The 72,089-nt window shown below is 36.8% G+C and overlaps 2 protein-coding genes across 2 annotated transcripts; both read right to left on the bottom strand.

Moving 5' to 3' along the window:
* Positions 1 to 2,616: 2,616 nt before the first annotated feature.
* LOC128127439 (uncharacterized) lies at positions 2,617 to 5,099 on the bottom strand. Its single transcript, XM_052765911.1, has 3 exons — positions 4,824 to 5,099; positions 3,609 to 4,208; positions 2,617 to 3,294 (listed from the first exon to the last, which is right to left on the bottom strand). Exons 1-3 carry the CDS (start codon positions 5,097 to 5,099, stop codon positions 2,617 to 2,619), a joined length of 1,554 nt encoding a protein of 517 aa, XP_052621871.1.
* Positions 5,100 to 40,465: 35,366 nt separating this feature from the next.
* Positions 40,466 to 62,925, bottom strand: LOC128127015 (heavy metal-associated isoprenylated plant protein 41-like). The gene is made up of 2 exons (XM_052765199.1): positions 62,638 to 62,925; positions 40,466 to 40,606 (listed from the first exon to the last, which is right to left on the bottom strand). The coding sequence occupies exons 1-2, from the start codon at positions 62,831 to 62,833 to the stop codon at positions 40,572 to 40,574; spliced, it is 231 nt and encodes a 76-aa protein (XP_052621159.1). The 5' UTR covers positions 62,834 to 62,925; the 3' UTR covers positions 40,466 to 40,571.
* Between the last annotated feature and the right edge of the window lie 9,164 nt (positions 62,926 to 72,089).

The following is a 72,089-nucleotide window of genomic DNA, read 5'->3' as shown; positions in this document are numbered from 1 at the left end:
TGTTTGAAAATACCAAATGTAGAGTTTTTGTTTTGTTTGGTATTTCTTTGGTGAATGATTTTGCTTTCTTGTTGATTTGTCTTTATCTTGTTTCGTCTTTGACGATTGGATTTGGATAGATCTTTGGTTTTCTTTAATAAGTGATGGTTGAAATCCTTTTCGTTTCGTCTTTTCTTGTTGATGGATCACGGGATCTCAAGACTTCATTTTTGGTTGGCTTATATCTAGGTAGGGATTGGTGGCATAAAAAACAGTTTGTCTAGTATGTAAGAAATGAATGTATCGTCCCTGGTCATTTTGATATCTAAGCAAAAATGAGACCGTGACAAGGTATAATCGGATATACCTTATAAGCAATAGCGACACACCTAAGCTCACAAGAAATGAATTCCACAATGATTTAGATTGACGAGGCACAAATTCTCACATGGGTTTTTGTTTTCATCTGAACCTCCTAACCTTATGTCCCTTGAGTGTTTAAAATCGTCAATAATGAAATAAATTCGAAGGAAATAAAGTTATATACATTATGAAAAGTAGGAGATTTGAACCTTCACTCCAATTGAGAATCAATATGACTTAAAATCTTCATCGAGCATAAGCATCTGAAAATTAAGTCAAGAGACGATTAATCACAAGGTTCTGTAAAATCTTATTACGGCAAGTCTTTTATTATATTTTTGAAGATTCATTTTTCTGAATGTTTTTGGAAATATTGGTTTTTTCAATGTTTTTGGTATTTTTGAAAAGAAAACAATTTTCAAATGTTTTTGAATTTTCTTTTTGAATGAAAGTAAAAACACTTTTGTACAAACAAAAAGTAAAAGTTTAAGGATGGATGTTATCTGGATTTAACATTCCTAGACGGCCTAGGAAGTATTGAAACTTCGTTTCATCGAGAGCCTTAGTGAAGACATCGACAATTTGATCTTCGGAGTTGATGAAGTGTAGTTCGATATGACCCTTTTGAATGTTGTCTTTGATAAAGTGATATCGAATGTCGATGTGCTTTGTCATGGAATGGTGAACGGGATTGTGAGAAATGGCAATTGCACTGATTGAGTCACAAAATATGGGAATTTGTGAGATTTTGAAGCCATAGTCATGCAGTTGAGTTTGCATCCATATGACTTGTGAGCAACAGCTGGCGGTAGCGACATATTCAGCTTCTGCTGTTGATGTGGATACACAAGTCTGTTTCTTTGAAGTCCAACTCACTAGTCTACCTCCTAGGAATTGACAGCTACCAGATGTACTCTTCCTATCTAGCTTGCATCCTCCGTAGTCTAAGTCGGTGAAAGCGTTCAGCTGAAAATCGGATTTAGCTGGATACCAAAGGCCAAGTTTGGGAGTGCCTTTAAGGTATTTGAAGATGCGTTTCACAGCAACTACATGGGATTCCATAGGATTTTCTTGGTATCTAGCACAGACACATGTAGAAAACATGATGTCAGGTCTGCTGGCAATGAGGTATAAGAGTGATCCAATCATTCCACGATATCTTTTCTGGTCAACGGGTTTGCCATTTAAGTATGCATCAATTTTGTATCCAAAAGCCATTGGGGTTTTTGCGGTATTGGATTTTTCCATTGAAAAACGAGTGAGTAGGTTTTTGACATAATTCTCTTGGTTGATGAAAATGCCATCAGTTGACTGTTTAATTTGAAGTCCGAGAAAAGTAGTCATCTCCCCAATCATGCTCATTTCAAATTTGCTCTTCATTAAATCTGCAAACTTAACACTTAAAGATTCATCAGTAGAACCGAAAATAATGTCATCAACATATATTTGTACAATTAAAAGATGTTTATTAAAGATTTTACGAAAAAGGGTTGGATCGATTGAACCTCTTTTAAAACCTGATTCTTCGAGAAAGGTTGACAACGTGGCATACCAAGCTCGGGGTGCTTGTTTCAAGCCATAGACAGCTTTCTGCAATTTAAAGCTGTGATCGGGAAATTTGGGATCTTCGAAACCTGGTGGTTGTTGGATGTATACTTTGCGATCTATCTCTCCGTGTAGGAATGCACATTTAACGTCCATTTGGAATACTTTGAAGTTCTTATGTGCAGCATATGCAAGAAAGATGCGAATTGCTTCAATTCTGGCAACTGGAGCATATGTTTCATCGTAGTCGATTCCTTCTTGTTGTGAATATCCTTTGACTACAAGACGTGCCTTGTTTCGACAAATGATTCCTTGATCGTCAGTCTTGTTTCTGTATACCCATCTTGAACCTATAACAGTAACATCGGGTGGAGTAGGAACAAGATTCCATATGTCGTTTCTTTCAAATTCTGCTAGCTCTTCTTGCATAGCTTTTACCCAGTCTGGATCTTTTATAGCAGAATGTATGGTTTTGGGTTCAGTCGTGGATAAAAAGGCTCCAAATAAACATTCATTTGTGGATGCGGCTCTAGTCTGAATGCCTAAGTTGGGATCTCCGATGATTTGGTCTGTTGGATGATTTCTGGTCCACTTTATTAAGCGATTCTCTTCCGCTATAATAATTGGAGTTTCAGTATCCCATTGTTCTTCTCCAGGAGTTTCATCTTGGAATAGGTTTGAAGGTTCCCCCATAAATGATGCATCGGGGTTGTTTTGGCTATTTGGAGATTAGGTATTTAAAGGAGGATTTGGTGTTTGTTCCAAAGAGGAAGTATGTGTTGGTGGTTCCCCCTCGAATTGATCTGCATCATTTTGGTTTGTTTGTGGAATAAATTCATTGGGTGTTCCTGTAGGATCAATTAAAGTAGTTAAAAGTTCAGAATTGTAAGCAGTTTTTGGTTGTTCAAAAAGTAAATCAAGATCGATTTCAATGTCTATGTCAGGAGAAGGTGTTTGTTGAATTGGATTTTGAAAAATATTTTCAATCATTTTTGAACCAAAATGTTCACGAGCCAATTTCCTGACATAAACTTCATCGAAATGAACATCGGTACTTTCTTCAATTACTCTGGTACGTTTGTTTAGTACTCCATAAGCAGCTGAAGAAAATGAGTAACCAAGGAAAATTCTTTCGTCCGACCTTGATTCAAATTTTGAAAGGTGATCTTTATTGTTCTTTACGAAGCATCGACAACCAAAAATATGGAAAAACTTGATGTTTGGTTTTCGGTTGTTAATGACTTCATATGGTGTTTTATGAAGATGTTTATGGATTAAGGAACGATTTTGAGTGTAGCAAGTTGTGGCTATTGCTTCTGCCCAGAAGTATTGTGGCAGATCAACGAAGATAAGCATTGATCTTGCAACTTCACATAGAATTCGGTTCCTTCTTTCGACAACACCGTTCTGTTGTGGAGTGTATGGGGCTGAGAAGTTATGTTCAATTCCTTTGTCTTTGAGAAATGAATCTAGAGTATTGTTTTGAACTCTAAACCATTATCACTTCGGATTCTTCAAACATGTCGTTTCAGCTTCAGCTCGATTTGTTTGATGAAGTTGATCATCTCTTCAGGTGCTTCTGATTTTAGTCTTAAGAAAAAGACCCAAGTAAAGCGTGAGAAACCATCAACGACAACAAGAATGTACTTCTTCCCTTGTATGGTTTCGGTTTTGGCAGGGCCACAAAGGTCTATGTGCAACAACTCTAGTGGTTCGAATACACTAGATTCTGAGATGCTTTTGTGAGTGGATTTGGAAAGTTTTCCTTTTTCACATGCAGCACAAAGAGTTTCGTTATCAAGCTTCAGAAGTGGTAGCCCTCGAACAAGATCATTGCCGATTAATTTGTTGATGTACCCAAAGTTTAGATGGGAAAGGCGACGGTGCCATAACCAACTAATATCTGTTGGGGCTTTAGATAGCAGACATATATCGGGTTTACCATAGATAAGATCCATGTCAAGTGGATACATATTTCCGGCACGGTCAGAATCAACTATAACATCTTTTGTTTTGGCGTCCATGATCAAACTTCGTTGTTTAGTGAAAATAACTTCAAGATTGTTATCACACAGTTGAAAAACACTGATGAGGTTGTGTTTCAGGTCATCGACGAAGGCAACTTTCTTTATGGTAAAATTACCATTTGTTATGTTTCCATAACCTTTGATTTTTGCTTTCATGTTGTTGCCGAAGGTAACATCTTGATTGGTTTGTATAGGTTTGAAGTCATGTAAGTAGTTCCGGTTTCCTGTCATATGCTTAGAGCAGCCACTATCAATATACCATGTATCATCATTGGGTTCTCCAGCATTAAGTACCTGCAATCAGACAGAAAGTTTAGGTACCCAAATCTGAATGGGTCCTGGTTTGTCAGTTTTTATTTTGGGTGCTTTGCTTAATGAATTTCTTTTATCATTTGACTTCACATTATTGTAATGGTTTAGTTTATAACGATGGAATGGTTGAGGTTTGATTTGATCTATCAATTTTACCCAAAATGTGATTTGTTTTTGAAAGCCTGTGGGTTGATAAGATCTGTGATTTGGTGAAAGATATCCTAGATGTGAAGGTTTGTTTGAAAAGTTTTCTTCATATCTGGGATGTGATGGGCGGTTTTGAAAAGCTTTTTGATGATGATGGTTTGAAACTTTCTGATGTGATGGTTTTTTAAAGTTCCTTGAATGATTAAAAGTGATATCTTGAAAGCGGTTTTCAAAAGGTTTTGGAAAAGGTTTTGGTTTTTGTTTGGAAACATGTTTATGAGGTATGACGTAGGGTTTAACTGGTTTCTTTGGTTGGTTTTCAAAAATGTTTGGCATGATAAGTGGGGTTTTGGTGACTTGAATGGATTTTTTGCTTGTTTGTTGTTTCTTGGAGTATTTTTGTCCCAGACTAGTTTTTCCAACAATTGATGAAGTCATTGTAGGAAAAACAGTTGGTATAGAAGTACTACCATCCTCATAAGAGGAATTTTCTCCATTCAAAAAGTTTTTGAGTTTAGTGGTTCCATCGGTATGTTTGATTTGGTGAGTTAAAGAACTTGCAGAGTTTGTTTCAGAATTTACAACTCTTTTGAAAGACTTTTTGGAAACACTGAAAGCAGTATCATCTGGACTACAGTTGATAACTGTTTCGTCATCTGGATCTTCCTCATTAACAGATGTGAAAAGATCTGGTAGAGTAGATTCAGAGTTTTCACAATTTGTCATGTTTTCCTGTTTTGCTTGTTCAATTTCAAAGGATTCTCTTCCAATTCCTGGTCTATAATTCGTATCAATTTTACCAGTTCCTAAGGTGTTTGCCTTGGTGAAAATATCATCACTTAGCTGTAACGACCCGTCTCCGGTATGATAATTCCTTGGTATTTATTTTGAAGTTTTGCAAGAGGGACTCGGCGAGTTCATAGCCTGACTCGCCGAGTAGGGTCGGGATTTCGAGCACGTGAGTAGCTGGAGACTCGGCGAGTCCATATTCTGGACTCGGCGAGTCTGTCCGTCTGGGAGAAACCCTAAATCCCCGGGTTTCCCACTATTTAAGCCACCTTATAGCCCCCAATCTCGCCTCCTTCACCCTCTAAAGCTGTGAGAAAACACTAATTCGATCTTGAGTGTTTGTTTTAGTGATCTTGTGTGCATTTGTGAAGGCTTGAAGAAGGAGAAGAAGAAAGGAGCAAGGAGAAGGATTCCAGAGCAGAGATTCAAGGGAAAACAAGAGCTCTTTGAGGTATTCTTCAGTTTTCCCTCTCTTTTATGCCTTAAAACCCTTTCTAGATCTTGTTAATGCCTTTCTCAAAGCTTTATGTTGTTATGAAAGCTCTCTTATGCCGAGATAACCTTAGATCTGTTCCTTTAGGAGTTGTAGAGCCCAGATCTATTGCCTTTATGGGTCTATTTTGCATATTAACCCTAGATCTACCCCTTTTAAGCATCTTTTAGCCTTTATTCCCTTGTTCATGTGTCTGTACACGTAAAGTTGGAAACTTTACGTGGTAAATCAGCTTATTGGACTCAGATCTATCATTTGTATGATTTGGATTCGAGCAGAATCGAGTGTAGAATAGTTGCATGGCTGTGACTCGGCGAGTCGGAAGAGCGACTCGGCGAGTCGAGTCGCGAGTCCCCGATTTCTTCCTTTTTGAGCGGTGTCGAGTGGGACCAGTGAGTAGTGGAGTGGACTCAGCGAGTTTGAGGGTAGACTCAGTAATCGGGGGACTCGGCGAGTTATTCATACAACTCGGCGAGTCCAAGGCAATCTTCTTAAGCTCAAGAACAACTCATCGAGTTGTTCATAGGACTCGGCGAGTCGGATGAAGATTGTCTGAGTTCTTGGACCGGGAGAGTACTCGTCGAGTCGATGCCATACTCGACGAGTAGCAGCGAGTTGAGTCGAGGAGTGAGAATAGGGACTCGGCGAGTTGGCGGCCCAACTCGGCGAGTCAGGTCAACTGTGGGTTGACTTTGACCGAGAGTTGACTTTGTCTGAGAGTTGACCTTGTCCAAGGGTAAAAGAGTCATTTTACCCAGTGCAGTGTTTAGTATTTGATTGAGTGTGTTTATGGACTTGTAGCCGGGGAGATACCGGAGCAGCAGCAGTTAGCTTCCAGAGCCATACACTCAGCAGCCAGTTCACGAGGTGAGTTTCCTTTCAGTAGGAACGGGTCTAAGGCCACAATGCCGGCCCGTTTAGCTAGCAGTAGAATCCGGATATCGATCCGATGCAGTAGTTAGTGTGTCTGTCGTCTTCGTGGCTCAGACAGGATTATGTGTGTTTATGTCAATGATATGTTTATGCTATGATCAGTCAGCTTCGGACTTCGGTCCGATGACAGCTTCGGACTTCGGTTCGATGTAGGGGACAAGGTCCCAGTTAGCTTCGGACTTCGGTCTGATGTGAGCTTCGGACTTCGGTACGATGTAGGGGGCAAGGTCCCAGTCAGCTTCGGACTTCGGTCCGATGTCAGCTTTGGACTTCGGTCCGATGGAGGGGGGGCAAGGCCCCAGTCAATCAGCTTCGGACTTCGTCCGATGGAGGGGGCAAGGCCCCAGTATGTGCTTGATATGTTATTGTTTGGTATGTGGTAGTTTGGGGGAGCTCACTAAGCTTCGTGCTTACAGTTTCAGTTTTGGTTTCAGGTACTTCCGCAAGTAGAGGGAAGAGCTCGGGATGATGGCATCGCACACACCACAGCTTCAGCTTTTATCCTGGGAGTTGATTTAGTCCTTGATTTTTATATGACATGGATATGATACAGTTTTCCGCACAGTGTTTCATTATTATTTTGAGATACATCATGTATGGTTTTATGATATGACACTCAGATTATGGTTTTTGGTTATGTTGAAAAACGAAATTTTTGGGTCGTATTTTTAGGTCGTTTAATTAGCTTTCTTGCAACTTTGATAGAATCCATATTCCATATCAGTCTTTTATTCTCGGTTTCAAGAGAATTGATTTGTTTTAAAGAATTAGTCAATTTTTCATTTAAAATATTGTATTTGTCAGTTGATTCTTGAAAGTCTTGTTTCAACTAAAGGATTTCCATTTCTAAAACATCTTTTGTTTCAAAAGAAAAAATTGACTGATTTTTTAGTTCCAAATCCCTTTTCTGAATTAGGGATTGATTTAATTGTTCCAAGACGTGATTATAATCTTCTGATTTTCTTTCAACGACTCTTTCCAATTTTCTTTTTGTTCTTGTTGATTCTCCAAATTTGAGTTGCAAGGTTTGTAACTCAGATTTGCAAATATCATTATTGACCATTGTGTCATGATATGTTTTGAGACCTGCTTCCAGACTTTTCTCAATTTTCGTTATGTGGGACTCAAAAATTGTTTTTGAAAAACCAAGTTCAGAGATCATAGACCATACCTATTCTATGACGTTCGGAGCTCTTGAAGGTATTTCAACACCAGCAACGAAGCAAAAGTTTGATTGCGCTTGTTCATTGTCAACTTCGTCATCAGAAGTTGGCCAGTATTCCACGCTTGGTTCATGGATTGCCATCAATGCTCTTTGGTTTTCTTGGTTTTCTTCCCTTTTTTTTTGTAAAATTTTTGAAAGGATTCTTGAACAAGTGATATTAAAATGAAATTTTTAAAGAAAAGCTTATGGAAGGTTAATAAACGCTATAACCAAAAGTTTTTCGACAAAAATTTCAAGGTAAATAACACAAGCTCTGATACCAATTGTTGGATATTATTCCTTTTATATCAGCTCAGATACCGATTGTTGGAAATATAAAAATCTGATCACCACAACAAAAGGCTCAGTTACCAGTTACCATGGGACAGATATATGAGTTAAAGGTATAAGATATAGATATATATATAAAGAATAATAATTGCGGAATAAGTATAAATATGAAAGCTATAAATGACTGAAAGCTATAATAATATAAATGACTGTATTTAAATGACGTAAAGTTATAAATAATATAAATGACTGTATTTAAATGACATAAAGCTATAAATAATATAAATGACTATATTTAAATGACATAAAGCTATAATAAAGTATATAAGTATATAAATATATATCAAGTAGGTTCGTCAATAAATTGACTGAACTGGACTCATGGAACGACTGGTCGATATTTGTTCTTTGAATGGACTGGTCGATATTGGGACTCTTGGAGCGACTAATCGATATTTGTTCAAAGATCAATCCGGCATTAGATAAGTAACAAAAAGTTCATATAAAGCTCGGTTTTATGTAAAACAAGTGTTTACAAAAGGGTACAAAATACATGGGTTTATGTATTTGTATTTGAGGTACTTTTGCGTAAAAACATGCACACGGGTCATGTAAGATAAGGCACAAGTGACACGGGTTGTGTAGGAGGGTTTTGGAGGGTTTTCCTGATGAATGATGCTGACACGGGGCGTGTTGATTTAGCCTTGCTGAACACGGGGCATGTTCATGATGCTGATGATGACACGGGGCGTGTTGATTTAGCCTTGCTGAACACGGGGCGTGTTCATGATGCTGATGCTGACACGAGGCGTGTCAGATTTAGCCTTGGATTTAACACGGGGCGTGTTGAGGTACAGAAGCATGAAGAAGGCAATCAGAGGGCAACACGGGGCGTGTTGATTTTGCCTTGGTTTTATCATGGGGCGTGTTCGTGTCTAAGTCAATTTCGGGATTTTTGTGATTTGAAGGTAAGTTTTGTTTGTGATGTTTTTGGCTAGGGTAATGGAGTTATGGTGTTTTGAGGATGTTTTCAAGTTTGTTTAGAGGTTGGAAGGAGTTTAAAATAAGGTGGTAAAGGTGGTGGAATTTCTATGAAGATGATGATGAATAGTGATGGGTTTTGTTGTTGATCTTGATGCAGAAGGTTTTGGGTTGTTTCATGGTTGTGTTTTGGTGTTTTGATGTAAGGAAAGTGTTTGGTAGTGTATGATGTGATGAACAAAGGTGGTGAAGATGAAAAACCTTTAGTTTCAATGAAGAAGATGAAGATGGTTGATGGTGTTCTTCATTTGATTGTTGATGATCTTGGTGTTCTTCACTTAGCTTCTTGTTTGATCTTGGTGTTCTTCATTTAGCTCCAGGGATGAAGATTGAGAGGGTGTAGTTTTACAAAGGAAAACTCACTATATCATATCTATCTCTCTTACTCTCTTCTATTATCTCCAACACAAACACACACTACATACACATGTATATATATGAGAAACAAATATCTTGTAGTACACTTGAGTGTTTGGAGGGTTGGCTGCAAGTTGATGTAGAGTAGGAGCAAAAAAACGTATGAATGGGTTTAGCTTCTTCATCTTTGACTTTTGTTGACTTCTTCTTTGTTTGACTATTCAACCAATATACAACATATATATAATACATATATACATATATAATACATACATATGTATATAATACACACACACACACACACATATATATATATATATATATATATATATATATATATGTATATATATGTATATATATGTATATATATATATATATATATATATATATATATTGTTGAAACTGTTTAGTGACACATATGTGTTTTCGTCATTCGTGCGTTTTCGTATTTTCCGTTTTATCACACATTCATGCAACCTGAAATAACTGATAATATTTGTTAGATTGTATAAAAACAGTTCATCTTATTTCAGTGATGGTCACATACAAGGTTACATAAGAACATTTTTCAACACATACTAAAACCACGTTTTTGAAACAACATTACACACAAGCAGTGACAGAGCTTGAACATATAAGTAAGGGGCCGAAAGTAAAAAAATCTAAAATAAACGTTATTACACAAAAAAATCAATTTTTTTCAGCATTTAAACACCAAATTACCTAAATTTACCGTTCTTACTGTTGGAATAGTGTGTAAGGCTGCAACTATATTAGGCAAGTATTTGACCCGATTGTGCATGGTCATTTTGGGTTGCCTTCACCATAACAACTTGATAAGATGATTTATTATGAGAGAATAGATATTATTAATATATTATGATAATAATATAAGGAATAATAATATTGTTATTTGATTAATATAAGTCATAGATTAATTAGTATTAATTTGGTGACTTAAAGAGATTAATTAAATAAGAGGGTATAAACTGTCAATTGTTTGATAGTTGCACTTTGGGCTGTAAATCCTTAAGGGATAGAGGTTGGACGAATTCTAGGGCCTGGGATAGCCTCAAATTCGTCCAAGGCTTCTCTTTGGTAAGGATTAGGATTACTTAGAGCTTAAGTTATCCAATTAGGGTTTAAAGGTGAAAACCCTAGGAGCCTTACAAGTATAAATAGATCCCTAGAGCAAGGGAAATCGGCACCTCTGCAAAAGCAAAGAAACACTGGCCGATTTCTTCCCTAACCTCTCTCTCAAATCATCCTCCTTGCTAGTTGGTGTTTGTAAGCCATTAGAGGAGTGACAATTGTGACTCTAGAGCTCCAAGACAACAAGATCAAACAAGAGATTCAAAGGTAAACTTCTAGATCTAATTTTGTATTGTTCTTATACCTAATTAGTGATTAGAAGTCTTGGATTCAAAGCATGTTTAATTAGAGAAACCTTGATCCAAGCATTAGGGTTTGCATGTGCACATAGGAATGTTCATATGGCCAAAACCCATCAGTGGTATCAGAGCCTAGATTCGTTTCTATTAAATTGATGCATGATTGTTTGTTTCTTGCTTGAAAAAATTCGAATTTTGTGTTTCTGTGTCATGGACTCGGCGAGTCCAGTTGGGCACTCGGCGAGTCCGAGCGTCAGGAAGGCCCAAATTCGGGATTTTTTGATATTTATCTTATGGAAACTTGCCTTTATCATATTAGATCAACCCTAATCCGATTTTTTGATATATATGACTATAATCTTGATCTAATTAAAGATATTTATCAATTAATAAAATATTTAATTTCCTTATGTGATAATTAATTAATTATTTTGATTAAATTGGTAAATTATTTTGCAAGAAATCTTTAAATAAATCAAATATGGATAATTATGGAATTAATTGTTAATTAAGATTATTTGTTATTTGATCCTCCATGTTTTTTAAATGTTTAAAATTTGCCCTCAAGTTTTGAAATTTATGTTTTGTGATTAAAAGTTTAATTTAGACAATTTAAATTTCAAACCCTAGAATTTTACAAGTTTAAAATACAACCCTATACTAATATAATATTACAAGATTAATATATATATATATATATATATATATATATATATATATATATATATATATATATATATATATGTATGTATGTATGTATAACTAAAATGCTAGTCTTACCGTTAGTAGGCCTCATTCACGAAGCCAATCTATAAGGTGGGTATAAGGTTGCGGCCTATAAAATGACGCTTAATGGGTGTACACTCACACTTACCGCTTGCTTGATCGGTGGAGCGTCGTTAGCCGAATGGGTAGGATAGGGCAACCTCATCCTCTCATTAAAAGTATAATATGAAATACAAGGTAACTACATGTTTTTTAAGATTTCCCAATCTTAGTTACTTTAGGAAAAGTGAATTGATGCAATCCCATGAAATTACACTTTGCACCCTTGCTAAGAAGTTAGTGGAGCGTGTGTGGTTTACCGGCACACTAATTGGTTCTAAGCAAAGGTGGCAAAGGGTGATTCATTGTTTATCATAGTTCGATGGAGCGTGTGTGGTTTATCGGCACATCGAATAGGTGATCGTTACAATGAATGCACCATGTGAATTTGCATGGTAATTCACACCCGCTTTGTGATCCTCGATATCCCAGTCACAAACAAGAGGGACATATCGAGATTTAAACATGTCATTGAAAAGTTTCAATGAATCTCATCTAAACCTAGGAATTATCGAATACATTTAGAACTTAAAGTTATGTTTAGTGGTGGAGAATTAGTGAATCGTCATTCACGTACCTTCAAATTGTTTGCATGTTAGATGCCGGAATCCCTTTTCTAAATTGTAAATATTGTTGTTGGATCCTAGCCCTAATTTTTCTTATTGGGTGATAATTAGGGATTCATATTCTAATCTATCTTTGTCCTTTCTAATTGTAGATGTCGAACGCAAACAACGCTGCTGCTAGTTCATTCACATTGATGAGCCTTTGTCAAAAGGACACCTTCGATGGGACGAACTTTAGCGAATGGATAAGATACATTCGCACTATTGCTCGCTATGAGGATAAGGATTATGTCCTCGATGAGAAGCTCGAGAAAATCAACCCTGAAATCGCTACTCCGGCTGAAATGACCGCTTTTGAAACTCACGAGCCTGATGCAACGAAGGTTCATTGCATCATGATAGCCACTATGAACTCCGAATTCCAAAAGTCCTATGAGGACATGTACCCGTACGAGATGTACCAAGACTTATTGGAGAGATACCACCAAAACGCAAGACAAGAGCGTTATGAGATTTTCACTAACATGATTTCGCAAGTTGAATGTTGACTTTGGGGAAGACTTGGCGATCGACATGGTGCTTCATTCTTTACCTCCAAGTTACAATCAATTTAGGATGACCTATCACATGAACAAAGAAGAGGTCATCCTAAGCAAACTCCAAGGTCTCTTGAGGGTCGCTGAGAGCAACTTCAAGGATAAGTCTGTTGCGCCAACTCCCAATCCACCCGCTGCTCCTGTGTTGGCTATTGGACAAGGAAGGGGAAAGAAGAGGAAGGCTTCGTCTAAGGACCATCGCAAGGTTAAGCCCCGAGATGGTGCCTCTTCTAGTCGGACCAAAGTTGATCCTCCTAAACCCTGCCCTAACCCAAAGGAGGCAGAGTGCCACCACTGCCACAAGATAGGACATTGGAAGAGAAGCTGCCCAGAGTACCTGCAAGCCATCAAGGAAGGAAAGATCAAGCCATCTTTCACAGGTATATACACAATTAAATCTAACGATTCATCTCATGCTATTTCTTGGGTTCTTGATACCAGTTGTGGTTATCACATTTGTTCTAATGTGTAGGGACTAAGAAGAAATAGAGACGTGGAGCATGGAAGAATAAATGTAATCATGGGGAACAGAAGATCGTCGCCTGTGACCAAGATTGGAGTGTATTCTTTAGTGCTTAGGAATGGTTTATCTTTATATTTGAACAATTGTTGCTATTTGCCAGAAATGGCTAGAAACATCATTTCATTTCATGGTTTGTTTAGACAAGGTTTTAAATTTTCTTTTAATAATGAGAATGGTTCTATTTTGGCTTATCTAGATGGTGTCTTTTATTTTGAAGCTATACCATGTAATGGAATTTATGAAACCGTTATGATTGTAGATAACTTAGGAAATGATGTTTTATGCATGGATTCTTCCAATAGTATGGATAGAGCATCCTTGTGGCATTGTCGTCTTGGACATGTCAACAAGAAACGCATAGCCCAACTCCAAAAGGATGGAGTGTTGGAGTCATTTGACCTTAGGGAAGATGACACATGCGAGTCTTGTTTGCTTGGAAAGATGACTAAGTCACCCTTCGCTGGTTCTTGCGAAAGGGGTGAGGGTCTATTGGACCTAATACATACCGATGTATGTGGACCGTTTAGATCAACCACGAAGGATGGGAACCGTTTCTACGTGACTTTTACCGATGACTATAGTAGATATGGGTATATCTATTTAATCAAGCAAAAGTCAGAAACTTTTGAAAAGTTCAAAGAGTTTAAGAATGAAGTGGAGAATCAATTGGGCAAGAAAATCAAGATGCTTCGATCCGATCGAGGAGGAGAGTACCTAAGTCTTGAATTCCACGATTATCTCAAGGAGTGTGGAATAGTTTCACAATTGACGCCTCCTAGGACACCGCAGTTGAATGGTGTGGCAGAAAGGCGTAATCGAACCTTGTTAGACATGGTTCGCTCCATGATGAGTCGTGCTTCACTACCTATCTCTTTTTGGGGGTATGCCTTAGAGACTGCCGCCCATATCCTTAACCGAGTCCCTACTAAGAAGGTTGCCAAAACACCTCACGAGATGTGGACAGGGAAAGCTCCCTCGTTGGCACATGTCAAGGTTTGGGGTTGCGAGGCTTTCGTAAGACGAGATACTCATGACAAGCTCGAACCTCATAGTGAGTGATGTATTTTCATCGGCTACCCGCAGAAATCCTTTGGATATCTCTTCTATAGACCGAAGGAAAATGTTGTCTTCGTTGCGAGGAGAGGAGTTTTCCGAGAGCGAGAAATCATAAGCCAAGGAGACAGTGGGAGGCAAATTGAGCTTGAAGAGATTCAAGAGTCGATAGATGAAGGAACCTCTACCGCTGGCACTCAACCCGAGGAGGAAACTCCGGTTGAACCGATTGACGAATCCTTACCTCTTAAACGTTCCGAAAGAGTTAGAGTTCAACCCCAGTTTTATGGTTTTCATATTACTACCGAATGGGACACGTATATTAGTGATGGTACACTAATAAACCTTGATGAACCTAATAGCTATGAGGAAGCCATTGCAGGCTCGGAGTCTGCAAAATGGAAAGAGGCAATGGATAGCGAGATCCAATCCATGTATGATAACCAAGTATGGAATTTGGTTGATAATGTGGCCAGACGTAAGACCGTTGGGTGCAAATGGATCTTCAAGAATAAGTGGATGGAAACGTACACACATATAAAGCGCGATTGTTCGCGAAGGGCTTTACTCAAACTCCCGGAGTTGACTATGACGAGACCTTCTCACCAGTTGCGAAGATAAAATCTATTAGAGTGATGCTAGCTATTGCCGCATTTCATGATTATGAGATTTGGCAAATGGATGTCAAGATCGCTTTCCTTAACGGAAAGTTGGCTGAGGATGTTTACATGGCTCAGCCAGAGGGGTTTGTGGATCCGAAGCATCCGAATAGGGTGTGTAAGCTTGAGAAGTCCATTTATGGACTGAAGCAAGCGTCTCGAGATGGAATCTTTGCTTTGATGAGAAAGTCAAAGAGTTTGGATTTGTACGAAGCAAAGATGAATCGTGTGTATATGTCAAAGCCAGTGGGAGCATAGTTAGCTTTCTCGTTTTGTATGTCGATGACATACTACTCATAGGAAACGACGTCCCGACTCTGCAGGAAGTTAAGTCCTGGCTCGGGAAATGCTTCGCTATGAAGGACCTCGGAGAGGCTGCCTATATTTTGGGAATAAGGATAGTAAGAGACTAATAGGACTTAGTCAGAACACTTACTTAGAGAAGGTACTAAAACGTTTTAGTATGGAAAACTCAAAGAAGGGAGAATTACCGATACAAAGTAATGCCAAGTTGAGTAAGACTCAAAGTCCGAGTACCGAAGCTGAAATAGCAAAAATGAGCCGAGTACCATACGCTTCCGCAGTTGGCTCAATCATGTATGTTATGACTTGTACTCGCCCTGATGTAGCATTTGCCTTGAGCATGGTTAGTAGATATCAAGGGAATCCTGGCAGAGCTCATTGGGTTGTGGTTAAGAATATCCTTAAGTACCTTCGGAGGACGAAGGAATGGTTCTTAGTCCTCGGAGGGAGTGATGACTTGAAGGTGCGAGGGTATAGTGACGCCAGCTTTCAGACCGACCGGGACAACTACCGTTCGCAGTCGGGCTGGGTCTTTACCCTGAATGGAGGAGCAGTTACTTCGAAAAGTTCCAAGCAGGAAACCGTAGCTGATTCAACGTGCGAATCAAAGTACATTGCAGCGAGCGAAGCGTCAAAGGAGGCGATATGGTTGAAGACCTTCATTGATGATCTTGGAGTTGTACCTGCCATAAAGGAGCCCATGGGGATTTTCTGTGATAATGAAGGAGCGGTTGCCTTGACCAAGGAACCAAGGGATCATGGTAGATCTCGACACATCGACAGAAAATATCACTTTATTAGACATCGTGTAGAAAAAGGACAACTCGTAGTGAAGAGGATATCATCAGTAGAGAACCCAGCAGATCCGCTTACGAAGGGACTGAGTAGGGTTAAGCACTTGCAGCATGCTAGGAGTATTGGGATGAAGGATGATATTAGCATAAATTAGATAATAGTAGAAACGTGTAATAGATAAATGTGATTAACATTTGATGATTAAATAAAAGAGTATTATTTATGAGTAATGTTACTGTCTTATGTTAATTGTTTAACTATTGTTTCTCTTTGCATGTTTTGACTTCCAGAATAATTGAGTTTATTAAGAATAATCGAATTATTCAAATTGTCCACAATCGTTCATATGTTGGAAGTAGATATGAATGAAGATTGTCGTGAATTGGTGCGTAGATTGTCTAAATGGTATTAGACATAGCAAAAGATTGCTGCGACGTTCATGAGTGCTTATGAACTGGTTTTGAGCATTGGAACAAACCCGCGCTTGCTGGAATCACCTTATGGAATACGACAAAAAAGGGTGATCGCAAGACGATAATATCATATAGTCTTAAAACCTAGATATATGGTTTGTTATTTGCTAATTGATTGTACATTGATAATGCGAAAACGCATTGGTAACTCGATGTTATAAAATGCATTGTTGTGTATAGTTGATTAATGAATAAGTAAATGCATATAAGTCGAAGTTTATCTGTAACTTTTATCCTAAGAGGGTAAAAGCGATATCTCGGCCGCTCGATGATTTGATTTGACTTATGTGCCGAGCCCGGACAGAACTGAATTGATGTGTTCGATTAAGTTCTATGTCAAATAAATCAGAGATCGAGAAACCTAAATGCTTAACTAATCATTCCATAGAAATTGTCAGCATGATATCTAAGATAGGACTGTACGATCGCTTATCTAAAGGACAAGATTGATTAGATCAGAGTTTGACAGCGTCTTTGAGAGTTACGATTGCGAAACGGATTGTACTTGTGCATATAGTTACTAGACTTATCCAAGTGGGAGACTGTTGGAATAGTGTCTAAGGCTGCAACTATATTAGGCAAGTATTTGACCCGATAGTGCATGGTCCTTTTGGGTTCCCTTCACCGTAGCAACTTGATAGGATGATTTATTATGAGAGAATAGATATTATTAATATATTATGAGAATAATATAAGGAATAATAATATTGTTATTTGATTAATATAAGTCATAGATGAATTAGTATTAATTTGGTGACTTAAAGAGATTAATTAAATAAGAGGGTATAAACTGTCAATTGTTTGATAGTTGCACTTTGGGCTGTAAATCCTTAAGGGATAGAGGTTGGACGAATTCTAGGGCTTGGGATAGCCTCAAATTCGTCCAAGGCTTATCTTTGGTAAGGATTAGGATTACTTAGAGCTTAAGTTATCCAATTAGGGTTTAAAGGTGAAACCCTAGGAGCCTTACAAGTATAAATAGACCCCTAGGGCAAGGGAAATCGGCACCTCTGCAAAAGCAAAGAAACCCTGGCCGATTTCTTCCCTAACCTCTCTCTCAAATCATCCTCCTTGCTAGTTGGTGTTTGTAAGCCATTAGAGGAGTGACAATTGTGACTCTAGAGCTCCAAGACAACAAGATCAAATAAGAGATTCAAAGCTAAACTTCTAGATCTGATTTTGTATTGTTCTTATACCTAATTAGTGATTAGAAGTCTTGGATTCAAAGCATGTTTAATTAGAGAAAGCCTAGATCCAAGCATTAGGGTTTGCATGTGCACATAGGAATGTTCATATGGCCAAAACCCATCACTTACATATACAAAAACCAAATTTTTTAACAATTAAACACCAAAATCTACCAATTAACTTTAATTTCTGCAAAAGAAAACATATAACATTGTTTGAGATTCTAATTTCTTGATTCCTAAATTCCAACAACAATAAAATGGAGGAACAATTCAAATCAATTAACAATCTCAGCTCATTTAAGACAAACAACAAGCAATTAGAGGAACAAATCAACAATCTTAGCTTATTTGGAGTTTTGGACAAATAAGAAGCAATTGGAGGAACAACAGTGTGTGAAATCATTTAACTGTGTGAACTGTGAAATTCCCACAAGGCTACAACAATCAATTAACCAAATTTGCAAATGGAGACTGAACAGTGAACAACAGAACAAAATTACACGAAGGAACATATAAGGTTGTTTCATTTGTTTGAGATTCTAAGTTCTTGACTAGTTGACTATCTGATTTTTCCTCCAGATTACACGAAGGAAGAATAGAACATACATAAGAGATTAAGAGAAGACTGAAAAATGGAATTTGAAAGTCTGCTAGCTGCTATCACCTACTGTGCTGGCGTGCTGCGTCTGCGGACTACGGTGGTCTGTGGAGGCCGGAGGCAGAGCGGACAGTGAGGCGTGATGCACTGAGGCTGTGAGGCGTCCGACAACTAGAACATCGACCGATGAAGAACCGATTCAACGGATTGACTGAACATGAGGATTGGGATTTGCCGATTTGGGGTTCGATACTTCAATTCACGTCATTCCGATTGGGCAGGAGGGGCCAAAGCCTAATTTTCATAGGAGGCAAACCATCCGGCGACCCTTTTGGGTTCCTTTCCTGTCGTTGGTCAGCAGCAAACCAACAGAGCAACAATAGCTAAAGTCGATGGTGGAGTGGTGGTGCTACACGATATGTAGGAGGCAAAGAGGGCTACAATCGCCGACAAAAAGTCTTCGTCCATAGGCTTCTTCTTCGTTAATTTCATACACGAGAGAGAAAAAGAAAGCAGTGAGGGAGTGATAGTTCATTGATGTACAAGGTCGATAAGGCTGCCCTTCTTTTTGTTTCAGGTCATCGACGACTGTATATAAGAAAATAAATTAGGTTAAGAGTGAAGGCTAGCAAGATTATAGGGATTATTTTTGGAAGTTATTAAAAAAATGACTAAATTACCCTTATTTATTTATTTAATTTTGATTGGCCCACATTTATGCATACGATAACACAATACTTAGTTTAAACAAATGAACCTAGCTCTCTCTCTCTCTCTCTATATATATATATATATATATATATATATATATATATATATATATATATATGTATGTATATATATATATATATATATATATATATATATATATTGCTATCCACGAGGACCGAAACCGAACGGATCGAGGATTCCCTATCCTAACGGGTAATGAATTGGGGATGGGGACGGGACGGGCATATCACTATGTGCCCCGTCTAAAACCTGATATATATATATATATATATATATATATATATATATATATATATATACACATGAAAAAACATCACAAATGGTCCTTGTGGTTTCCCAAAATTTGAAGTTTAGTCCCTGTGGTTTAAAAACATCATAGGTGGTCCCTGTGTTTTCAAAACTTTTGACGATTGGTCCTTATTGGTAACTCCGGTAAGTTTTGTCCGTTAACTGAGAGACATTTTTGTCATTTCACTACCACATGGACCATTTATGATGTTTCCTCGTATTTCTTTTAAAATGAAAAAATTAAATATAATTAAATATATAAAATGTCTCACCTCTCTCTCTCTCTCTCTCTCTCTCTCTTTAGACACATACATGCACACAAAGAAACTTACATACTCTGTTCATCGTCTTCACATCCTCGCCAATCAGTCTAACACTATCATCGATTTCTTTTGTTCACAACATTGTCTGGAAGTTAGACCCAAATTACAAAACACAAACAGATCATACACAAACTCAGATACACATTGACCTAGGGAGTTCAAATGTTTAGAATGTAACCCATATGAAAAATTGTATTTACAACACCCAAATAGATCATACAAAAACCCAAGTTTAGCACCTCTATTTTCGCTCTCCTTTATTCCTTGTTTGCCCCCGGTTTGAATTTCAACAATAATCACCATTAATCTAATCAAAAACTCAAAAAAAACAAAAACCACAAAACCGGAAGAAAAAAAATCAGGTTCTCATGTGTTTAAAAGATCAATCAGAACAACAATAATAAAATATTCAGGCTTAGTATCAGTGTACTTGATCCCAATTTTCAGATCGATCCCCTCCGATATTAACTAAAACTTTTCAATAGATTTAAAGTAGTATCAAATCGATTCAGATTGATCCCAACTTTTAGATCGATCCCTTCCTCCTCAACCTCCTGGTTCTCTTCTTATTCAACCTACCGATTCTCTTCTTCTTCCATTGCAAAATACAAACGCATAATAAATGAATATCAGATCATAATTACCAAAATCTGTTGACAATCGCGAATCTTGAAAGAGATTATTGATACATGATGTGGAATTGGTCGAACATCTTAGCTCTAATTTTGACACATGTTGAATTTCAGAGATCTAAAGACAACAAGTAAAGTAATGGGGGTGCTGTTGGGAGCGTCTTATGTTCAGGTAGTGAATTGAGGTTTATAGTGAAACCCCTTTCGTCTTATTTAACTGGGTTTACAAATACAGATCTTGAAACCCTTTGAACCCAAGAACAAAACCCCTTGAAACACCCTTTCGTCTAAAGATGACGTTGATGTCAAAAGGTTACCGACGATCTTTCCTTTAAGCTGAGAGAGGAAGATTTTTAAGGAGAGGGAGAAGACTGGGATGAGGTTGGGCGTTTTTGATTTTCAGGAAGTGTATGTGTGTGTGTTTTAGAAAGAGAGAGGTGAGACCTTTTATATATTTAATTTTTTCTTTTATTAAAAAAATACGAAAAAACATCATAAACGGTCCTTGTGGTAGTGAAAATACCCTTCAGTTAACAGACAAAATTTAACGGAGTTAGCAATAAGGACCAATCGTCAGTAGTTTTGAAAACACCAGGACCATCTATGACGTTTTTAAACCACGAGGACTAAACTTCAGATTTGGGGAAACCACAAGGACCATTTATGATGTTTTATATATATATATACACACACACATAGGAGCAGGATTAAATGAGAACACCAAAAAGGTTGAGAACGCGAGAACAAAGTATATTCAATTGTGATTTCATGTATTTATTTGTGGAGAAATGATAAATTTTTACGCCTTTAATTTCAATTGAAGAGAAAAATCATATTCATGTTGATTGTGCGTAAAAAATTATCATTTCTCCACAAATGAATACATGGAATCACAAATAAATATACTTGTTCTCGCGTTCTCAACCTTTTAGGTGTTCTCATTTGATCATTTCCCTATATATATATATATATATATATATATATATATATATATATATATATATATATATATATATATATACACTATTCAATGGAGATTTAGGTGTTGTTTGTTTTTTCTGAGGTAAAATGTCTGCAGTCTGCGGACCACTTCTGTAAACCTCTACAGTAGAAGAAGTGGATCAAACGTCTGCAGTCTGAAAAAAGAAGAGTGTTTTTTTAACATCTACAGACTATTCAAATAAACTAAAATCTAAATAAACTTATTTTTTAAACTACAAAGTGATTATTTAATATATTTATCACTTTTATTAATAATTAACAAATCTAAATCAACTTTTATGTATTTTTTATATAAAAAGTGAAAATAAAATGATACAAATTAACGTATATATTTGATAAGGACCAACAATTTTGGTTGCAAAGTTATGTCTAAACTTTGTAATTAGGAATCAAAGAATTTGATATATAAATGAATGGAAATAAACTTCAACATTTACAATTAAATCAATTAAAAATATGTCATAAATATGTGTTCTAAGAAATTGACGATGCTTTATTATATATATATATATATAAACAATTTCAACGACTATTATAGTAATAAACTTTTATTTATAAATTTGTCAAAAATATCATGTTTGTATCTTCGAATTTTTTTGAAGTATTGTAACTTTTTTTTTTCAAATTGTTTATCACTAATAAAGTTTGAATAAATATAAATTAAAAAAAAAAACTAAAAAAATATATGTGTTTTTGTAGGCTAGAAGATGTCTGAAAATGTTAGAAGACTCTGGTCCACATTTACGCCAAAAAAAGGGCGCACAGACATTTTTAGGTATGCACTTTTCAAAAAAAAAAAAAACAATCTTCGAAGGGTAATGTCTGCACGTGACCTACGCCGTGCAGACAGAAGAGGCCAAAAAGATCTGCGGACAAAAAACAAACTCTACTCTTAAATTTACAAAATTTTGGTACACTAAACCGTCGAAGTATGCCACTTTCTATAAGAAAATTGTAATCAAATTATTATTTATGACTTTTAAAATAAAGAGAGACATCTTTAGTTATCCAATGTAAGATTCAAACACTTCAACTTCTAACTTTCAGACTCATGACCATCGAAAACTGTAAAGAAACACGAAATCTCAATGAACAATTCCCTTGTTGTTCAAGAACCAGTTAAAAAAAACTTTTACAAGAACCTCTCGGCTCTCACTACCTATACATTAATCTAAACCTAGGTATGAACTCTCACACACAAGATTAAAGTAGTCTATCTGATCTATATCAATAAACAAAAACAAGAAGGTAATCTGTGATGGGTTTTCGCCATATGAACATTCCTATGTGCACATGCAAACCCTAATGCTTGGATCTAGGTTTCTCTAATTAAACATGCATTGTATCCAAGACTTCTAATGGCTAATAAAGTATAAGAACAATACACAATCAGAGTTAGAAGCTTACCTTGAAACACTTATTTGATCTTCTTGTTCTTGGAGCTCTAGAGTCACAAATGTCACTCCTCCAATGGCTTACAAACACCAACTAGCAAGAGGATGATTTGAGAGAGAGGAGAGGGATTATAAATCGGCCAGGGTTTCTTTGGTTTAGCAGAGGTTCTGATTTTCCCTTGCGCTAGGGGTCTATTTATACTTGTAAGGCTCCTAGGGTTTCACCCTTAAACCCTAGTTGGATAATCTTTACCCAAAGCAATCCAAATCCTTTCCATGATAAGCCCTTAGATGATTTGTGGCTTATCCTAAGCCCTAGAAATCGTCCAACCCTATCCCTGAAGGATTTGCAGCCCAAAGTGTAACTATCAAACAATTGACAGTTTATACCCTCTTATTTAATTAATCTCTTTAAGTCACCAAATTAATTCTAATTAATTTATGACTTATATTAATCAAATAACAATATTATTATTCCTTATATTATTCTCATAATATATTAATAATATTTATTCTCTCATAATAAATCATCCTGTCAAGTTGCTATGGTGAAGGCAACTCAAAAGGACCATGCATAATCGGGTCAAATACTTGCCTAATATAGTTGCAGCCTTAGACACTATTCCAACAGTCTCCCACTTGGATAAGTCTAGTAACCATATGCACAAGTACAATTCAATTTGCAATCGTAGCTCTCAAAGACGCTGTCAAAACCTGATCTAATCAATCTTGTCCTTTAGATAATGGATCGTACAGTCCTCTATTAGATATCATGCTGACAATTCTATGGAATAATTAGTCTAGCATTTTGGTTTCTCGATCTCCGATTTATTTGACATAGAACTTAATCGAACACATCAATTCAGTTCTGACCGGGCCCGGCACATAAGTCAAATCAAATCATCGAGCGGCCGAGATATCGCTTTTATCCTCTTGGGATAAAAGTTACAGATAAACTTCGACTTATATGCATTTACTTATTCATTAATCAACTATACACAACAATGTGTTTTATAACACCGAGTTACTGATGCGTTTTCGCATTATCAATGTATAACCAATTAACAAATAACAAACCATATATCTAGGTTTTAAGACTATATGATATTACCGTCTTGCGATCACCCTTTTATATCATATTCCATAAGGTGACTCCAACAAGCGCAGGTTTGTTCCAATGCTCAAAACTAGTTCATAAGCACTCATGAACGTTGCAGCAACCTTTTGCTATGTCTAAAACCATTTAGACAATCTACACACCGATTCATAACAATCTTCATTCATATCTACTTCCAACATATGAACGATTGTGGACAATTTGAATAATTCGATTATTCTTAATAAACTCAATTATTCTGGAAGTCAAAACATGCAAAATGAAACAATAGTTAAATAATTAACATAAGATAGTAACATTACTCATAAATAATACTCTTTTATTTAATCATCAAATGTCAATCACATTTATCTAATACACGTTTCTACTACTATCTAATCTATGCTAATATCATCCTTCAGCCCAATACTCCTAGCATGCTGCAAGTGCTTAACCCTACTTAGTCCCTTCGTAAGCGGATCTGCTGGGTTATCTTCTGATGATATCCTCTTCACTACGAGTTGTCCTTCTTCTACACGATGTCTAATAAAGTGATATTTTATGTCGATGTGTCGTGATCTACCATGATCTCTCGGTTCCTTGGTCAAGGTAACCGCTCCTTCATTATCACAGAAAATCTCCATGGGCTCCTTTATGGCAGGTACAACTCCAAGATCACCGATGAAGTTCTTCAACCATATTGCCTCCTTCTACGCTTCGCTCACTGTAATGTACTCTGATTCGCACGTTGAATCAGCTACGGTTTCCTGCTTGGAATTTTTCCAAGTTACTGCTCCTCCATTTAGGGTAAAGACCCAGCCCGACTGCAAACGGTAATTGTCCCTGTCGGTCTGAAAGCTGGCGTCACTATACCCTCGCACCTTCAAGTCATCACTCCCTCCGAGGACTAAGAACCATTCCTTCGTCCTCCGAAGGTACTTAAGGATATTCTTCACCGCAATCCTATGGGCTCTGCCAGGGTTCCCTTGATATCTACTAACCATGCTCAAAGCAAAGGCTACATCAGGGCGAGTACAAGTCATAGCATACATGATTGAACCAACTGCGGAAGAGTATGGTACTCGGCTCATTTCTGCTATTTCAGCTTCGGTACTCGGACTTTGAGTCCTACTCAACTTGGCATTACTTTGTATCGGTAATTCTCCCTTCTTTGAGTTTTCCATACTAAAACATTTTAGTACCTTCTCTAAGTAAGTGTTCTGACTAAGTCCTATTAGTCTCTTACTTCTCTCTCTTACTATCCTTATTCCCAAAATATAGGAAGCCTCTTCGAGGTCCTTCATAGCGAAGCACTTCCCGAGCCAGGACTTAACCTCCTGTAGAGTCGGGATGTCGTTTCCTATGAGTAGTATGTCATCGACATACAAAACGAGAAAGCTAACTATGCTCCCACTAGCTTTGACATATACACACGATTCATCTTTGCTTCGTACAAATCCAAACTCTTTGACTTTCTCATCGAAGCAAAGATTCCATCTGTGTGACGCTTGCTTAAGTCCATAAATGGACTTCTCAAGCTTACACACTCTATTCGGATGCTTCGTATCCACAAACCCCTCTGGCTGAGCCATGTAAACATCCTCAGCCAACTTCCCATTTAGGAAAGCGGTCTTGACATCCATTTGCCAAATCTCATAATCATGAAATGCGGCAATCGCTAGCATCACTCTAATAGATTTTATCTTCGCAACTGGTGAGAAGGTCTCGTCATAGTCAACTTCGGGAGTTTGAGTGAAGCCCTTCGCGACCAATCGCGCTTTATATGTGTGTACGGTTCCATCCATGTCGGTCTTCTTCTTGAAGATCCATTTGCACCCAACGGTCTTACGTCCGGCCACATTATCAACCAAATTCCAAACTTGGTTATCATACATGGATTGGATCTCGCTATCCATTGCCTCTTTCCATTTTGCAGACTTCGGACCTGCCATGGCTTCCTCATAGCTATTAGGTTCATCAAGGTTTATTAGTGTACCATCACTAATATACGTGTCCCATTCGGTAGTAATATGAAAACCATAAAACTGGGGTTGAACTCTAACTCTTTCGGAATGTTTAAGAGGTAAGGATTCGTCAATCGGTTCAACCGGAGTTTCCTCCTCGGGTTGAGTGGCAGCGGTAGAGGTTCCTTCATCTATCGACTCTTGAATCTCTTCAAGCTCAATTTGCCTCCCACTGTCTCCTTGGCTTATGAGCTCTCGCTCTCGAAAAACTCCTCTCCTCGCAACGAAGACAACATTGTCCTTCGGTCTATAGAAGAGATATCCAAAGGATTTATGCGGGTAGCCGATGAAAATACATCACTCACTATGAGGTTCGAGCTTGTCGTGAGTATCTCGTCTTACGAAAGCCTTGCAACCCCAAACCTTGACATGTGCCAACGAGGGAGCTTTCCCTGTCCACATCTCGTGAGGTGTTTTGGCAACCTTCTTAGTAGGGACTCGGTTAAGGATATAGGCGGCAGTCTCTAAGGCATACCCCTAAAAAGAGATAGGTAGTGAAGCACGACTCATCATGGATCGAACCATGTCTAACAAGGTTAGATTACGCCTTTCTGCCACACCATTCAACTGCGGTGTCCTAGGAGGCGTCAATTGTGAAACTATTCCACACTCCTTGAGATAATCGTGGAATTCAAGACTTAGGTACTCTCCTCCTCGATCGGATCGAAGCATCTTGATTTTCCTGCCCAATTGATTCTCCACTTCATTCTTAAACTCTTTGAACTTTTCAAAAGTTTCTGACTTTTGCTTGATTAAGTAGATATGCCCATATCTACTATAGTCATCGGTAAAAGTCACATAGAAGCGGTTCCCATCCTTCGTGGTTGATCTAAACGGTCCACATACATCGGTATGTATTAGTTCCAATAGACCCTCACCCCTTTCACACGTACTTGTGAAGGGTGACTTAGTCATCTTTCCAAGTAAACAAGATTTGCATGTGTCATCTTCTCTAAGGTCGAATGACTCCAACACTCCATCCTTTTGGAGTTGGGCTATGCGTTTCTTGTTGACATGTCCAAGACGACAATGCCACAAGGATGCTCTATCCATACTATTGGAAGAATCCATGCATAAAACATCATTTCCTAAGTTATCTACAATCATAACGGTTTCATAAATTCCATTACATGGTATAGCTTCAAAATAAAAGACACCATTTAGATAAGCCAAAATAGAACCATTCTCATTATTAAAAGAAAATCTAAAACCTTGTCTAAACAAACCATGAAATGAAATGATGTTTCTAGCCATTTCTAGCGAATAGCAACAATTGTTCAAATCTAAAGATAAACCATTCCTTAGCACTAAAGAATACACTCCAATCTTGGTCAAAAGCGATGATCTTCTGTTCCCCATGATTAGATTTATTCTACCATGCTCCACGTCTCTATTTCTTCTTAGTCCCTGCACATTAGAACAAATGTGGTAACCACAACCGGTATCAAGAACCCAAGAAATATCATGAGATGAATCGTTAGATTTAATTGTGTATATACCTGCGAAAGACAGCTTGATCCTTCCTTCCTTGATGGCTTGCAGGTACTCTAGGCAGCTTCTCTTCCAATGTCCTATCTTGTGGCAGTGGTGACACTCTGCCTCCTTTGGGTTAGGGCAGGGTTTAGCAGGATCAACTTTAGTCCCACTAGAAGAGGCACCATCTCGGGGCTTAACCTTGCGATGGTTCTTAGACGAAGCCTTCCTCTTCTTTCCCCTTCCTTGTCCAATAGCCAACATAGGATCAGCGGGTGGATTGGGAGTTGGTGCAACAGACTTATCCTTGAAGTTGCTCTCAGCGACCCTCAAGAGACCTTGGAGTTTGCTTAGGGTGACCTCTTCTTTGTTCATATGATAGGTCATCCCAAATTGATTGTAACTTGGAGGTAAAGAGTGAAGCACCATGTCGATCGCCAAGTCTTCTCCAAAGTCAACATTCAACTTGCGAAGACGGTCGACATACCTTTGCATCTTTTGCAGGTGCATGGTAAGAGACTCTCCATGACCCATTTTAGCGGAAATCATGTTAGTGAAAATCTCATAACGCTCTTGTCTCGCGTTTTGGTGGTATCTCTCCAATAAGTCTTGGTGCATCTCGTATGGGTACATGTCCTCATAGGACTTTTGGAATTCGGAATTCATAGTGGCTATCATGATGCAATAAACCTTCGTTGCATCATGCTCGTGAGTTTCAAAAGCGGTCATTTCAGCCGGGGTAGCGATTTCAGGGTTTATTTTCTCGAGCTTCTCATCGAGGACATACTCCTTATCCTCATAGCGAGCAATAGTGCGAATGTATCTTATCCATTCGCTAAAGTTCGTCCCATCGAAGGTGACCTTTTGACAAAGGCTCATTAATGTGAATGAACTAGCAGCAGTGTTGTTTGCGTTTGACATCTACAAATAGAAAGGACAAAGATAGATTAGAATATGAATCCCTAATTATCACCCAATAAGAAAAATTAGGGCTAGGATCCAACAACAATATTTACATATTAGAAAAGGGATGCCGTAATCTAATATGCAAACAATTTGAAGGTAAGTGAATGACGATTCACTAATTCTCCACCACAAAACATAACTTTAAGTTCTAAATGTATTCGAGAATTCCTAGGTTTAGATGAGATTCATTGAAACTTTTCAATGGCATGTTTAAATCTCGATATGCCCCTCTTGTTTGTGACTGGGATACCGAGGATCACAAAGCGGGTGTGAATTACCATGCAAATTCACATGGTGCCTTCATTGTAACGATCACCTATTCGATGTGCCGGTAAACCACACACGCTCCATCGAACTATGATAAACAATGAATCACCCTTTGCCACCTTTGCTTAGAACCAATTAGTGTGCCGGTAAACCACACACGCTCCACTAACTTCATAGCAAGGGTGCAAAGTATAATTTCATGGGATTGCATCAATTCACTTTTCCTAAAGTAACTAAGATTGGGAAATTTTTGAAAAACATGTAGTTACTTTGTATTTCATATTATACTTTTAATGGGAGGATGAGGTTCCCCTATCCTACCCGTTCGGCTAACGACCCTCCACCGATCAAGCAAGCGGTGGGTGTGAGTGTACACCCATTAAGCGCCATTTTATAGGCCGCAACCTTATACCCACCTTATAGATCGACTTCGTGAATGAGGCCTACTAACGGTAAGACTAGCATTTTAGTTATACATACATACATATATATATATATATATATATATATATATATATATATATATATATTAATCTTGTAATATTATATTAGTATAGGGTTGTATTTTAAACTTGTAAAATTCTAGGGTTTGAAATTTAAATTGTCTAAATTAAACTTTTAATCACAAAACATAAATTTCAAAACTTGAGGGCAAATTTTAAACATTTAAAAAACATGGAGGATCAAATAACAAATAATCTTAATTAACAATTAATTCCATAATTATCCATATTTGATTTATTTAAAGATTTCTTGCAAAATAATTTACCAATTTAATCAAAATAATTAATTAATTATCACATAAGGAAATTAAATATTTTATTAATTGATAAATATCTTTAATTAGATCAAGATTATAGTCATATATATCAAAAAATCGGATTAGGGTTGATCTAATATGATAAAGGCAAGTTTCCATAAGATAAATATCAAAAAATCCCAAATTTGGCCCTTCCTGACGCTCGGACTCGCCGAGTGCCCAACTGGACTCGCCGAGTCCATGACTCAGAAACACAAAATTCGAATTTTTTCAAGCAAGAAACAAACAATCATGCATCAATTTAATAGAAACGAATCTAGGCTCTGATACCACGGATGGGTTTTGGCCATATGAACATTCCTATGTGCACATGCAAACCCTAATGCTTGGATCTAGGTTTCTCTAATTAAACATGCTTTGAATCCAAGACTTCTAATGACTAATTAGGTATAAGAACAATACAAAATCAGAGTTAGAAGCTTACCTTGAAACACTTGTTTGATCTTCTTGTTCTTGGAGCTCTAGAGTCACAAATGTCACTCCTCTAATGGCTTACAAACACCAACTAGCAGGAGGATGATTTGAGAGAGAGGAGAGGGATTAGAAATCGGCCAGGGTTTCTTTGCTTTAGCAGAGGTGCTGATTTTCCCTTGCCTTAGGGGTCTATTTATACTTGTAAGGCTCCTATGGTTTCACCCTTAAACCCTAGTTGGATAATCTTTACCCAAAGCAATCCAAATCCTTTCCATGATAAGCCCTTGGATGATTTGTGGCTTATCCTAAGCCCTAGAAATCGTCCAACCCTATCCATGAAGGATTTACAGCCCAAAGTGTAACTATCAAACAATTGACAGTTTATACCCTCTTATTTAATTAATCTCTTTAAGTCACCAAATTAATTCTAATTAATTTATGACTTATATTAATCAAATAACAATATTATTATTCCTTATATTATTCTCATAATATATTAATAATATTTATTCTCTCATAATAAATCATTTGTCAAGTTGCTATGGTGAAGGCAACCCAAAAGGACCATGCACAATCGAGTCAAATACTTGCCTAATATAGTTGCAGCCTTAGACACTATTCCAACAATCTGATCTATATCAATAAACAAAAACAAGAAGTTAATCTGTATATCATAAGGATACAACAAATGATAAATATCGTAAGACTGACTAGAACGGAGGTTGAAGTTGAGAGAAATATGGTTTTTTCTCACAATCCGAAACAAGATTAATTATTAATACTGTTGACGATGGTGAGTTTAACTACCGTCGTCTAAATCTCAGCTGTCTAAACTCCACGTACTTTCTGTTGGAAAATTTAGTATAAATATTTATATTTTTACTAACTTTGGACATATATAAATATATACATATGTTGTATATATAACTAACTCTAAGTGGGTTTGTGTTCTCCTCCGCGAGGACTTCAAAACGATATATTATATGTCCAAAAATAGAGTATATGTGAATGAGATATCGATACTCAAAGATGGGTATTTGAGAATAAATTTAGCAAAAAGAGAGGAATGTGGGAATGATTCCCACATTGGTAGAAAGACCAAACCAAATAAGGTTTATAATCTTGAATGCATGAAAGGCTCGCAAGCCCACGCATGGCAGGGCTTTTGTGGCGAAGGAAGATAACTCTGAGTTTGCTGGAAGATGATTAATGGTGACTGCTGAAGTGTCACAAATGAGAGGCTACACAATCGATGGAGGATGTGAGGAGGCGAAGGAAATAGAAGACAGGTGCTTCGCTGCCAAACCAATGGGTGAGTAGATCAACGAATGCGATCAGTTGATCAAGAAGGTACAATCCATTCTCGAATCACTAAAAATACCAGTCATGAACTATAAAAAGGAATTAAAAGAATTAAAATTCAAGTTTTCTTGTTTAAGTGGTAGTCTAAAACAAAATCGCCTAGCAAATTCTAACCTAACTGATCAACTTAGCAGGGTGTCTTCCAAGAGTAAAGAAAGAAGGATGTGGATAGAGAAGAAGGAAATGGAGTTAGTTAGGGTGAAAGATGAAGTAATTTATTTGCAACATGATAATTTAAAGCTTTTGAAACAAAGAAATTTTTTTTGGTTGATTGCTAAACGTTTATATACTAATATCACTCAATTGCATTTAGATTGTGAGATCGGTAAAAAGATTCATAAAATGATTTTGCTCTTCTTGGAATTAAAGGAGGACGAAGTTGATGTTGATGGTTATAACTGTGAATCTATTGTTTCTTCAGATGAAATTTCTGACGCCTACAAGATCGGTCTGGACAAAATCGAGTCCTTTATTAAGTCCAAAGACCATAAGGACATGCTTAAAAACCTGTTGGACGAAAACAATAAATTAAAAATCAAGACCGAAACCATGTAGAAATTTGACTTATTGAATGCCAAGTTGAGTTCAGAAAACAAGATAAATGTGGAAAACACTTCTGAATTTGACGAGGACAATGATATGAGTGAAATATCTGTAGAGGATGAAGTTGACTATTCAGAATTTGTCAAAAGCGAAACCGAACCTACCAAAGGTCTTATATTTGAAAATTTAGTTGAGTTCGCTCAGATGTCCCAAGATAAATCCAAAGTTCCGAAAACAGAAGGATGTGGTATATCAAAAGATACAAACTGTACAAAATCAGGTATACACGACAACAAGAGTTACTCATAAACACACAGCCGAACTTACAGCCTTGGTAAACGAAGACAACGTTGGTGGCTGTGATGCTCATTTCTGGTCTGCTCCAATTGACAATGCAGATGAAAGTGTTGTTTTATCAGAGAGAACCTCATGGAGAGTTAAAGGCAGATACATGGCAGAACCACTCAATAATCCTATAATCTTTGATGTACCAAGCACAAGTGGTACTAAAGAGATTCCAGGCGAACCTGCGAAGGCGACAAGCTAAGCCTCTTCATTGAAAAGTGAAACTCATCTGGAAGACCGAAGCTGAGAGTAAACATTCACAAGTCTCAAAAGCAACTGTCAGGACAGAAATGCCAACGAAACAGGAGATATCAAAAGAATCTCAATGAAAGGAAGCAGTTTTGGTGATCCCAAAACTCCAATTATGTTCGCAAAGAAAAGGCGTCCAATCTCAAGGCGAAAGAAAGATCAAAGGCTAACTCTGGTCCATGAACTCACTGCCAATCTTGCAGGCAGACGAACCAAAGAAGCAGTTTCGGTCCCAAATCCAGCAGTGACGAGAACCGAAAGACAAGTTTCGGTCCTAAATCCCATCCTCTTCATTCTCAACCAAAGCAAAATCCTAACAAGGATGTCAAGGGAAAAGGAAAGCTCGTCTCAAAATATGAAACGCAAATGAAGAAGACGACAACTAACACTAGGAAACAAGAGAACAAGTTTGTTAAGAATCAAAATAAAATTCCACAACATGATTCATACAAAACGAAAGCTAGCAAAATTAAGGTTTTCATCATCAAAGGGAAAGATGAAACCACTTTAATAAAATGAACATATTTGGTTGATCTTTCTATTGCTATTTCTTGTTCTATAAAAGGCTCACGTGGACCCAAGAAACTTTAGGTTCCTAAATCTGCTTGATTTTTGCAGGTTATCAATGACGAGCAGTTTGACGACGAATGGTATATCGATAGTGGCTGCTTGCGTCACAGGACAGAGAAACGGGAAGAGCTGAGGGAGTTTCGGGCTCTAAAAAATGGTGGATGTGTCAAGTACTGAAACAACTCATTTGGCACAATAAAAGGCTATGGAATGATCACGAACGAAGATTTTTCGATTCGAAAGGTGGCTTAAGTGGAAGGATTGCAACACAATCTCATAAGTGTCTCACAATTGGTTGTAGGGACTAGCCTGAAGGTTTCATTTGAAGATAACGGATCCAAGATCATTGAAAAGAAAACTAAGACAGCTATGTTGAAGTCCCAGCGCAAAGGCGAAATGTATCCATTAAATCTAAACCCGATACGAGGGAAGCCTGTTGTATGTCTTCTAACGAAAGCTTATTCTGATGAAAGGTGGCTATGGCATCGAAGACTCTCGCACCTTAACTTCAAAGACATCAACACGCTAGTTCTTGGTGATCATGTGCGAGGACTGCCATTTCTAAAGTTTGACAATGAACATTTATGTGTTGCATGCGAAATGGGAAAGGAAAGCCGGAAGAGTCATCCCACACATTTTAACACAAAGATCATCGAACCTCTTGAGCTTCTGCACATCGATTTATGCGGTCCATCGGCCATAGAAAGTATTGGTGGTAGTAAGTACATTCTTGTAATAATTGATGATTTTTCACCTTTCACCTGGGTTTTCTTTCTTAAATAGAAATCGGAGGCGACTCCAAAGCTCAAAAACTTTATAAAGCAAGTGGAGCTTCAACTGCAAAAGGTGGTTAGAAATGTCCGAAGTGACAACGGGCTAGAATTCAAAAACCAAGAGTTTGAAGAATTTCTTGCTGAAAAGGGAGTGTCTCAAAACTTCTCTACTCCCTATACTCCACAACAAAATGGTGTAGTTGAATGGTGAAACCGTTTGTTGTGTGAAGCCACCCGAACCATGCTCAGCTTCGCTTTTCTAGCTCTGTACTTCTGGGCTGATGCTATTGCAGCTGCCTGCTATACCCAGAACTGATCCTTCCTTAATAAGCTATTTTCCATCACTCCGTATGAAATTTTAAATAATCACAAGCCTAATGTTAAGTCTTTTCATGTTTTCGGTTCCAGGTGCTTCATTTTTAACTCTAAAGAGAATCGAAACAAGTTTGATGTAAAGGCAGACGAAGGGATTTTTCTTGGTTACTCGCTCACTTCAAAGGTATATAGGGTTTTGAATAAACGCTCAAAGAAATCGAGGAAACCTATTATGTCACATTTGATGATAATTACATGAAGAAACTCACATCAAGCGAAGGACCAATGGAAGAAATCTTTCCCAAAACAGGTCAAGTAACGGTTCCAATATCCAATATGTTTGAAGAGTACATGTTGCTCTTTGATGAACCGGAGAATGCCAATCTCTCTGAAGCGAAAGCACCTGATAATAAGGTTGAAAATTTGAAAAAGATAATCGACGAAGCTGCAAAATCCATGGAAAACGAACCTCAAGGTCAAAGCGAACCTCAAAGCTCAAGCGAACCTACACATAGACGCTCCACTTTCCAGGGGGAGGGCTCATCTACATCAAAGCAATCTAATTTTCCTTTCCAGGGGGAGAACCCCTCTCCAAAAATGAACCATGAAAGTCCAATCAAGAGGGAGAATTCTGAACCAGATGTTGAAAGTGTTTCGTCATTCGAGGGGGAGAATTATAATATAAATGACGAAGATACTCAATCAGTATTTGAAGAAGAAATAAATGTTGAATTAGATCCTGCTTACGATCCGAATTATCCTCCACTTACAAAATGGACTCGAGATCATCCGAAAACTCAAGTAATTGGTGAATCACATGAGGGAGTTCTTACATGCTCTCAACTGAAAGTGAAGAAAACTGATTTATTCTCTCAAGTAGAATTCTGCAATGCAAGACGAGCTAAATGAGTTCGAGCGAAACCGAGTATGGAGACTGATTCCCACACCAAAGGATGCATCTGTGGTTGGTTTAAAATGGGTGTTCCGCAACAAGATGGACAAAGAAGGAAATGTAATACACAACAAAGCAAGGCTAGTGGTAAAGGGATATTGTCAGGAATAAGGGATAGACTATGAAGAAACCTTCGCTCCTGTAGCAAGGTTAGAAACTTAGAATCAGTTCGGATCTTTTTGGCATACGCTGCTCATAAGAATTTCGAAGTTTTTCAAATGGATGTCAAGTGTGCGTTCTTGAATGGAGAACTAGAAGAGACTATGTAAGTTGAGCAACCACCTAGATTTGTGAACGAGAAGTATCCTGATCATTGCTATATTCTGGACAAGGCGGTTTACGGACTGAAGCAATCCCCAAGATCCTGGTATGAAACTCTAACTCGCTTCCTAAAAACGTCTAAATTCAAACAAGGTTCGGTTGACCCAACATTCTTTCGCAAGAAAGTGGGTGAACACCTAATGATCTTCCAAATTTATGTCGATGACATCATCTTCAGCTCTACGAATCCAAGCTTAACAGCTGAATTCCGAACATTGATGGAGACTAAGTTTGAGATGAGCTCAATTGATCCGATTAACTTTTTTCTTGGATTGAACTTAAGACAGGGACCAGAAGGCATATTTATTAATCAGGAGGCTTACACGAAGACTCTACTGGCAAATTTCAGTATGATGGGAGATTCTAAAGTAAGGGTTCCAATGGCATTCGAAACGAAGCTAACACCATCTTTGGAGAAACCAACTATTGATATAACCCTCTATCGTCAAATGATAGGGTCTCTAATGTATCTAACATCTAGTAGACCAGATTTTATGTTTTCTGTATGTTATTGTGCCAGGTTCCAAGCTAATCCACGAGAACCTCACATCCAAGCTGTGAAAAATATATTCATGTATTTGAAACGAACCTTGTCTCTCGGCCTTTGGTACCCAGCGAAATCTGGGTTCTTTGTTCAAGCATTCTCAGATGCCGATCTTGGAGGATGCGGTCTAGACCGAAAGAGCACAACTGGCGGGTGTCAATTCCTTGATGGAAAACTCATTAGCTAGCAATCCAAGAAACAAATGTGTGTGTCTCTTTCTACGGCCAAAGTTGAATACATCGCTGCAGTGTCTTGCACTTCACAAGTCATATGGATACAAAGTCAACTTAGAGACTATAGCCTAAACATGAAGAAAATTCCCCTCTATTGTAACTCAGAAAGCGCTATTAGGATATGTCACAACCTAGTGCAACACTCCAAAACGAAACATATAGCACTGAGATACAACTTCATCAAGGATCACGTAGAAGATAGTAACGTTGAAATCCACGTTGTTCGATCCACTAATCAATTAGCTGACATTTTCACGAAAGCCTTAGCAGAAGCAAGTTTCAATAAAATACTCCAAGGATTGGGAATGATGGAAGCTGAATCAGTACCAAAAACCACTTTCGCCTCATTAAAATTAGACAAGTGAAATAGAGCGAACGTTCAGTCTATTTCGGTTCCAGATTTTTTGGGAACCGAAATGAACCGAACGCTCGGTGCATTTCTCTTCATCACTTCTAAGGTGAAATTTCGGTTGTATATTTTGTACATCATGTATATCTTTTCTCAATTAATTTTATGTTTTTCATTTCTTTTCATAAAATCCAAAAATATTTTCTTTTCTGTTTTATTTCTTTTCAGAAAAATTCATAAAATCCAAAAATATTTTCTTTTCTGTTTTTATTTCTTTTCATAAAATTCAGAAAATCCAAAAATATTTTTTTGTGTGCTTAGTTTTATTTTTAACTTCTCTGCACTAAAAGGCTCATAGACAACTTCACATGATGGAGTTGGAGTCGGTATAACTCTCTTTCTTTGCACTAGCTACGTGTCCCTAGAAGCATGTTGCAGTATTTTGTCCAAAGCCTAGAAGACTTCAAGTGAAGCCTTACTGATTCGATATATACAAATCGATTCTTCCTAATCAGGCTGATAAAATCACTTAAGTCACGAGCTACCTTACTCTTCTCACATTGAGTCAAGAGTTATGTGTTTGGTCTTTTCGAATAACAAAGGTACTTTCGGTTCTTTAACCACCTCAACACCTTTCTCCATCATATTTCATTTCATGCTTTTAACCCTTGAGAATCTTAGAATTTACCACTGAGGGTTACAGTTACACAACATTTGCGTTAATGATCTTAGTTTCGTTTCACCACGTGCTATGTGAAACCCAAAATCCAACACCTACAATGAATTGATGGTGAACAATCAAACATTCTAGTTTTCACCCAAGTATTAACAAAACCACTTTAGTGGGAGGTACCAAGAAATCTCTTTTTATTTTTTGTGCGATCTTTATGAAATTGTCTTACACCAAGACTTTTCTACCCAAAAGATCCACTTTATTTTTGTTTTTGAGATTTCTACAATATCACCAAGTCACTGAAAAATGTTAAAACCTACTTGTTTCATAGGCTACATTGGTCTCACAAGTACTTCATCCCACTTTCGGTCTTATATCAAGCTCTGTAGTGTGGTTCAAGCGAAAGCCACCCTAATAGCCTTATACTAAAAAGATGCATTTCAATGCTTCTTAATAAGCATTTGATTGTATTTTAATGGGTAACCACACAAACACTTCTAAGTCTCTCTTGACTTTGAAGGAAGAGATTCGTGCCCGGGATCCATTGTTTCGTGTCTTAATTGACATCACTTATTTCCCACAAATAATTTGTATTATTTCTTTTTCTTTGGCACACTCTTGCACGAAGATCTTTATGATTTTCCACAAGTCTTGATCGTGGTATTAATGGCTATTTCTCAGATATACAGTTCGGTTCAATATGTTGTGATGGTACATTATGTTGGGAGTGAAGGCTATTTAATATGTATGAAGCGAAAGGGTGAGTCAACATTTCAACGGGAATTTAAACTGTTTCAAAATTAAAGAGAAGGTGAAAGGATAAGGTTGAAAAAGGGCGCGCGAATTCGAAATGGCTACCTAAGATCACGCCGCCTGACACACTATTGGGGGAAACAGTTGTCAAATCGCGCTTTTTCAGACATCGCTTCAGAGGATCGAGCAATCATCACTCCGGATTTTTCTCTCTCATGGAAATCGTATAAAAGGATCTTTCACATCGCTTTTACTTCTTTACCACTTCCAAAATCCGCTTGAGCATTCACTGGCGATCACTCTTCTTATTGTTCATCTTCTTCTACAAGCTTCATCAATGGCAGACTCATCATCCATTCAGGATTAAAGCGCACAGTCGTCGCTACTCACTATAAAGCCCAATCGAAACCTCATCATCGAACTCTCTCCTTTTTAGTACGATCATTACATGTTTCAGATGGTTGAATGCCTCAAATATTCACCACCTGTGATCGCTTTAACCAAGGTGGAGTCTGTCCCGATGTCTCTTCTTTCTCAAGTCTATTCAACGACGATATACTATAAAGTCAAGGTTAGGATTTTCTTTGAGATTTTCAATCTGAAGTCTTCGATTTCAAAGGCTAGGTTTTGTTCGTTGCTAGGGATTGTCGTCAACGACTCCATGACGAACTCCGATTCGATCACCACGACTCAGCTTTTCACCATGTTTTATGATATGGGGTACAATGACCTTCTTTCTACTGTGACCAAATTCAAGAAGTCATGTCTTCCTCCACAAAGGAATGGTTTATTTACCCTTCTCTTCAAGGGCTTATCAGAAAGGGTTGCAGGGTCAGATAGGGCAAGCAAGTCATTTATGACCATTCTCAATGGTCTCTACTATGGAATCAACATGGACTATGGATCTATTCTTTGGATTCAACTGGTACAAAGCCTAAATTCGGCTTCTCGACATTACAAAATTTCATGTGGCAGGTTTTGGACCATTATTACTCAATGGGCAATGGAGAAGTTTCACATTCTGATAATGACGGACTCCTCACTGTCCTCAATTGCCATATTTCACACGACGAAAATCATCGTAGCCGACCCAACCAAGTATTCATTTATTAGTTCAATCCCTGAGTCTATGTATCAATGTGTTTCTTGGGAAAGCAAGGTTACCCAAGAATACAAGAAGATCCCTCCTACGGGACCGAGATAGCTAACCCTTGAAATGTAAAGATCGTTGGATGCTGCTGATAAGCCAGCGAAACGAGGGAAGAAGGTTGATCAACGAAAGGGCGAGAAGGAAGGACCATCATCTAAAGTTGCTATACCTAAAAAGAGAAAGTCAGAACAAGAAGCTCCTTCCGCTCCTAAGAAGCGAAAGCTTAAGAAGAAGGCGCACAAGCCAAAGGTTCAGTCTTCAAGTGATTCAGAATATGTTCCCTCTGATCATATACCCGAACAAGAGTCAAGTAATAGTGAAGATTCTCAAGATGAGGGTTCGCTCCGAGGAGCTTCACCTCCACCTTCACCGGCTCATCAGGGTAACCGAACCTCACCTCCTTCCTCTCCTACTCACTCTGTTCCTATCACAATTGCTCCATGCCCTCCTACAATCTCCACTCCAACTCCAACTTCTATACCAATACCAACCCCCTTATTCACCGAAATTACCACCACCACCACAACTCCAACTGAACCTCAAGTTTGTGTCAACGAATCTGATACGGGGGTACCTACTTCAGGAACCGAAACCCCCATTACCTCTAAACTGCTTTCTCCACCTAACTCAAACGAATTTGACACCGTTCTCAGCAGAGCGGATGTTGAGTTTGATTCTTTCTTCTATAGCCCCTATAGAGTTCAGAGCGATGATGATGATGATGCCCCTGTAACGAAATGACATTTAAAGGATCATAAAGAGAAGCTTGAAAAGTTTCTTTCCTCTTCCTCTTCCACTCCAAGCGAGACTTACTCAGAGACTGCTATCAAATCTATGTTGGCAACTTTTGTCAAGGAACATGACTCCTCTATTTCTAAAGCTGCCAAAGTCGTTGAAGATTCCACCTACTCTTGCCATAAAGCAACCATCGTTGTTGAAGAATCAAAAAAATATTGCAAGAAAGAGACCGAAAACATCGAAAAACTAATTTCTGATGCTAATGTCTTTCTAGATTCTCTTCAGGCGGCTGCTCGAAAGAACGTCGAAACTGTTAATGCCTCTGTTGACAATCCCACCAAATCGCTTCAAGCTGAGAAGAAGCACTTTGAAGAAGCACGCCAAAGCATCAAGTCGGACCACACCAAGCTTCAAACATCGATCCATGCCCGTCTTACCAAACTCCAGGCTGATCTTGCCTTGGAAAACAAATTCATGGGTGATCTCGTCTTAAAAACCACAAAGCTTAAGACTTAGGCCTTGAAGCTCAATCAGGCGAACAAGGAAATTGATGACCTCAAGTTTGAGAGATTCGTTATCAAAAGTTGTGTTGGTGATGTGCACTCTCTTCTCTCCAATCTCCTGGAAGCACATGATTTGATTCTTACTCTCACCGTTCGAAGGCACTTGTGTAACACCCAAATTTTCAAATAATTTTTCACAGTTTTAAAACATACTTTCATTCATAAAATAATAATAAACATAGTGTATCCACTGTCATCATAGAAAAACATATGCTATAATCATATAAAACAAAAGCTCCATGAGTGTGTACAGATCATGCCGACACCTTTCCGCGATCATCACTAGTACCTGAAACACATACACAAAACTCTGTAAGCATAATTGCTTAGTGAGTTCCCCAAAATACTACATAAACACATATCAGCCACTCAAGGTTGTAACTCTGATGACCCTCTAGTCGAATATCTCTGTGGGACCCTCTTAGTCCCATAACTTTATGGACCCACTGGTCCTAACTCTGTAACTCTGAATCATGCATATCACATATCACATAGAATCACAACACATAAACAGCATACAAGATACACTGTCACATAGCTCTGATTACCACTCTAGGTAAAGTATAGTGAGAAGACTCACCTCGGGAATCTCAGTAAAATCTCGATATCAGAATACTGCCCTAGCCTCCGCCTAGTCACAATAATAAATTTCACTAAATAAATGTCTCTTCATATTTTGGATATTCTCTCATGCAAATCCCTGGAAGGGTAAAAGACCATTCCACCCCTCTACAGGCCCGAGGCCCATTTATTGACAAACCCTAAAAGTCAACCCAAAATTCAACTGTCCATTTTGACCAGACTCGTCGAGTGCATACGACGACTCGACGAGTCCCATCATCCACACAGACTCTTCCCTTTCTACGCCTCACTCGACTCACTGAGTCACCCCTCAACTCACCGGGTCACCACTGGAGTCAGACCCCAGGGCAACCCGATCCAACTCATCGAGTCTAGATATGGACTCGGCGAGTTTCCTCCAAGTACTTGCTCATACAACCTCCTGAGGTCATATCTGCTTAGCCAAATCATAGATCTAACCCTTAAACACTCAAAAGTCACATAAAGGTGCAACCTTTACGTGCATGCAACCCAAAACAAGCCTCAAATGGAGAAATAACACTAGAAATGGCAACCTAGTCTCCAATTGCTTATTTTCTTGCAAAAAGGTAGAAGGTAATGACTCTAGGGACCTCTCATGGTCCAGATCTGATGTCATAATCCCAAAGAGGACCTCATACTCACTAGATCTTTCATAAAATGAGGGTAAAAACCCTAAAATCAAGAAGTCCAAGAAATATAACACAAAATGGAAAGGATTATACCTCCAAAGATGATATCACGAGATGATTAGCTCAGATCCAGTCCCCTTCACACTCTAGATTTGTGCTCCTATCTTCCTTCAAGCAAAACCACACAAAAGATGAAGAAATAGCCTCCTCTTGCCCTCAAACTCACTATCTCGGCTCTCTAGGGTTTCTCTGGAACAAGGTGGCTGCAAATGAAGGCCATAAAGGTCTTTAAATAGGCTCCCAAACCCGAGGATTAGGGTTTTCCTAATCAGCACCGACTCGGCAAGTCGGGTTCCAACTCGTCGAGTCCGTTCACGAAAATGCGCCAATAGATCATACTCTACTCGACGAGTTGAGGCATCAACTCATCGAGTTCCTCAATAAAACAATAAATAAATAATTAAATTAACATACCCGAATTCAGGATGTTACAACTTGGCTAAGAAGCTGAGACCAGCTCTTGACATGTTGAGCCGTATTGAAGGTGTTCTTGTGACATCCCCATTTTCACGGCCAGAAAAGACCGATTTAATTTATGCTTTTAAAATAAAATCAAAGAAATCCTTTGATTTAAAAGAGTTGCGTAATTTGTTCCCAAAACAAAATGTGATAAGAAGTTATCAAAGCATTTCTTAAAGAAATGTATTTTTCACTATAAAACCTTAGGATGTCATGTTCGATACAGATCAAAAGCATAAATGTAATATTATAAGCCTTACAACATCTATTTACATATACTGGCCTATAATTTAAAATCTCTCGTCATTTCAACCAACTTATGCTCTTGCGCCACTACCTATGATACAAAGAAAACTGAGTGGGTCAGCCTTGGGAGCCTAGTAAGCATATAGGGTTTTCAACCCACAATAAGTAAATTTATAATGTTTAAACATCAAACAACTAACCAAATTTTCCCATCCCATTATCTTCTTTATTTTTAAAGATCTTAATAATCATCTATCCTCCATTCATTCATTCCTAAGGATTCTCCTAAGGTGATTACCCGTTCCCATATTCCTCACTTTACGTCCCTAAAGTATCTATTTATAAGGGACCTAGTCTAAGGATTTTTCAATGGGGGGACAACACTGCTTCGGGTTTCCCTAGCAGTTTATGTCAAATATGGCAACCATCGGAGTGACAACATTGCTTCCCTCTGCAATTTATGTCAAATAGGTACGAAGTACATCGCCACCAGGGTTTAAACAACAGGCACTAGTTCCATAGCTACCAATATTCATCTATACAATACTAAATCCATACTCTCAACATACATCAACAAGGCACTAAATCCATAGCTTCCAACGTACATCTATAAGGCACTAAATCTATAGCTGCCAATATAATCCTTTAGGCGCAGTTGCCAGGATATTTAGATTACAACTATTGAACACTTAAATCAAAATACTTGGTAAACACTCCGTTTGAAAATACTTAATGAACACCTAGCTCAAACAATGTGATAACAATGTATATCTAAATCTTGCAAGACCCCTATTATTATTCACATATATATATATATATATATATATATATATATATATATATATATATATATATATATATATATATATATATATATATATATATATATATATAATATTTCTAAAACAATCTATCCCATCCCATCGATCCCCACATATTGACCCTATACAATGATCTTACGAGATCTAGCCTAAGGAATCGATATGCATAACTAACTGACGAAGCTGCTTCGGAAATTCCCTGACAGCAAACGAGGATCAATAAAGACATCAAATGAGTGGAATGGAATAAGTTTCACCATGAACTTTCATTTGTAAAAGAAAGAACCACAAGACAATTAAGTCAGGGGTAGTTATCTAGATAACAATGCCTAGCCATGGTCCGAATATTGTGAGGTATTTCACCCCCAGACTCACCCTATCCAACATCGAACTTTTCCTAGCAGTGGTCTGAATATCGTGAGGTATTTTACCCCCCGACTCACATATGAGCAATATAACACCAGACATACCTAGTAGTGGTCTATTACCGACACACTTTATTAGGCAGTCTACGAAGTTCCCTCAATTACTTCGTGAAAGAAAACGCTGGCATATGAAGCTCGTCCGATCACTTCATAAAAGAAACGATGACCCTTAAGCTCTTTCAAAATAAAAATTATGGGGAAATACTAATAGAGTACTCCCGTACGCTCCCATAACCGACACACAATAGTGTCAAAAAGACTTGGTACATGATAGTACTTCTGGCACATTATAGTACCCTGGTATGCATAGGACTCGTACCCGAGAACATAATAACACCCCGACACAAGCAACACCTAAGACACAGGGCTTTGAAAAGGACTTCGTACATAAAATGTACTTCTGTACGTAGGAACACCTAAAACACTAAACATCCCTTTTTAAGTCTTAACCCATCACTAGGCAAACCTACAATGCTTATAATCAATTTTCGATATTATCTTTGTTTAGGCAACGCTAACTAGTGTATACTTAACACAGAGTCTTAAGTAATAATATCATATATACACATCTTAACACATATTGAACCATAATTGATTCGCACGTTATATATCATCAAATATATATCTAACACATATTTCGGGCAATAACAAATATTTCACATTCATATATATTTAATACTTTAATCAATATTTGTATTAAAATCTTGTCCATGAAAGGGAGTATGCACATGATACCTTATCAGATGAACACATAGTGTGACAACCTGAAATTTATTTCGTCATTTTAACCCCTCCTTCCGTTAATAAGCATCGTCTTATTAAACTGTCAGTTAACCTTTTGGATTGGTTAATTAATTTGGGACTTTTATAATGACTTATTAAGGGTTGAAACAAATTAGAAACACCCTCAATATTCCCTTGAAAAGTTTTAGTTTCAACCAAGTCAAAATACGACCATTTAATCGAGTGCGACCAAAAGCCCCGTTTAACGTCAGTATTGGGTAGATTTCCACTGAGCCACAAGCTCAACCCCTATATAAAGGGGAGTGGACTCCATAGAAACCTTTCCACCCCCTCTCTACACTCTCTCTCTCTACAACTTGTTTTCGAGCCAAAAACGCCCATTCCGAGCCCCAAACTAGTAAGTAATCTATCCTAACTTGTTGTGTAGCTTAGTTAACATGCAAATTCGTGTTTAAGACATCAAATAGGGGCAAATTCATGTGTTTACAGCCCAAGAACACCCTTGGACCGTGAACACCCATAAGTGGGGTTTTGAAGCCCCAAAACCCCTCTAAACTACCCCTAGGGCTTAGATATGACTTGTGGACTTACACCTTCAAGCTTAGAACACCAAAAACTTGCATTTTGGAGAGTAAACATGAGTTTACATCCCAAGAACACTCTTGGACCGTAAACCCCTCTTCATAGGCCGTGAACACCCATTAAGGTGTTAGAATTGCCCTTAAACACCTCCTATGGCCTGGGAAAATGTCTAGAATCAACCACAATTGAAGTAGGGGCTTTAAACATTAAAGAAACTATGGACATAGGAGTTTACGGCCCTAAACCCCCCAAGAATTGGTCCATGGGCCGTAAACTCCCCTAAATAGGCCAAATGATGCCCTAACTCCCCTATATGGCTTGGAAAAATGCATAGAAATTTATTCTCTACCATTTAAGACCTTAATACACCAAAGGAATGAACATATAAGAGCTTACGGCTGTAAACTCCTTGTTTAGGGCCATAAACTCCTCAAATGGTCCATTTAGAGCCTTAAACCCCTTCATATGCCTTATATTTGGACCTAGCCTAATTCTATGAGAGATATAAGACCTTGAAGCATCCTAGAACACACCACCCATGAGTTTACAGCCGTAAAATCATGGGGATATGGTCTTAGGGCCGTAAACTCTATAAAGAGTTTACTCTTGAAGAGTAAACTCCCTAACTAGGCCATACACTCCCTTAGATGTTACCCGGGACACCCCTAGCACTTAACCAAAGTGTTTTCCGCACTTTAGGATGCGTATACATGTTTAATTAGTATTATATTTATTAATTGTATGTAAACATATGTCATCAAATGTTAATAGGTCACTAAGTGTGTTCAAGTCTTTACTTGACACCGAGCACCCAACTGGCACTTTCGTTCGATCCACTTACAACAGGTGAGTTCATACCCCTGAATTAACCTTTTAAATGTTTTTACATGCTTTTATGGGGGGTACAAGTTAAAACTTGCTAGTTATCATATCAATCATATTTGATTGATAAACCGCATGCACAAGGATTTATTACAATGTTAGCTGCTTTACCAAGTATGATATTATAAATGGTTTTCCAAAACGTTTTTACTTGTTTAAATCTTTTCTCAAATTATCTCTCGTGTTGTATGTTTTATTTCGAAACCAGTTACAGCAATATTTTAAACAAAGGTTTTCTCTACCTATATTGTTTTATCAAAATTACATTCAAAACTTGTTTATGAAAGGTTTTCAAAGGATTTCCAAAGGTCTTCAAGCTTATTTTACAAAAGGGTAACAAGTCACAATTTTCTTAAGTGTAAAGGTTTTCCAAAGTTTTCGTTAAAGTTTTCTTCTATGGTTCTATACTTCTGCTTCGTTAAATACTTATACTTCGTTAAACGCTTCTACTTCGTTAAATGCTTCTACGTTGTTAAATGCATGTCTGTACTTGTATAGTTATATAAATAATGTTTAAAGGACTTAAGAAGGCCAGTTCGCCCTATTTCCTTTTCCTCGTTGGGATGTGGTCTGGTGGGTATCGGATATCCATCCGAAGGTCGTTTAAACATTAATTATATATCATGTATACATGTATAGACATAAAGGTTTACATCGGCCAGTTCATGCTCCCTTGGGTAGCAAGGGCATCCTCCCACTCGTCACTCATAGATCAGAGACACTAGTAACTATTATAGGAATAGTTAGGAAGCTCTATTCACTATTTCTAGTACGAGAATTCCACACGAGTCAGTTCACATGCAAGTCTATACCATTTCTCCAGTGCCTCTAATAGAAATTCAGAATCCGAGATGCATCTTCAAGACACGGATCTCCCCGTTGTCGAGTTGGTAACCAGATTCTCTTGTAGGGAGAGCAGGCATTGTGTGTATAGATCTATACGGGACTGACACTCCTGCACCCTGACTGCTAGCTACAGTCCACGACCTACCAAGCCAAGGGGTGACAAATGTCACATTTATTCCGACGCTTGCAGGGCGTCAAGTACTCTAGTGTCAATTAGTATGGTTACGAGTATCTCCATGTTTACCTTATAATTCATGGCCTTAAGGTAACGAGAATCAACACTGTATTTCTGAAACAACACTCTTAGGATCACTCTTTGATTTAGACCTTGCTAGCTGTTGTTGGATTGGTGTCTAAGTCCATAACTATTTTGGTATGTACTTGACCCGATGGTGCATGGTCCTTTTGGGTTGCCTTCACCAAAGCAACTTGATAGGATGAATTATGGAGAGAATGGATTAATTATGATTTATTAATATATTATGAGAATAATATATTAAAGGAGAAATCATATTGTTTAATTAATATTAGTCAAGAATTAATAAGAATTAAGTTTGTGACTAAAAGACATTAATTAAACTTAAGGGACTAGAACTGTCAATTGTATGATAGTTGAATATTGAGCTAATGGACTCCATATTAAAGGGGTGGACGAATTCTATGGGGAAACCCATTAGAAATCGTCCTAGGTCCTTAAAGGAAGGAGTCCATGTGTTGCTTAGGGCTTAAGCATCCAAATTAGGGTTTCCTTGTTAGATAACCCTAATAACCTCACTATTTAAAGATCCCTAGAGCACCAAAAACGTGGGCAAGTAATTCCTTAGGGTTTCCACACGTTTTTAAGAGCCTCCTTCTCTTCTCTTCTTCATCCTCTTGCTCTTGGTGTTTGTGAACCATTAGAGGAGTGACATTTGTGACTCTAAGCTTTCTAAAGTCATTACAAGGAGGATTTGAGATTGTTATTGCTACATAACAATCAAGGTAATATATTAAACCCACTATTATGTTAATATTGATTATCATATGCTAGATCTAAGGTTTAGAGACTTGGATGAATTGCATGTACAATAGAGAATCCAAGCATTAGGGTTTATATGAGCACATAGGATGTTCTTATGGCTAAAACCCATCAATGGTATCAGAGCCTTGATTGGTTTCTATTGTATTGATGCCTTGTATGTTTGTTCAAGTTTCAAAATCGAAATTTTGGCTTCCTGCCTGATGAACTCAGCGAGTAGGCCTCAACTCGGCGAGTACAGTGTGGTACTCGGCGAGTTCGAGCGTCAGATGGAGCTATTTTCGGGTTTTTCTTGCTATTTTACTCATGGATACTTGACTTATCTGATTTAAGTCATTAAAATCCGATTTTATACATATTTATGAGTATATCCTTGATTAAACAAAAGATAATTACCAATTGATTGGATAATAACTTCCTTATATGATAAAGTTTGATTATTTGTATTAATTGGGTAACTTACTTTGCAAGAAATTGAAATTAGGTCAAATATAGATAATGATAAAATAAATTGTTTAATTTATATTATTTGTTATTTGATCCTTGGGTTATGAAAAGTTTCAATTTTTCCCCTTTAGGTTTTATAGTTTAAATTTGAACTCAAAAGTTTTGTTTTGAAATTTAAATAGTTGAAACCCTAATGTTTTGAAAAAGGTTTCAAAACTTGCCCTCAAGTTTTGGAATTTAAATTTTGATTAAAAGGTTTGATTTTGAAATATTTAAATTCTAAACTCTAATGTTTTGAAATGTTTCAAAACTTGCCCTCAAGTTTTGGAATTTAAAAGTTGATTAAAAGTTTAATTTAGGAATGTTAAATTCTAAAACCCTAGTATTGTTTTGAAAAGTTCAAATCACACCCTTATGGTTTTATTATTTAATTAAAGTGTATAATTAAAACAGATTTAGTAAATCCATAAAGTTTTGGTGTACAATTTAATTAAATTAAAAGTATAATTATTAAGTTAGACCACCTACTATTTTAAAAGTGTAAAATACACCCTATACTATATATAACATTAAAAGTCTAACATTATATATATATATATATATATATATATATATATATATATATATATATATATATATATATATATATATATATATATATATATATATATATATATGTATAAGTAAAAATCAGTCTTACCGTTAGTAGGCCTCATTCACGAAGCTGGTCTATAAGGGGTGTTTAAGGAAATTGCCTATAAAATGGCGATTGAATGGGTATCCACTCTTACCCACCGCACTCTTGACTAGTGGAGGGTCGTTAGCCGAACGGGTAGGATAGGACAGAAACCTTCCATTATAAGTATAATGAAGTATAAAAGTAACTAAATGTTTTCATAAAATTCTCAATCTTAGTTACTTTAGGAAAAAGTGAATTGATGCAATTCCATGAAATTACACTTTGTGCCCTTGCGAAGACGTTAGTGGAGCGTGTGTGGTTAACCGGCACACTAAATGGTTCTAAGCAAAGGTAGCGAAGGGTGATTCAATGTTTGTCATAGTTCGGTGGAGCGTGTGTGGTAAACCCGTGTGTGCCCACGTTCTAGGAATGAAATCACACATCGATAGGTTGATAATGTGGGGTGCGTCATTCCCGGATAAGTTGGCTGTGAACTGGGTTCTGCAGTCACTTCCCGAATCATATAATGAGTTCAAAAGAAAGTATTATATGATTGATCATGACGAAAACCTAATTGACCTAACTTACATGCTCATTGCTGCTGAATCAGAAATGATTTGGCAAAGCAATAGAGCATATTTGTTGGGAAAATCAACCAACCATGCTTCCGAGGACGTTCTAGGAGAACCGACCTGCGTTTGCTGCCAAGAGAAAGGGCGTTGGATACAAGTCTGTCCTAAGAGCCTGAAGAGTCCAGAAGATGGGAAAGTCAAAGAGTATGGTTGTGCTTCAGGTAAAATCCACTATCTAACTCCATTAAGTTCCTATTCGTTGATTCTTAATACATGATGTGATAAGATTGCATTTGAATGTTTTGCAGGATCAGTGAAAAGACAGGAAGCTTGATGGAAAAGCAAGATAAATCTAATCACAAAGAAATGGATCTCGATCGCATGGATTTGAAGATTAGATTTTGAGCTTAGGAAGTTATGATAGAGTTGTTAGGAATTTTTCTTTTTGGCTACATAGTTTTTCAGTTGATTTTGCATTGTAAGGACAAATGTTTTCCGCTGCTTTTATGAATAAAATAAATTTTAGTTTGACTCATTTATTTATTTACTTAATTTCCTTGCAATGAAATCATTATGAAAAATTGATGTTCGTATATTTCTACAATGAGTGGATGTGATTCTTAATTATGATAATTGTGGAAATGTCAAGAATTTACCAAATAGGGAGAGTTTCTCATCGCCCAAGTTTCAATTGGACAGAAACTTGGAATCATGCAACTTGGTTTCACGATGAATGAGAAATTGACTAATTCGTTGACAAAGTGTCAAGTGAAGGACTAGGAGATCGAGTACACAAAGTTGTGTGTTGATCAAGTCCACCACGATAGTAACAAAGATATTCGTCATGATTTACTAAAGGTTTAGTAAATATGATTATACTTATAAGATTAAGTGTAATTCTGAATAGATTGAAAGAGTTTAAATCAATAGCAGAACGAATAAGAAGAATCAAATAGGCAGAAAGATAAAAGTTTCTCTATTCTAAGAAGAAAGGAGAGTACCCTTTATGTTTTATGATAGCTCTTAATGATTAAGAACCATATCTCAATTGATCCTCTAAATGAATCTTTGTGCAATTGTATGTCTAAGAAAGAGGAATCGGGAATTGAAGAAATGGTTAAATCAAGAAGTCAATCATACTTCGTTCCAAAAACAAGTCTTAGAGTTAAGATTATGACATTGAGTGACAAGTCTCAAGAAGGTTTATAACATTCATCAAGTGTAGAATTTGGAAAAAGGATTTTCTTATTTTCGTACATTTGAAATTGGAAACTTGTGATGTCTTGGATAAGAAAAAGACCAACTAGGACCAATTTTATGAAATGTTTTGTCTTGATAAAAACTACACTAACTCTTGAATATTTGTTTGTCAAGAAATGTTCATTGACAAAAGAATCTCATATGTCAAGGAGTCAGTGGGAGTCTTAATGGTCTTGAAAAGTTTCAAGAACTAATGAAGAATAAACCTTATTGATCATCACAAGCACACGAGTTGAGGTTTACAACCTATCGTGTTGACACTATCTTGTTTCTGTGTCGTTCCAATTGAGTTAATTATGCATGTGAGCTCTATGAGTTCTCATTTGAACGCATAAAAGGCAAGCACCTTGATCAATGAAAATTACATTGATAGGAAAGGGTGAACTACTTGACTACTTGGAAGACATGGTGGGCAGCCGTGTTACGATAAGGCAAGAAATCAAGATTGAGAAAGTTCGGTCCATATGAGTTTGAATTTGTCGTAAACTTTGGTTTTGACAAATTCACATGAATAGGAACACATACACCATTAAAATCTAAGTGTCATAAGATTCCTCCTTCATGAAAATGACTGTGAGGAAATACTTTCACTAAAAGAGATTTTAAGAAGATAGTGATTGTGATAATTGGATTCTCGAATTCGATTATGGTTACGATATCCCTTTCCATGATTCGAATTATGAGATTTGGCAATTAGTCTTAATTGTTTAGACACATATATGAGCTATCTTAAGGAAAGGTGTATAAGCTTAGATAAAGGATTATCAAAGCATTAGGTATTAGAAACATGAACTTAATAAATTCAATAAGTATTGTTTTCTGGAAGTTAAGTTGGTTTCTGAATACATGTAAAAGCTAGTGGGAGCATAAGTGTTATGTTTATAATAATCATCATGATAGTGGGAGCATAAATGTTATGATTGTATAATTATTAAGGCAAGTATTGCAAGTTAGCAATATTAATTATAGAAAACAAGAGGCATACTTTGCAAAGTAGTAAGGATGTAAAGTTGTTTTGCTATAATTAAGGGAGAGAATATTATGCTTCATTTCAAAACTAAAGGCTTAGGTTGTGGAATGTTAATATTTTTATTCAAAGATACATAGTGTGTTCTTAAATTTCGATTATGATTACGACATTCCTCTTCATAGTTCGAAATGTTAGAACGTAGCACATAAAATATCATGGCAGAAGATTGATAAAGTATCAAATCTTTATGTAAGACATTATGCATCGTGTCCCATACGCTTCAAGTATAGGATCGATTGTAAATGCTATAATATTTGACCATTCTAAAATTTTCCAAATGTCTAGCGCATTTAGAGGGAAAATGACAAGAATCGGTTTTGACTAAGATAATTAAACAACTATCAAAGGACAATCCAAAGTTCGCCGAGGATTGGTCGCTTGTGAGTAGTTGGAAGTATAGTATTGGATAGACCATATCGACATTATTATGAATAGATAAGATTCTATTAAGAATGAGTTTTCATATGGTAAGTATGGAAAGGTTTCCATATTGGGAGTTAGATATTGAGAATCTATGTCTAGATTAGAAACTTTTATGCAAAAGGATGTTCAAAGGAATGTACCTTGAGTGAGAGACATCACATCTATGGAATTGTCTTGTAACAATCTCCGATAGAGGACTTTGTAATTTCATTGGCAATAGTCCTTGTGACTTTAGTGTAGTGATATTACGAAAGGATCATTGCATAAAATGTTAGAATCTAGCATATTCTATAAGTGGCAAGAATTTGATATTCTTTCACTTGTAGAAAGGATTAGGAGTTGTGAAATGAGTATGATTGGTAATGTGCTCATTTGATCTATTTCACAAAGTAAGAACCATAGGTAAACATTATGTGCATGCTAAGAGCATGGGACAAGTGTGGTAATAATTCAAGTAAGAAGTTGATTACCCGAAACGACAAATAATGAGTAATCAATATGGTGATAAATAAAAGGTGTTTTATTTATACTCAAAGATTTGAGGCCATATGGGATTAGTATTATCCTTGTGTTTCACCTTGCATGTTTTGACTTCCTGAATAATTTAATTGGTTAAGAATAGTCAAATTATTCGAACGGGCCACAGTCGTTCATATGTTGGAAGTAAGTATGAATGAAGACTGTCGTGAATTGGTGTGTGGATTGTCTAAAGAGCATTAGACATAAGCAAATGTTTGCTGCAACGTTCATGAGTGCTTATGAATATGATTTGAGCATTGGATTAAACCCACGCTCACTTGGATCACTTCATGAATTTCATCACGAGTGATTGGTGAGACGATAACATCTTATATTCTTGAAATCGAGATGTGTGAGTTGTATCTTACGAGTCGGTTGCACATTGATAATATGTAAACACACCAGTAACTTGGTGTTATAAAAGATATTGGTGTGTGTGATTTGGCGAGTGAGTGCAAACGAGCATTGAGTCAGAGTTTATCCGTTCCTTTTATCCAAAGTAGGATAAAAGCGATATCTGTGGGCCCCTCGATAATTTAGTGATGGCACCTAAGCGCTTGGCCAAGCCGGGACTAATTTGATGTGTTCAAATTGTAGTCTGTTGTCAGTCGTCATAAATCTGAATTCGGGAAACAGCACATAGACAGAGAGAATGATTTAGATCCATGTCTCAGTCTATACGATATCTAGAATGGAGGAATATATGATCCCTTATCTAAAGGACACGCATATATGATAAGATCAGAGTTGACAGCGGCTTTGGAAAGCTACGATTGCAGATCAGGATCTGAAGTCATACGCAGAATAATTATTGGACTTATCCAAGTGGGAGACTGTTGGATTGGTGTCTAAGTCCATAACTATTTTGGTATGTACTTGACCCGATGGTGCATGGTCCTTTTGGGTTGCCTTCACCAAAGCAACTTGATAGGATGAATTATGGAGAGAAAGGATTAATTATGATTTATTAATATATTATGAGAATAATATATTAAAGGAGAAATCATATTGTTTAATTAATATTAGTCAAGAATTAATAAGAATTAAGTTTGTGACTAAAAGACATTAATTAAACTTAAGGGACTAGAACTGTCAATTGTATGATAGTTGAATATTGAGCTAATGGACTCCATATTAAAGGGGTGGACGAATTCTATGGGGAAACCCATTAGAAATCATCCTAGGTCCTTAAAGGAAGGAGTCCATGTGTTGCTTAGGGCTTAAGCATCCAAATTAAGGTTTCCTTGTTAGATAACCCTAATAGCCTCACTATTTAAAGATCCCAAGAGCACCAAAAACGTGGGCAAGTAATTCCTTAGGGTTTCCACACGTTTTTAAGAGCCTCCTTCTCTTCTCTTCTTCATCCTCTTGCTCTTGGTGTTTGTGAACCATTAGAGGAGTGACATTTGTGACTCTAAGCTTTCTAAAGTCATTATAAGGAGGATTTGAGATTGTTATTGCTACATAACAATCAAGGTAATATCTTAAACCTACTATTATGTCAATATTGATTATCATATGCTAGATCTAGGGTTTAGAGACTTGGATGAATTGCATGTACAATAGAGAAACCTAGATCCAAGCATTAGGGTTTGTATGAGCACATAGGATGTTCTTATGGCTAAAACCCATCAGCTGTATCGTTCATTTGATACTGTCTGGGGTCTGTGTTTCTTTGTTTTAGACCTTGCTAGCCGTATCGTACATTTGATACCGTCTGGGGTCTGTGTTTCCTTTTGTTTGACTGAGCCAGGCGTATCATTCAGTTGATACTCTCCTGGAGTCTATGATTTCTTTGCCTTAGTCAGCAGTATTTTCTGCTGAGGCATATGTTATTTTCCCTTAGTACTTTTACTAGTGATATTCTCCTACTTTCTTTAAAATCAAATACTGTATTTTGGTAATGATAGTATTTCATGGAAAATTACCCTTTAAAACATAACTATGTCGAGTCTTGGTAGAAGACTTCTTTTATTTAGAAAATATAGGATTTTCTGGAAATGACTCTAATACACCGTTGATTCTAAACTACTACTTTCATAAAGTTATTTTGAATAAAAGGCTTACTTACATAAATGACACTAAATACTTATGAACTCACCAGCATTTATAAAAATGCTGATACTCGCTTTCAAAATAACTTGTATTCTCAGGTCAGCAATAGACAGGTACATCCCAGGAGCTTTTGTGGAGACAGCCTAGTACCAAGTTGCACCTATATTATTACTTGTATTACTTTGATGTCTCTCTATGAAATGTAACTTATGTAAAACTATTACTATTAATGCAATGGTTGTTGTACTTTGATTACTATACTGCATATGTTGTGATACTTGACATGACGTCATCCACCCCAAAACGTTTCCGCCGTTCCGGTTTTGGGGTGTGACACATAGTTCAAAAATACATAATCCGTACTCCCGGATCTAAAATTTACCTCCTTACCTAATCCATATTTCCGGATCGGGTATGACTGATCTATCTTAATAAACAAACAAACAATATATATATATATATATATATATATATATATATATATATATATATATATATATATACACACACACACAACACATATTTTATAAAATACTTCATATCTATGTGTAAGATGAAAGGGACTATACACTCACATGATAAGACGATGATCAGACAACACTACGGCTCTTAAAGTAATATCCTTCGATGAAACCAGGATGTTTTCTCAGAAAACCGAACTTCTCGTGGGGCAGAGCTTCGGCTTGAAAACTCTTTTTCTCGGGATCTTTGGGGATTCGGGACTTGCTTCGGGTTTCGGGATGATACCGGGGCTTCGGGCGTACTTTAAGACGGCTAGAGAGGGTATAAGGAGTGAGAGAGTGAAGGAATTAGCAACCTAAATCGGTTGCCCTTCGATTTCTATTTATAGGGCTGAAATCCTGAATTCACATCGTGAACTCGGTCTTGCATAGGTCATGGCGTTCGTCATCAGTCCACTTGCTATGGAATGTGTTCATCACCTGTTCACGTCATGAACACCGTGTTCACGTCGTGAACTCTGACAGTGGTGGTAGTTTGTGCCCTAAACTTCAGAAATTCATATCTCTCGCATACGAGCTCCGTTTTCAACGTTCTTTATATCCACACTTAGGTGATATTATGCTCTACAACTTTCATTTTGACTCCATTGGCTAATTTTGACTTTAATTTTATTAGATTATTTTTAGTAGGCCGGGACAGGAAAACTCCGTTATTAATTCATAACTCCTTTATCTTACCTCCGTTTTTGTCTGTCTTTTTACCATTGCACTACTATCGATGAGATCTTCGATTCTCATTTAGATTGTCTCGGCTAGAAATCTCTCGATCTTATATTCGAACTTTGGGTTGCATATTGCTAAGCTGAAACTTAGAAAAATCATAACTTCCTCATACGAAGTCAGATTTAGACGTTCTTTTTATGCACACTCTCGGTTTAACGTATTTTACGACTTTTGTTTAGATCGCTAAGGCTAAAAATTGATCTATCGTAAATTCACTATCTACGTCATGCAGTGTCGTACCGGATCTGTCGCGAAACTTCGACAGATCATAACTTCTTCGTTATAACTCGGATTTCGGCATTCTTTATATATGTGGAATCCTTGTCACGACCACTACAACTTGGTTAAGATTATTTATTCTAAATAATCTTCTATCAAAAATTCTTTTTTGATGCTTATCGTCTCTAAATTGACTAGCTCTGATCTACGGGCGTTACAGTTCCAGAGATTGTTGTCCCTCCAAAACAAGGGGGAGAAGCAGGTCAGGGTCAACCACAACAACCTCCAAAACAAATTTTTTCACAACCGAAAGTCACCACTGAACCGAAGGTTAATGAAGCTTCGGGTTCTAGTGTGAAGGACAAAGGCAAAAAGATAATTGGTGATAGTGATGAAGAAGAAACCAAAGAAGATGCTCTCAAAAGAAAGCAAAATGACCGAGAGCGTGATGTAAAGCTTCGCATCGCAAGAGAAGAAGAAGAGAGGCAAAGAAAATGAAAAAAAGCTCGTGACACATTGGAACGTAGAAAAACTCTATTTCATTTGTGGTCGTTGGAGAAACTCTTAAAAGAAGCAATCGAGTCTCCTAGCACTCATTGGCTCGAACCGGTCATCTCGTTTGATCGTGAAAATTCGAAAGACTCTCAGTTCGACATGCCTATCACCTGAAAGGCGTTCATATTTCATTGCTTTGAGCCAATCGTTGCTATCCCCTCTCCTGACCCGAAGGTTGACCGAGAATTAATTGGATACTATCTCGCATTCTCTCAACCACAATACTTGACCTGGAGCGCACAAAAGATCACATCGGTCAAGGTATTGAAACTAACTTCAGTATGGAGTTTTATAAATGTGAAGTTCAAGGTGACCCGAGGCTTTGACAGCTCGGTTCAGATGATCTCTCTTGCTGATCTGCCGAACTTAAACCCACATGACTGGATCCTCCTGAACAACATTTTGTTGACTGATCAAGAGCAGTATGAACCTATCATCAATCACATCAAATGAATGTTGGTGTGTTATATTCTTGAAGTTTCCAAGATGGATCAAGAGATCGCTTCTACCTTAAGGAAGAAGCCTACAATCAAACCAATTGAGAAGGCAAGCGACGTCAACAAGATGCGAATGGGTAAGATCGACGCAAAGTATCACACAATCATGTTCACCAGAGCCGAAGGCCAAAAGTGCTTATTCGCTCTTGATGATAAACACCTGTTCTCCATTACTTGTATGGAGCACATTCTTGACATCATTCACATGTGTAGTCAAAAAGTGAAGCTAATAAGAAGATTTTTTCGGATATGCTTCGGTGGTATATTGACTTCCGTCAAACTCTTCTCACCATCATACCGAAGATATTCAAGACTGTGAAGAAATCCACTCTCACTCAACCGAAATGATCTCGCACCTCAATTGACGCAAAGGAGGAGATTGTATTCGATCCCCTATATAGATCCAGACGAGAAGACGCAAAGATGCTCTTATCATCTGTACTGCCTTTTGCATCTTCCTTGAAGGTTCTAGCAGACGAAGACGGAAGACATTGATCTAGTTATCTTTGTCTCTATCCTCTTTCTAAAGATAGATAAGCAAGGTTTTTCTCACTACTGGCTAGCAACTATCTCGAAATGGATAAGTAAGCTCCCCCATTTTTGAAAGAGTATGGGTGAAAGGCCCGCTTTCACCTACGACTTTGTCATCAGAGGTTTAAAGAGGTAGTGATTCTAGGACTAGAGGGAAGTTCAAGTCGACCAATGTGATAGGAGAAAAACTAACTTCTCTGGTGTCCGTCAAAGGATTCGGTGGTAAGGGATGACCTGTAATTAATCTAGTTGTTCGGGTTAAAGGGAAGGGACATTGATGCTTTTATGGCTTTCAGCACTAATAAACGGTTTTATTGCATAAAATAGAAACGATATTTTGTTTGTTTTTACTTGATATATTAGGTTATAGCACATGTCATTTTACAATTTTATATTTTTGGTTCAAGCTTTAAATTATATTACTTGTTCAAACATTTCTTTTACAAATTCGCCCAAAAGTAATTTTTTTTTACTAAATAACATTTTTGTTATTTAAGACTTGTTTAAATATTTTTGAACATTTTATAAAAAAAAATTACAACATTTTCAAACTTTTCGTACATTTGTTTTTACACTTTCTACAGTCTGTTTATGCAACATTTTTACTTTCTTTTTATAATGTTTTTAGTAATATTTTAAATTTTTTTCAACATTTTTAAAACGTGTTACAATAAACACTAAAAATATATCGAAAATAATAAAACCAACAACATAAAATAGATTGAAACACATAAAACCAACTTTGTTATTCGATCTATTTTCAGATCGATTAAGGAAAGAAAATTACATAGATTGAATAACGAAGTGTTGGGGTGCAAACCCAATCCCACGTAGGTAAAAAATTTGGTTGCTAACTTAATTACAAGGATGGAATAACTTTTAGACCTTGTGGGATACATACCACGAAGCAAATCGTGGTCTAGCTGGCCACGAGAAAGTCTCGTGCACACCACCCCGACGTTTCGTGGTCGGGCGTGGTCGTGCTCATCCATGCTCCCGACGACGAAATCAAATGAAGAAGGTGATTGGTTGTTGGTTTTTTTGGCAGCTTTCGACGCTACAGGTATCTTGAGAGCAAGATTGTCTACTGTAAGACGCACAAAAGGGCAAGGATCCATACTGTATTGTGAAAATTATTTTTGCCTTTCTCCGGCGATTCAACAGAAGTCGACGAAGAGGGTTTAAGAAGCGGATGAAGAGAAGATTAAATCAACAACTGCAAGTTTGATCCTTGTATTATGTGTTAGTTGTCTACTTTTGTACTTAATTTTCATTTCAACTTTATTCTTAGCCCCTTACCTTTTTATGTTTTTTATTGTTGGACTTCATACTAGTACACTTTTTTGTTTGTTACTTAATCTTTTCGTTTTATGTTGTTTTTAAAAGTTCAATGAATCCTATTTACGAAATAATAATTAAATTATGTATTGTTTATGTTTAATCATTGTAATTTATTAATAATATTTGTAGTTATATTATGTAGTTTAGTTTTTTTTGTTGTTGGTTACACATGTTTTTATTGAATTGTATGTTAAAAAATGTAATTTTATTGTATTTTTGAATTAAAAAATATAATTTTATTGTATTTTTGAATTAAAATAAAAATAAAAATAATGATATGGAGTGGTGTATTAGTGGTAGGTATCTCATGTTAGTGGTAGTGGAACGTGGTGCCGATGTGGCACCCACCACATACCATATATGTGGTGGGTATAACGGATGGTCTTATAATAAACTATAAATTTTTTCGTTATCGTATAATAAAAATTATGGTTCCTGCAGGCTGCATTGATGACCCTTACGTCATATAAATTATGGATCAAAACAAAACATTATTACTAATAACATTAAAACTACTAATATGTAAGCATTTAGTAAGGTACTATTACTTGTATTGCTTTACTAAATGCACCCTATAATCGGGTGTGTATGACTGTAATGTAATATTTTTATGAATTTAATGAGGTAAACTCATTTTATCCAATTTACTATTTTAATCAATTTTTAATAAATTCAAAGTTATAAATTACTAAATAGTTTAAAGCCATTTTATGCCACAAATTGTTCAAATAAACAATTCCTATTTTGTGCGTTCATAAGGCTTGAGGGAGTGGTGTGGTATTTAACCGTGGTTTCGCCACCGTGGCAGGGGAACACCGCTCCTTGGGTGCGGTTTGAGTGCGGTCTTGGCCGCAGTGTGGCTAATTATGACCATCTTTTTTTATTGGTTGTGGAGGTTTTGACCGTTTGAACGGTCATTTTTTCAAAATTAAATTTTTTTTATTAAACCTCATTTACATTTCCTTATATTTTATTATCTTTTTTCTCAGAACCTCTCTATGTCTTCTTCCAAAAAGTCTATCAACGAAAAAATATCCACTAGAAACACCATAACCCCAAGACCTTTGTATGATCAACTGATTTATTAGTCTCCGTATTATCACTATCGTGGTATGTTTCCGTATTATTCACAACAAATCTCACAACCACAATGACCAACACAACCATTTTCACAAACACAACCACAACTCGACCCATATTTTGATCTGTTTGATTTTTGTCTCAATCTGAGTTTGTTCAACAAACACAATCACAACCAGAACACCCATTTCTGATTCCGAACATAGATTCGTTCAAGAAACTCAACCAACTCGAACACCAAGTAAAAGAAAAGAGAAGACAACGACTAAAGGATGGGAACCCCTAGAAGTGTTAGTATTGGCACAATCATGGATCAATATTTTAGAAGATGCGACAATTGGAACAGATCAAAAACTTGACCGTGCGGAGGCAAAATATCTTGGTGTAGCTAACGTCATGGCAGAAACATCATGGCTACATAATCTTCTTCTAGAGCTCAGATGTCCCACTAATAGAGCAACTTTAGTTTATTGTGACAATTTTAGTGCAGTTTACATGTCTTCCAACCCGGTTCAACATCAACGGACCAAACACATAGAGATCGACATACATTTTGTTCGTGAAAAAGGTTGCTCTTGGCCACATACGAGTTCGTTATGTCCCATCCTCAACTCACTGCAGATATTTTCACCAAGGGGCTCCCATGAACTCTTTTTCTTGACTTTTGTTCCAGTTTAAAGGTTCGTTCTACACCTCCCGAAAAAACTGTGGGAGGATGTTAGTATATATTTATATTCTGAGCCCACTATCAAGGCCGGTCCTAAGAAATTAAATATACTCAAAGGTCCAGGACGAACAAAAAAAATGTCCCTTATCATTATTATATGTTGTTATTTTTAAATAAAAATATATAATAAAAAAACTGAGTCATGTGTAGTTGTCCACTTTGCGCCCTCATACCCACTATGTATGTATGTAGCCCGTGTATATGTTGGTATAGGCCTATTTTATTGGTATATATATATATATATATATATATATATATATATATATATATATATATATATATATATATATATATATATATATATATATATATGCTTGTATTCTTCCGATTTGATCAATGAGAATATTACCTATTATTCTATTCATTATTACATTTTTTTGTGTGTGGTAAGGAACCACAATTTGGTGATGTGGCAACTATATAACAATGTGGCAAAATAATAAAATATGACATCACTCCTTTCAACCTAATAAAACTAATTATCTCGAAAGACTATATGTGGATAATGATATTACATCTATAACTCTAAATAGAGTGAAGTTTATAGTACGTCATGAATATAAATACAAAACTATGAAATTTGAATACATTCACTCTAAACTATTGATGATTAGTCGACAGAAATCATTCTCATAAGGGATTTCTTCCCGATTTCAATTAGCACAATTGTATATCTTTCTGATTTCAATTAATACTATTGGGTTCTATCTTGACAATTGTATTAGTTGATTGTGCAAATATACATAAACTTGAAGGTGGTATGAGGCTTGCAAATATACATAACATAACACTATTAGGATATGACGCTTGGCTTCATATGCCAGTATGCCACTTTGATTACACCACAAACCAAGGCAAATAAACGTCCTCGGATATTATTATTGTCTTGCAACTTATGAGGAAAAAAAATCAATAAGTACAATAATACTGTCAACTCGTGGCATCGAGAATCAAGACCATAATTTGAACAAAAAGTGTGTTTGATCAATATAAATTAATTATTTAATTATTTATAGTTTTTGATTTATTAAAATTAGTTGATATATTAATTTATTTACATATGATATTTTGAAAGTTTATAAATGATAAAGATAATACTACATTAAACATAGATTTATAAAAAGAATATGATAGTCAACTGATATTAAAAAAAAATGATTTGGGCAAAATATGATATTTTCAACTTTATAAAGGATAATATGATATTTAGAAATTAAGTTGGGTAAATATGATATTTTAATGTTTAATAAGATAATATACAAAATTAATATATACCGAGCTGAGCTATATAGGAAGTAACCGAAACATGCTTATTTTCAAGTAACCGAAACATGCTTCATTTAACAATGAAAATTTAAGTCTCATATATGTTTTTGTATAATACATAAAGAGTTAATAAAAGTTAACATCAGCAAATAAATTATGATAGACAATTATATTATGAAAATTGTTTGATGGGGTTTTAGAAGAAAGACAAAAATAAATAATTTATCGTAATTAGTTTTTATATATAAAACAGGGGGATTTTGTGAATATAAGGTATACAAAGGGGGTTCAAAATCTGATTTCAGAAAGCAAAACAATGCATCATTTGTTTTTATAAACTGATCTGAACCAACAGAAATGATGCATATTTTTTCTTAAATGGTTGTATTTTTCTATATAAACTTAGAAAGAGAAAATATAAATTTATCAAGCCTTCATCACCCAAGACTACATGAAAAAAGCAGCAGCTTATCTACTAAATAAAAACATCAAGCTGATTCAGGAAACCCTAGAGACTAATTACGATCTAACAGATGATAAAAGCAGCAAGAATACATTACCATAAGAATCGAGAGAAGTGGCGACAATGTTGGAAGCAGAGCCAAAAGACATAGCCAAACTCAGAGCAAAAGAGAAATCTCCTTCTCCAACCAACAGTATCTGGTGATTCGAAGAATAATGCTTCACCCATTTCTCTTCCTCGATTTCTCCCTTCATCGACAGTTGACGTACATTTCTTGCTGCATCTTCCGCCATTGTTAAAGATGTTTCACAGGAAAAGTAGAGAGAGAAACGCGTACTTAGATTGTAATTGTAGTGTATGAACTCATGTTATATAATGAAAAGAGGACAAATTGTCGCAGAAGTATTTCCATATTCATCCTTAAATTCTGAAAAGCCTGTGGACGGCGAATTTTTTACTTAGAAGGGTAAATATAGGGAAACGATTATTTATCATGATTAATGTTTCGCCATACCTCTTTAGGCTTAGTTCCACTTAGAACCCTTCAAGTTTGGGAAATTATCAACTTGTTATTTGAATTCATATATATTTAAACATTTCATATATTTCAAAGTTCAAATTAAATTGAATTAATATGTGTTAAGGTATCTGCTTAAGAGTTATTCAACAAATTATCGTAAATTGATGTAGTCTATCGTTATAAAATCATCTATTTTGGATTTTTTTTTAAAATGACACAAACGTTGCAAAATTTCATTTGTAGATTTGTTTTTTTCAAACAAAAGCATTGATAACTCTTTGTGAGGTATTAATATCACCATCTTCCATATAACCATCAATAATTCCATCGTAAAGAAACCACTCATTTGATCTTGTGGATTGTGTTTGCTATTTGTGATGACTAATATTATCATCTCGATCCCTCATGCAATCGTGACAAATTTCATATTAAAGGATCTCGTTAAGATCAAATGACTGCACTTGCTAATCGCAAAGATAAACTAACATATATTTAAGAGAATTCAGATGATAATTAAGGGTTTATAATTAACTAAATTGGCTGGCAATTTTCTAGCAACTAAAAACTACTTGTAACATCCTATTGTGGATAGTTTTGTGATTTAAGGCCCGTGGGCCTTAATCCGAATATGAGAAGGTTTTGAGGCTTTGAAAGAGAAAGGCTTAGGCCCTTTTGGGATGTGGGTAAGGTACATTGTGTGATAAAAAAGGTCGGTTTGTGCTTTAGAGCCCAAATGTATTGTTAAAGGCGCTGGTTCGGGCTTTTCATGAATTTTGGATCTGAGTTCAAGTGGGCTTCAGGAGGGATAAAGTTGATAGAAGTGTAGGGCTTCTCGTTATTTTTTCGTGGATATAAGGATCGTCGGAAACAGATTTATAAAGAAGAAGTTATGGCCTTCAGAAGTTTTGTGGTTTCAGGCTTAGCCGAGTACGTTGGGCGTACTAGTGAAGAAGGAAGTACGATGGGCGTACTAACCAGGGGTGGTCGCGAATGTTCTTCGGAGTACGCTGGGCGTACGCTAATCAGACCTGAACCCTATTTTAGGGTCTTGGACCATATTTAACCTCCTTATCTCATAACCTAACCCTAATATCTTCAGCCTCCATCCCTCTAAACCCTAGAAATCGACCCTAAGCCTCCATTTGAGTGATTCTTAAGCATTTTGGTGATTTAGTGAGTTTTTGGGCATATTGTGGAAGAAGGAGTTCCTTGAGGAAGCGTTGTTTGGCTTGGAGCTTGTGGATCCAAGACCTAATCAGGTTGATCTAGCTCCAGAAAGCATAAAGTTTGAATCTTAGTGGCTTTCTCATGTGGATCTAATGAGGTGATGACTTGTTATGTTTGGCTTTTGAAGAAGAAGGAGCTTTGAAAGAGAATAGCTTGAGCATCTAGCTTTTGGATCTATGTTCTTCTCTTGTTGGTGCATCTTCCAGAGGTATCAAGTTTGAAACTTGCTTATTGTTGTGCTAGTTTTTGTTTTTGGTCCATTTTAGGGTTTTTGGTCCCAAAGCTTGAAGCTTTATGAGTTGTTGAACTCCAGAGCCTAATATATGTCCCTTTAAGTGTTTCTAGTGAGAGGATTCATAAAAATGAGGCCTTGGACGTTGGAACCACCTCATGCATAAGATATGAGCATTTTTCGGAGTAAAGAGTAAGAGTTTTTGTGTTCGGGACTTGATCTGCCATGCAAAGGCTTAAAGTCACAAGCTTTATTGTGTATAAGCTTTTATGGAGACCAGATCTAAGAGTATAGCTATGGTTTTAACAGATTAAGACCAAGGGAGTGGAGATGACAATCATGTACATACGCTGAGCGTAATTCCAGTACGCCCCGCGTACTTACCAAGTGTCCCCGATGGCCAATCTGAATTCGTGAGTATGCTGAGCGTACCAAGGGAGATACGCACTGTGTAACCTCACTGTGGACTTTTGGGCTAAGTCTCATTTTGGGCCTGGAGTTTGGACCGGTTGTAGTAGAGTTTTGTACCGGAGAGTGTGTGTGTGTGTGTGTGTGTGCTTTGGGCTCTTGAGTGGGCTTGCCATTTAGATTTGAGAATTTGGGCCTCGGGAGAGTCCATTTATTATGAGGCCTTGGTGGGCCCAATGGGTTTAGATTATTGATGGCCTAGTTAGTGGGCTATCTTTTTACCTAATTAGTGAGAGTTTGGATTTAGTTCCTAATTGGGTGAATTGTGGTTTTGGCTCAGAGATAGAAGCTGGTGCGCAGCAACAACATTTTTAGGGGTTGTTCATCATCCGAGGTGAGTCTTCTCACTATACTTTACCTAGAGTGGTAATATGTGTGTGACCGGAGGGTCTTATGTGTTTATATTGAGTACTATGATATCCTGCATTATGTCTATGTGATTTATGTTGTGTATTATTCTGTGCTCACAGAGTTAGGACCGGAGGGTCCACCAGAGTTGTGGGACTGAATGGTCCCACTAAGACACATTGAACGGAGGGTCATACAGAGTTATAGCCTCGAGTGGCTAAAGAGTTGTATGTGGTATTTTGGGGAACTCACTAAGCTTCGTGCTTACCGTGTTATGTGATATGTGTTTCAGGTTTTCTCAAGATCGTGGGAAGGCACCGATTTGATTGTACACACCAGAGTAGGAGTTATGTTTTGAGGATCCTGGAGTACGAATCAAACAATTATGGAGTTGTGTTTTGTAAATTAAATCAATGAGATTTTTGTGAAACGTGTTACGAGAATTATATGATTTTACAATGAAAAATTTGTTTGAAAATTTACGGTGTTACACTACTAAACTGGATACAGGTGAACATATGATTTTTAATATATTTGTGTCTTTCTCTAATGATTCAACTACTTCAACGGGATCCAATCAACCTTCTTCCGCTGGAGTTGAGTCATCTAGTAGGCATGTATATCGTCGTTTTTCATATTTCAACCCTGATCCCGAGCGGACAATATATATGAAGGTGTTAGAAAAAAAAATTGTTAGGAAAATGGATGTGTAACCTATAGGGATCCTACTTGTCCACATTTATGTAGAAAGCATCCATATATCCATATAGTTCACCTTTATGTGTACGACCATTTGTTCCTCTATCAACTACGTAGCTAGCTATAAAAGATGTTATAAAGGATGACAACACAACATCTTTCCACTTATTCTTGTTAAATTGTTTGACGATTTTTTGTAATATTGTCGTTTGTAAGTGTGGATATTGTTGTTTGATAGTTTTTGATAGAAACATTATCGTTAGGCACTTTTGAGAAAACTCTTGTTTGTTAAATTCAAAATATTCATGTTGAATGGTTTACAATAACGATAATGAACTTAAACATAAGTTATACTTAAAGTAGGGTAAGCATAACTCACTTACAGCGGAGTTTGGCTAGGAGTCGGCCTCTGCGGGGGCAGAACTTCTGAGCCGAAAGCTCTTCTTCTCGGAGCCTTCTAGCGCTTCAGGAGTCGCCTCTAGCACTTGGAAAGTACTAGGGAATGGGAGGGGTTAAGAAGGATGTTTGAGAGAGAAACAATGGTAAAGGTGTGAAGAAATGAGGTGATCCTCGCACCTATTTATAGGTTGAGGCTTCAGACTACGTTGGGCATAACCTCGAAGTACGATGCATGTACTCAATACGCTGCATGTACGAGGCTCTACGTTGCATGTACGAGGGGCAGGTGTCGGCATCCGAAGCGAAGCCATAGGGAGAAAGCGAAGGTCAGGATCGCGCCACGTGTCAGCCTCGCATCCTCTCATAATTTAATTAACTTCTAAATTCCGTAACTTTTGCATACGAGCTCCGTTTTCGACATTCTTTACATCCATGCATAGGTGGCGACGTCATCTACAACTTTTGTTTAGAATCCGTCGGCTAATTTTGACCTTATTTTTAAAGTTATATTTTAACAGGCTTAGACAGTTAAAGTACATTAAAAATTCATAATTTTGCCATCTGATGTCCGTTTTTACTGTGTTTATATCGTTGAACTCCTATTAATGGGATATCCAATTCTCGTTTAGATTTTTTCAGCCAAAAATCGACCGATCAAAAATTTGATTTCTGAGTTGTATACTGCTACGCTGAATCTTAGAAAAAAATCATAACTTCCTCTAATAAAGTCAGATTTAGACGTTCTCTATTTGCACGCTCTCGGTTTAACGACTACTATGACTTTCATTTAGAACTCTTAGGCTAAAATGTAATTTAGCAAAAATTCACTTTTTACGATACGCAAAGTCGTGCTAGTTAATTTAATCGCGTAATTTCGAAGTAACATAACTTCTTCATACGAAGTCGGATTTTAGCGTTCTTTATATGTACGGAATCCTTGTCACATACATTATAAATATTTTTAAGATTATTTGTCCTAAATAATCTTCTATCAAAAAATTATTTTTGATGCTTATTATCTCTAAATTAACTAGCCCGAATTTACGGGCGTTACAATGCATCCGGACAACTAAATATACATGAACAAAACTACCCCATTCATGAATTGGAGTTGGCAATGGTTGTTTTTGTGCTAAAGATATGGAGACATTGTCTTTATAGCACAAAGTGTAAACTTTTCACCAATCAGAAGAGTCTCTAATATCTTTTTGATCAGAAGGAGTTGAAAATGAGACAAAGGCTATAGCTAGAATTGCTCAAGGATTATGACTACGAAATACTTTACCACCCTGGTAAAGCGAATGTTGTGGAAGATGTTTTGAGTAGAAAAATAAACCTGCAGAGGAAAAGCCCAAGAGCGTTAAGAATTGAAATTGTCTTGACGATTGTGGAAAGTATCAGAAAGGCTCAAACTGATGCCTTAAAAGGAGATAATCGAAAAGAAGAACGTCTGGGCAAGACGTTAATGTTTGGAACGAACAACCAAGGGTTGAAGGTATTCCAGAACAGAATTTAGGTACCCAAGATGGGTGGGATAAGAGAGTTTCTAATGGAAGAGTATCATAAAACTATGTGCCATATTCACCGTGGTAGCACCAAAATGTATATGGATTTGAAACCATATTACTGATGGCCAATGATGAAACTCGATGTCGCTAAGTATGTGGTCGAGTGTGTGACATGCGCAAGAGTTAAGACTCAATATCATAAACCATGTGGGAAGGTGCCCATAGGTAAATGGGAGGACATTAGCATGGATTTCGTAACCAAACTGCCTAAAACGAAGGGATGCCATGATATGATTTGGGTGATTATGGACTGATTTACAAAGATTGCACGTTTCATAGAAGCCAACAAGAAATGGTCTATGGAAAATCTCGCTAAAGTATATGTGAAACAGATAGTGAGAGCTCATGGTGTTCCCTTGACGACTGTGTCATACCGAAACAGTCGCTTTACTTCTAGATTTTGAAAGAGATTACACGAAGAGATGGGTACAAAACTGTGTTTGAGTACCGCCTACCATCCACAGACAGATGGTCAAAGTGAAAGAACAATTCAAACAATAGAGGATATGTTGCGATCTTGTACTTTGGAGTTTATAGGTAACTAGGATGAGCATCTTATCGCACGTCGTACGGATAGAAATGTTGCACGCCATATTGTTGGCTTGAAGCCGGAGAGAAACAATTTATAGGGCATTGGATTGTCCATCAGACCGCCGAGAAATTAAAAGTAATCAAAGAAAGAATGATAGCAAATCGGAACCGTCAAAAGAGCTATGCAAATAAGAAGTGACAACCAATTACTTTTGGAGTCGGAGACCACCATTTGCTTAAGCTCTCTCCATGGAAGGGACTTATGGGCGGCATGGGAATCTGAGTCCAAGGTTTATTGGACCGTTCAAAGTGCTTCAAAGAATTAGAAACCAAGCGTACAAACAGGAATTACCACTGAACTGGAAGGTATTCATAACACATTTCATGTTTTTTACTTGAGGAAGTTCTTAGGAGATGTTCCCGATATGATTCCACTTTCGGAATTAAGAATCAATGAAAAGAAAGAGTTATTAAAGAGCTTGAAGCAATTGTTGACCGTAAGACGAATAAATTACGACGTAAGATGGTTGACTTACTACTTGTGTGTTGGAAACATACGTCAGGGCAGAACCTTACCTGGGAGACAGAAAGCGACATGAGGAGTCACTATCCACATATGTTTGTTGATACATGATTCTGCGACAGAAGCAGCCTAAAGGGGAGATAATTGTAGCACCCACTTTTCTCGCTACGCATTAGTTAAAAAAATATGTATTTTCGAAGGTCGACGATTGTAATCTTTTATGAATAAGTGACTGATAATTATTCAAGTATATGTGTTTATATATTATGTACGTGGAAATTGGACAAATATTATGTGTATATATTATTTGTGTAAAAACTTATTTGAAAACTTAATAAATATGGATAAAGAAATGATAACAATTAAAATATTATTTAAGATAAATTATAAAGTAATAGAGATTGTGATCGCAAGCCTGTGCATATAAATAACGCTTAAATCTGACTGCGTATGAGGAAGTAATGATTTTTTGAAGTTTCACGATGAGTCTGACACAACTATGTGTGTCATAAAAAGAGAAAAAAAAATTGGTCACTTTTTTGCCAAAACAATCTAAACGAGAATCGAATTATACATAAATACAAATATGTCGATATAAAGACAGTCGAGAACGGAGTTCGTATGAATAAGTTATGATTTTCACACGAATTTTAACAGTATAATATCTATAAAAATATCAAACTAAAATATCATGAGAATTAATTGTTGGAATCTAAAGGAAAGTACTAATACTCGAAAATACCTATGTGTGGATATAAAGAAAGTCGGAAACAGAGCTTGTATGCGAAAGTTATGATTTTTCGAAGATTGCTAAAAATAGGCGATGGTATGACACCACTTAGAGGATGCCACGTGGTAGGCATAGTGACCAATCCTCGGAGGCAACGTGGCACCACAAAATGATGATATATGGCACCAAGATTTCTTGACACGTGGTACAAAAATAGACCAAGTCTTATATGTGAAGCAGCTTCACCCAACTGCAAACACGATGGGCATGACACGCCTAGAAGGGATGCGACGCACCTTCGTGTAACCTATATTTTGGACAAATTTGGCTCATTTTTTCTCACACTTTCATACATATTTCACTCAAGCCTTTCCCCACTTTGAGTCCGAATTTTCCCTAGTATTTGGAGTGTTTTAGAGGAGCTTTGAGTCATAAGAGAGCCTAATAATATAAGCTTTCGGGCCGGAGTTTTGCCTGTGAACTTTTCAGGCTTTTGTCAAAAAACCTCTGTAATTTAAATTGCACTTGCTATGCTTTAAGTGTAACTTATATTTATATACATTTTAATTATTAAAAACTTATAAATAAGATTTATTAGTGACTCCAAATCATAATGTCGATTGATCTCCTTACAAAAGTGATGTCTAGGCTAGATTTAGTGAGGTGTTTAAAGTGAATTTTCGAATCAATATACTTTGCATATCAAACGGGTCCTACCTCCAATATGATCTTACATGGTTATTCCTTATTATTCATTGGGATTAGTGAGGAATCTAAACTATCGTTATTATAATCGCAAGAAATATAAAACAAAGAGTAAGACTTAGTGATATTTATATCTAGTTCTTTTGAAAGGAAAAGCTAAAAGGTGTTAGGCGAAGCAATGACCAAACCGTAAGACATCCAATTTTAACAAGTGAGTGCATAATTACTTTCATTTTATACATAGACACAAGTATTCTAAATGCTTAAATGTTATGTGTGATATTTATCCGTATTTTCAATAAATGTGTTAGATATACTAGCATGACAAGATTTTTGCCTAATTGATATGTTGGGTTATATTATTTTAGGTAGTGAAAGGCTGTGTGAAATAATATTGTGAGGCTGTGACCATGGTACTATTGTACCACTGTGACCAGTCATCTAATAGGATATAGATGACGACCACGGACTATTCTAGACAGTCGAATGGAACATTGCCAGACTTGAAATATGTAGGTGTTAATGAACTGTGTGTTCATTCGTGTACTCCATCCCCCCATGGATGCCTTACTGACAAGTATTTCTAAGGAATCCTTGAAGCATTATTGCATACTCATTGCTTACAATGATCCTTTAGGATAAGTCTCTTGAGATCATCAATTTAGGATCAGGGAGTGAGAATAACGATCATGGGTAATCAGGTTACTTGTTTGGTGTGAAATATATATCTAAAAGAATTTAGTTATATTATTGTGGGTTGAAAACCCTATGTACTCACCAGGATCCTCAGCCTGACCCACTCAGTTTCTTTGTATCACCGGTAGCGATACGAAGACACAAAGATAATGATTTTAAAACTGTTGAGAGATTTGAGGAGTTTTAGGCCATTAGTGTAATAAACTGTTGTAAGGCTTGTAATGACTAGCTTATGTTTATGTTATTGTATCAATGTTGACATCCAAAGTTTTTAATATTAATGTAAAATGTTTCTTCAAAAATGTTTCATATATATTATGGGACTAATTTTACACTAATAAAAGAATATTTTGTTTTAAATAAGCATGAAGAAAATGTCTTTTCGGGCCGTAAAATTAAGGATGTCACACCATCATCCCCTCATTTAGATGGGTTTGTACACTTTTTCTATTATCCACAAGTTCTATTTATGTTTATATATAATCATGTCACAAACATATTTTACCAAATGTATATGATACACACTATATTATCTCATGTAAAATTCATTTTTATTTTATAACACAAATGTAACTATTTCAAGTATTACGTTACCACTTCCATATAAATGCACTTGAATTTGATCATCTATTACTTTCCATGTTCCAATAATAGATTTGTAACAAGTGCCAGTTTATAATAATTACTAGGTTATAACCCGTGGAATCCACGGGTGAGAGTAAACAACACACAACACAAAAATCATTTCATAATCAACACATTATGTTAAATGCACAAAATAAAAACTTACATTTTTTATTCATTTAATATATCATCATAACTCATTTTGCAAACTAAACCCATACAAATTAACTTTTAGTGAGAGATCAAACGACAACCAATTAAAAAGGATTAAAATTTTAT

The sequence above is a fragment of the Lactuca sativa genome, chromosome 7, assembly GCF_002870075.4.
Source record: "Lactuca sativa cultivar Salinas chromosome 7, Lsat_Salinas_v11, whole genome shotgun sequence".
Taxonomy (NCBI): Eukaryota; Viridiplantae; Streptophyta; class Magnoliopsida; order Asterales; family Asteraceae; genus Lactuca; species Lactuca sativa.
This window is presented reverse-complemented; position numbering and strand designations above follow the sequence as displayed.

Bases quoted from the DNA above. Each gene is read 5' to 3' on its own strand.
- LOC128127439 (XM_052765911.1), bottom strand. From the start codon at position 5,099: ATGACAAATTGTGAAAACTCTGAATCTACTCTACCAGATCTTTTCACA. The intron at 4,209-4,823 runs GTTTTTCCTACA...GTCTGATTGCAG, and splicing joins GTAGTACTTCTATACCAACT to GTACTTAATGCTGGAGAACC. The intron at 3,295-3,608 runs GTATTCGAACCA...ACTCCACAACAG, and splicing joins AAAGCATCTCAGAATCTAGT to AACGGTGTTGTCGAAAGAAG.
- LOC128127015 (XM_052765199.1), bottom strand. From the start codon at position 62,833: ATGGCGGAAGATGCAGCAAGAAATGTACGTCAACTGTCGATGAAGGGA. The intron at 40,607-62,637 runs GTAATGTATTCT...TATGTGTTTCAG, and splicing joins CACTTCTCTCGATTCTTATG to GTACTAGTGATGATCGCGGA.